Source organism: Theropithecus gelada, chromosome 2, assembly GCF_003255815.1.
Source record: "Theropithecus gelada isolate Dixy chromosome 2, Tgel_1.0, whole genome shotgun sequence".
NCBI classification, from domain to species: Eukaryota; Metazoa; Chordata; class Mammalia; order Primates; family Cercopithecidae; genus Theropithecus; species Theropithecus gelada.
In genome coordinates this window covers 121,137,041-121,209,129 of record NC_037669.1, presented here as the reverse complement: position 1 = coordinate 121,209,129, position 72,089 = coordinate 121,137,041, and the positions used below count along the sequence as shown (strand labels likewise).

General features: G+C 38.7%; 1 non-coding gene across 1 annotated transcript; it reads right to left on the bottom strand.

Annotated features, from left to right (window-relative positions):
• Positions 1–31,790: 31,790 nt before the first annotated feature.
• On the bottom strand, positions 31,791–31,897 carry LOC112619799. The gene has a single exon (XR_003118302.1). It is a non-coding gene; the product is annotated as a U6 spliceosomal RNA (small nuclear RNA).
• Between the last annotated feature and the right edge of the window lie 40,192 nt (positions 31,898–72,089).

The following is a 72,089-nucleotide window of genomic DNA, read 5'->3' as shown; positions in this document are numbered from 1 at the left end:
CTTCTTTTGGCCAGCTCCTTCTTATCTCAGCTCAACAGTCACTTCCTCTCCCTGACCACTCGTTCTAAAGTAGCCACTACCCAACACATCACTTTTTATTACATTACTTAGTTTCTTTTCTTCATGGCAAAAAAAAAGGAGAAGAAGTGATTTTAGTTTCCATTCCAAAAGTAGGTAAAGCTACTTTTTAAAATATCCTCCAGGAATTCCTGTGAAAAAGGAAATGCTAGGCCAGTCACGGTGGCTCACGCCTATAATCCCAGCACTTTGGGAGGCCGAGGTGGGCGGATCATGAGGTCAGGAGTTTGAGACCAGCCTAACTAACATGGTGAAAGCCCGTCTCTACTAAAAATACAAAAATTAGCTGGGCATGGTGGCACGCAGCTGTAGTCCCAGCTACTCAGGAGGCTGAGGCAGGAGAATTGCTTGAACACAGGAGGCAGAGGTTGCAGTGAGCCGAGATCATGCCAATGCACTCCAGCCTGGGTGACAGAGCGAGATTCCATGTCAAAAATAATAATAACAACAATAATAATAATACCTGGCCTTTAAGCACACTTCCTGAATCGCACAGGTAAGTATTACTGACTTTCTCAAATGGCCTTTGGAGAGGTTTGAGATTTGGTGAGAATAATCACAATTTTAGTTGTAGCTCTGACTACTCAGGTCCTTTGACTAGGTCACATGGCCTAAAGAATTTTGGACCATATATTCTATGTTTCTCTGTCTCCACAAGAAGCACCAAGTCGGGGGACTCCTTTTTGTGACAGTGTTTAACCTACCAGTATCTGTGATTTGGAGCAAGCTTAGTGATAATCTAAAGGACGATCTGGTCCTTGCTTCTCATAGTGTAAAAGCCCTCACATGGTTAATTTAAGAAATGACTCTTTTATACATTAAATTTCCTTTTAATAAAAGGGTATAACTAATTTTGTCTCCTTCTAAGTGATAACACCACTTCTGCTTTCAGAAGCTAATTAGGAGATGCCCAGTTTGAATTCTTTGATACCATTGATGAATGAGAAATGTACATGGGTAATTTTTCTTCACTGCTAATAGAAGTTAAACAGCACATGTCCTATGGAACAAAATTTTCTTCTCTGCAATAATAGTAGCTGTTTTGTTTTGACTTCAGAAATCCTGGAATCTCTGTGTAGCCAACAGTAATTACTGCTCATTACAATAATCATCACCATCGACCTGATCAGTCCCTTGGAACACAAGTCAGGACCTAAAGTAATGGATTTTTACCTAGGGTGATGAAGAATTTTACCTGAGGCCTAGAGCAGCCTCTCTGGGAGCCACATTTGGTGACTGATACTGGCAGCTGTTAATAAATTAAATTCCTAAGTCAGAATTTTTGTTTTAAGTGTTTTCTGAGTGAAACCATATTGAAAGGAACCTGAAATTTTGACCTCATGTTAAAAAGTCTTTATAGGTTCCATGTATGAAATAATAAAAAGAGCAAATGTGGATAAGTGAGAAGTTTGTCAAGCAAGGAAAGTAAAAGCAGCAGCCATGTTACAGAGATGTGGAGACCAACCTCTACTTCTTGGTTTAGGGGTTCCCTTCAAAATAACATGTATGGCTAGAAGAGGGGTAGGTGCTGGAGTGAAAGCAAGCCCTGGGGGTGGTGTACAGAATAAAATCATAAAGTCTCGGGATTAAAATGGATCTGAGGCTTAAATCCCATTTATAGTATTAGAGTGAACCTTTACTATGTGCCAAACATTAGGTATATTTAGAGTTCAAAAGCAAGGGACTCGGCTCTGTCTTCAAGGAGTTCGTAGTTTTGACCAGACTATCAGTTCAGATGCATTCTTCCAGGAAGGCGTTCAGCTACATCCAAATAAAAAACAAACACTCATTTTCAGAGGCTTAACTAAATAGGGTCATTTTCCTTCCAAATGTTAGGTCCAGAGGTGGGCAATTCAGAGCCATTCAGGCTCTGGCTCCGGATATCTTTGTGCTCCACCATCATTAACATATGACTTCCTTCCACAAGCTGGCCACTCACGGGTGCCAGGTAGCAGCTCTACTCCAGCTACTTGCCTCCTGCCAGGAAAGCAAGGAGAGAAAGAACAAAGAGGAGGGTAAGAAAGCTGCCTGAATCAGGAAAATAAAATCTTTCCCAGAAATCTCTAGCAGACGTTGGTTTCTGTCTCCTGGCCAGAATTGTGTAGTAAGGCCACTCTATCTGCAAAGAATTTTGGGAAGGTAAGTACTTAAGCTAGGCATATTGCCACTCCAAGCAAAAATAGAGACTCTTGTAAGAAAAAAAAAAAAAATGGGAGAATGGGAATTGGTTAACAAGCAGCATCTGCCATAGACCAACAAGAACACTGACAATGAAACAATGGTATAATTTGTACATAATACAAATTTCATGCAGAAAAGCACAGAACTCTCTATCTTCAGGTTAGGGGGAGGTGTCATGGAGGGTGTCACTGAGGACAGTAACACTTGGCTGAGTCTCAAAGAAAGAATGAAACTGTCAAAGTACAAAAGAAAAATAGTTGTTCATCAAAATATTTTTATTTGCCACTGGCAGAAATGTAGCTTGAACCCAAAAGTACCAAGGTAAGGTTTCAGGCATTGCTGGCTCCAGTCTCCCAATTGATGCCACCAAGACCTAATCTCTCTCTCTTTCTCTCCATCCTTTGATTCTGTGATAGCCAGCAAGCAGCTCCAGATTTACATTACACCCTATCAGCAGCGTTAGCAGTTCCAATAAAGCTCTCAATATGCATCTCACTGGAACAACTTGGGATATGTGTCCATCACTCTGGCCTATCACCTTGGACAGGAAAATGAGAGATGCTGATAGGACAAGGCTGGGCTCTGTGTCTACCTCTGGAGCACTATTCAAAACACTTGAACTAAGAGAAAGAAAGAAGGGTCTCCAAAGGAAAACTGGAAGTAAGTAAAGTAGGGAAAAAGTACAAGTGTCTCTTACAGAGAACAAATTATTTTAGTGATGTTTAGAAGGTGTGATGCACAAGATATAGTTGAACAATTGGCTGATTTTGGTGAGGGGAAGGAAGATTCTGAAATGACACTGGAATTCAGGCTTAGGTACATAAGTATGATGTTACCATGAAACAAGCTGATGACTACACAAACAGAACCAGTCAAGGATGCGCAGGTGAAGAGGTTGGAAGCAATAATAATAACAATAAATAATACTAACTACACTTCCTGGCAAACCAAGGGAAAGGAACAGCAGGGAGCGGTTTCCAGTGCTTAGAACAAACCACTGGACTAGAAATATTGATTTTTAAAAATCTTCAGGCCTGGCCAGGTGCAGTGGCTCAAGCCTGTAATCCCAGCACTTTGGGAGGCTAAGGCAGGAGGATCACCTGAGATCAGGAGTTCAAGACCAGCCTGGCCAACATAGTGAAACCCCTATCTGTACTAAAAAATACAAAAATTAGCCAGGCGTGGTGGCGGACACCTGTAATCTCAGCTACTCAGGAGACTGAAGCAGGAGAATTGTTTGAACCCAGGAGGTGGAGGTTTCAGTGAGCTGAAATAATGTCATTGCATTCCAGCCTGGGCAACAACAGTAAAACTCTGTCAAGAAAAAAAAAAAAAGCACAAACAAACAAACTTCAGGCCCATCTTTGTTTACATGAGCATTTTAAAATGTATTTATTCTACTATGCAAAGCACTCTGATTTTTAAAATTTCCCAAATACATCCTACCTCATCTGTCATCTATTACACTTTCAGTTCTCCTTTCTTCTTTCTCTTAGGTAACTAATGTCTTAAAATCTCAAAACAAGGGGTTAAATAAGCAACAGTTTGAGATGAACAGTGATTGGAACCTGTAGACATAATGAAAAATAGCGTCTAAATGTTTGAAGCTACATGACGCCAATAAGCTGTCTCTAAATCCAGTTTAATTAATGTGCAGCCTTTGTCTCCTCCAACATGTCTGAATAAATCCTCATAACCAAATTAGTATTTTAAAATATGAGTTGCCCAATACGATGTGAGTTAGCATACAAGCAGATTAAGATGGTATTTCCATTTTGAATGAATATAATTTAAGATTTACAAACTTTAAACTAGATTTTTCTTACACAAATTTGATCTTTCTTTTAGCTATAACAGATAATTAGTGACCTGGTTTCAAAAGAAAAAGAACAATTTTAAAAAATATTTCCTAAATCTCATTAGTTGTATTAATCTCTTAAACTGAAAAAGACTATTTTGAATGTCTCTCTGGAATTAGCACTTCTACAATACTGCGGTAATGTATTGATAGGAATATTACTCAAAATCGATAAGAAGTTCCATTTCTATGCATGTTATGAATAACACAGATTATTCTGAAAGAGGACTAACATACGTAATATTACATATGTTATAGATACTGTTAGGTGTCTAGCCTACAACCATTTCTCCCTTTTCTCCTTTCTTACAGAACCTTGGCTGAGTACAAGTATATGCTGTCCTCCCCAGGCCTTCTGCAGCACGGAAGATTGGCCCTGCCCCAATCTCAGAGGGTGAATCCTGATTGGTCTAAGATGACCATACTAGTCCTGTTGCCTTCACAGTGACTAGTGAAGCATGTGCTTGTGTGATTTTAGAAGTCGGCTGGGAAGTAACTGGGAAGAATTTCCTCACTCAAAAAGAAGCACAAGAGAGAGGCCATCTAGTATCTCTTAGAGGTTGTCTGATCTGCATGTAGCCTGCAATTGCTATAACTACTTTGCCACCTTGAAGTAAGCTAGCCTGAAGATAACCAATATACTGGATAAAACTTTTGTTTAAAGATTTATCTGCTTAATATTATCTCTTCTGAAAGGTAGCTGTGCTCCATAAATCAGATTGTGAATCAGCTTTTTGTTAGATAAGCGAAGATATCAAACATCAAATTGGTTGTTGCAAATCAAATGTTCACATCAATATGTTTTTTGTTCCACATCTAATCAGGAGTGGTGGTAATCTGTCTAGAATAATTTCCAAAGCTGCCTTTAGGTGTGGATTTATTTAATGCATTTGAGAGCACAGAATTTCTCAGGGTAGATATGTAGAACTAATAACATAATTGGAAACTTATTAATGAGTGACATTTTATTTAGATATTCTTTAGTCTACAGAAAATGAGTGAATAGAACCAGGTATTACTAATTTAAAACAATTATCCAGCTAATTTGCTTTTTTGAATAGCGTGAGTTTAAGTTTTGATATTTATTAGTGTAATATCTCTATGGAACCATTTAATCATAGAAGGCTAATCTTTCCCTATAACATTCTCTGCTAAATAAGATTTTCCTGAGAAACAAACTAGAATCCTTTTATTCTTGAACCGAGGACTCACTTATCTTATCTGGGCTGATTTGCTTGATAAGGCCATAGCATCAGTCTGTGTGAATCACCCAGTTTTTATATCATCCAAAGATAAATTATTTTCAACAGTGCAGCCTCTTCAGTAATCAGTCCCAAAAATATGTAGGTCAAAGGGGGAACTGAGTGAGAGGATGCCATGGCTTAATTCCATGTGTAATCACTCACAGAAAAGTCACACACACATACACACACACACACACATACACTCAAATGTCCTCTGGCAGTTACTGGCATCATGTTTAGATATGAGATGGTGTGTTTAGAACATGGCTTCAGAAATCAATACATCAACAATTAGCTGGGCATGGGTCACTGGACCTTAAAAAGGATAACAATGGGGTGGCATTGCCAGAGGAGACCAACTGTCTGGTTACCTGACAGGTGGGCATTACCTTCATGACAGCACAGAAGTGAAAGGAATGATCCTTGGCTCTATAGTTTTGTTTTTTTTTTCTGGAGACAGAGTCTCACTTTGTCACTCAGGCTGGAGTGCGGTGGCATAAACATGACTCACTGCAGACTTGACCTCCCGGACTCAAGTGATCTCACCTCAGCCCCACAAGTAGCTGGGACTACAGGTATGTGCCACCACGCCTGGCTAATTTTTGTATTTTTTGTAGAGACGGGGGTTTCACGTGGCTGGCCTGGAACTCCTGGGCTCAAGCAATCCCCTTTCACCCCCCTCTTCTCCAAAGTGCTAGGGTTACAGGCATGAACCACCATGCCGGCCTAGATTTAAAAATTTGATCTCCACAGTGCATCAGAGTTATCAGACTCAAGAAGAGTACTTCATGATAAACAAACACTCAGGGGACTGATATGTAAATCAGAATGCCATTTATTCATTTAAATAAGAAATACGACTGTGGCATAAGAATGATCATGTTGGCATGTCCCATTGTCTTAGTTAATTTCTGCTGCTGCAACAAAATACCTTGGACTGGGTAGTTTATAAACAACACAAATTTATTGGTCATAGCTCTGGAGGCTAGGAAGACCAAGATCAAGGCACCAGCAGATTCAGTGTCTGCTTTATAGATGGAGCCTTCTTGCTATGTCCTCACATGGCAGAAGAGGGCACACAGGCTTCCTCAAGCCTCTTTTATAAGGGCATTAATTCCATTCATAATCCCCTCCCACAGGCCCCAACTCTTAATACCATCATCTTGGGGAGTTAGGTTTCAACATATGAATTTGAGGGGAGGGGGACAGAAACACTCAAACCACAGCACCTGTACTTGCCTTCTACGTAGCTAATATTTAAATCAAATTATAACCAGAAAGTTGCTTGGTGAGCAGTGAGAAATTTGAATGAATAGAGTTATTTTATATGATTCAAATCTTTGATGGCCATGGATTTTGATAGCTTAATTCGGTCATTTTCTTTATTATTATTATCATTATTATTATTATACTTTAAGTTCTAGGGTACATGTGCATAACGTGCAGGTTTGTTACGTATGTATACTTGTGCCATGTTGGTGTGCTGCACCCATCAACTCGTCAGCACCCATCGTCATTTACATCAGGTATAACTCCCATTGCAATCCCTCCCCACTCCCTGCTCCCCATAATAGGCCCCGGTGTGTGATGTTCCCTTTCCCAAGTCCAAGTGATCTCATTGTTCAGTTCCCACCTATGAGTGAGAATATGCAGTGTTTGGTTTTCTGTTCTTGCGATAGTTTGCTGAGAATGATGGTTTCCAGCTGCATCCATGTCCCCACAAAGGACACAAACTCATCCTTTTTAATTCAGTCATTTTCAAAATATATTATTATTTTATCAACAATATGACATATTTTTAGGATAAAGTCTTACAAAGAATACATATACAGGTATACAGATACAAACATATAGATACCTTGGCTCTTCTCTCTCTCTGCTCTGATGGAACTAAGGTAGCCTATTCAGATTCCCACGTGCTCAGCAACCCCATATCCTGGAGGGAACCAGCAGAGGATGGGGAGAGGAATTCCAGTAATGAGGGAGCATATGCAGAGATACAGAAGGATGACAGATTGTGGCACGTTCTGGAAATTACAAGTGGTTGGATAAGAATGAAATATAGTATTTGTGAGGGGATGGAGAGAGAGGAGGCAGGAAGACATCAGGCTGAAGAAACAAGCAAGAAAAAAATGATGAAGGAAGGATCTTGTAGACTTTGCTAAATTATTTAGATCTTATATAGAAAGCTATGGAAAGCCTTAAAAGTATGCTCAGCGGGGCCATAGCATGATCAAATTTCAGTGTTAGAAATATCACTATGGCTGAAAAATAGAAAATTAGGTTATCAGGAAGGGTACAATATATGCAAGGAATATCGAAGGCCTGAATCCCATGCTCCTAGTGCCCCACCCTTACCACCTTACCCATAGGACTTCACTGCCATAACCAGTCTTCCAGATGCCAGCACCTGCATTGTATCACCTGAGAGCTATCTCCTACTGCTGGAGCCCACTTTGTTGGCTGTGGCAGGCTTGAAGGGTCAGAGAATGAATGTCCCAGCAACATCTTCTACATCTTCCCCACCCATTTCCTCCACACAAACAGCATTTCCAGCTCTTACAAAGAGACTGGTGTATAACTCTGGAGCATGTGTTAGGCCCAGTTGGGATTAAACTCCAGTGGCCCACAGTGGCAGCTATCTTGATAACAGAACTTTTGGCTACTTGCCCTTCCTTGTCTCACTTCCCCATTCTTCTATTCTTGTGGTTCTCACCTCCCAAATAAATTATTTGCACTCAAATCTTTATCTCAGAATCTGCTTTTAGAGAAATACAAAGACAAGGCTACCATAGCTGAAGGATGATGAGGGCTTGAATTAAGCAAAGAGTGGGAGACAAGGGAAGCAAGCTGGAGATACATTCAAAGGACATGAAGACTAAATAGAAAAGACATTGGAGAATTCCAGCATAGCGTACAGGTTACTGATTTGGGAGACTAGGAGATGGCACTGCCATTCACCAAGTAAAGCAACAGAGGAGAAGGAGAATTTGGGGGGAAAAAAAGACGGGTTCAGACTTGCACAGGCTAAGTGTGAAACAAACATGTAGAGATGAGAAGTAGGATATTGGATGTACGAACTAGAGCTCAGAAGACTGGCCTCGGCTGGACATATATACTTGGAAAAATGGGTTTTGTCATTTTGTGCTCAGCACATGAATCCTCTTCATATTAGGGGAAAACAAAAGATGAGTAAAGGCAGGGCCCCTTCCTCCCTTGAGAGAAATCAACAGGGGAGCAGATTACCTGTCCCAATGCATTAGCAGCCAGGGCATAATCATGTAACCTGGACTTGACCAATCAGATGCCTCTATCAGAATTTTTACATAATGAGAGAACGAAACACAGACCCAAAGAACAGTCTGATAATTCTGGGTGGATGTGGCCAAATTGAGAACCCTGTGTTTCTGGGGCGATGGCAGCAGCAATAATGTTCTCTCTTCTATAATTCCCAACAGGTCAACTTTAGGGGAAGGATCAAGAATCCATGCTAGTTTACCATCATGATAGGAAATACAAGTCAAACTCTGTCTTTTTTTTTTCTTTCTTGAAAAAGGATCAACGTTCTATTTCCTAACCTGGGAGTTAGGTTCATGACTGTTTTAGTTTTTGTTTGTTTTATATTAAGTATTCCTATGCATTTTAAACACCCTCTTGTACGTATATTTCACAATAAAAAATTTAAAACAGAGAAACATGTTTTTTCAATACAGGTAACAGAGGAGGAATTATGTCCAAGAGTGAAAAGGATATACTATCTGGGATTTGTTTTGAAATAATGGAGAAAAATGAAGAAGACTCATAAAATGTTGATAATTGCTGAGTGACAGATATGGTGGCCTTTTGGGATAGTCTCTCTAAATTTTTTAACGTTTGAAAATTCGCATAATTATAAAGTATCTTGAGTAGGCCAGTGTGATAGGGAGTGGAGGATGAATTAAAAGAGGGAAGACACAGAGGCAGAAAGTGTATCCAGGGATCAGGAAGGAAGATTAATTTGGGGAATAATCCAAGGGAACCCAATGCCTCACACATTAAATATGACCCATATTAGTTGATTGATCTTAATTCAGAAAACTGGCAACTGACTGGAAATAGGACTAAACTTTGTTTAATCAGAAACCTAAAGCCTTGGAAATATCTGAAGACTTGAGTTACCAATAGTCCCCAGATTCTTTCTTTTCTAGAAATTCAGATGCCTCAGATCTCAGATTCCCCACCTGTGTGCCACTAATGGCTCACATTTTGCTTTGGTAAACCATGAACATTTTCTTCTCCTTGGTAGCAATTATCATTCTGAATATTAGTAATTCCACTGTTCTACTCCTAAGGCTGAGAAAAGCATTTCCCCAAAGTAAATTGCCGGTCTTGTAATCGATCTTGCACGGCCAGGATTTTAAGGTGCCACTTTATTACCTTGCTCCTCAAGCTTTACAGAACCATCTCCACCCCACTCCTACCCACATTCCTAAGAAGAGGAACATGGAATATGTTTCCAAAGGGCTGTCTGGAGAGGATTTGAGTGCCACCATCCCAGGCCACTAAAAAGAGCCAGCTCCCAAGGGGGGAATGAAGTGTCTGCTTTTCCAGGGTTTCCTCCCCTTCTATTTAGTCTGAAAAGTCTGGGACATACTGCATTATACAGCCTTATTCACCATTTTATCCCAGTATCCTATAAGGAATTTGATTGAAAAAAAAAAATCCCAGAATATAAACCAGCCACACCTGCAAATTTTATTACAAGCGTGTTGTTTGTTTGTTTGATTCAGATGGGGGAAGAATGGTGGAAAATTAAGAGCTACGGGAAGATTGTCCTCACAGCTCAGCTCCTCTGCTGTGGGCTTCTTTCCAGTTGGTGCAACAGGAGATCTGGGGCCTGTGTTTGCTTTTCTTGGCATTCACAGAGGTGGTGTCTGTAGCTGAAGACACTGGGGTTGTTGCCAGAAGCCCTGCTGGAGCTGGGACTGTGTGCGTCCAGGTTCCAAGATCTCATCTGCTCGCAGCAATGGGGAACATTTTGATCTTGGCAAAAGCTCTCATGCCGGCACTCCTTGTCCACTTGATTCTTTTCCCTACTTTTCTGACCCCAAGCAGAGCAGCAGAGTGACCTCTGGACACATGCAGCTGGACAGCACCACTGTCTCCGGAATTCCTCATATCTCCCTGGGGAACTCGAAACAGTGGACACAAACATGACTACAGACTGCTAGTGACCTGGCAGCACGTTCACAACAGGCCCCGTGAGAAGAGAAGAGCAAGCCTTCCTTCCCCAGCGGTTGGTTCCACTGTCGTGCCTACTTCAGACACCAGGGAAGTAAATGTCTCAGCCATGCAAAATTAGCACAGTCTGAACACAGTTAGAAAACAAAAAATATTCTCTGTAAGTGGGAGATGGGACCCCCTTCTTTAGGCTGTTGCTGATCATTAACATCAGGGTGGGTGTTCTCCAACAGTGCCTGAGCCAGGCCCCAGCTATCATTTCAAGCCCTTTGGAACTGTGGATATGTCGGCCTATAAAGTCTTCCAAAACTCAGGTCCTCATTCATCACTCCACCCTTGACCTCCCATTTGTGAGACCCTCCAGCGCATTTCCCGCAACCGTTACCTCATTCCTTCACATCCCAGCAGCACCTCACATGCTCTTACATCCATGCACCTCAGTTCCACCTTCTCCTACACACAAAGAAAGCAATCAGCTTCTCCTCCACTTCTGAGCTGGTGTTTCCCAACTCCCAGTCCACAGACAGGAGAGGCAAAATCAAACCACCATACCACAGGTTCTCCATTATAAGTGGGAGCTAAAGAATGGGTACACATGGACATATAATAGACAGATAGAGAAATAGTAGACACTGGGGACTTCTAAAGGGGGGAGAGTGGCAGGGAGACAAGGTTTGAAAAATTGCCTGTTGGGTACACTGTTTACTAATTCAGGTGAACGGCACACTAGAAGCTCAGACTTCAACATTACACAACATATCCGCTTATGTACCTCTCAAAACTATACCAATTTTTAAAGTTTTTAAACCAAACTACTATAATAAATTCACTCCCCCACCCATTTCCTCCACACAAACAGCATTTCCAGCTCTTCTTTCCCAAATTTTTAAACTTTTTCTGGATACAAAATAGAGAGTTTAGAGGTTTTGGTTAATGATGTGGTTTTAGTTGAGAAACAGTCTTCATTTATGTGATATAATTTTTGAAGTCATGTTTATTGAGTTCTAATATATACTAGGTACCTGATTAAGTGTTATCCTATTCAATCCTTATAGCCATCTTTCTGCAGATAAAGAAATTGTTGTCCAGAGAGATTAACTTGCCAAAGGTGACACAACTATAAAATGGTAGAACTGGAATTTAAACTTAAGGCAAATTAAGTTCTGAAAACAATCCTGAGCTTAGAGCCCATGCTTTTAATCACACTATATATCATTTCCCAATCCCTAACAGCACCCCTCTTTTAAAATTTTTTGCCCTCTCTTTGTACTGCCCCTTGCCAAGATCATGATTCCCTATCAACTTTAAGGAAAGTTTGCCATATTACTCCATGATGTTAACCAAAACCTACCCCACACCAATCTTTTTCTCTGCCATCACCCTACGGCTCTACCAAGGTTAATTACTCTGGGAACTGCTTAATACCCTTGTATCAGTCAGGATGCTTTTGGCTACAAGAATCTAAACTCCCAACTCAGGCTAACTTCGCTGATAAGGACGTTTAGTTTACATAACAGGAATTGTTAAGGATAAATCAGAATTCATGGCTGCGTGACTGAGCAGCTCCACAATGCCATCAACAATTCAAGGATCAAGGTTGTTTCTGTCTCCCCACTCTGTAAACTTAATCCTAGAGCTGGCTCCCCTCGAGAGTTGAGGGCGGCTGCCAGAAGCAACTTGCTCCACATTCTTCCTTGCTATTGTCCCTGAGTGGTAAGGGGTCAGGGGGACTCTCCTCCAATTATTTGTTGTTGGACCATATGCCCAACGCTGCCAGTAATAGGGGAATGTACAACATGATTGGTTTAATCCCAAATTCCTGAGCAGTTATCTGACAAGGTGTAGCTGCCAGCTCCTTCAGAGACTGCCTCAGCAAAGAGCATAAACTTTTCAAGTACCATCAAGCCAATGATTAAGCAAGATGGTAGTTCTAGGGCTCAGCCATTTCCACCCAGTGCAAGACTCCTCTAGTTGGTATTCATTGCCCTGGAGCTCCTAACTGGAAAAGCAAAGAGTTTGTCAGATCTGCCTCATGGTCTGTTGGCTCTTCCTGTGCAATCCTTCTTCCTCTTCTTTTCCTTTTACTGGTGTTACTCCTTAATAAGCCTCTGGGACTCCATCTCAGCACCCCCTCCCCAGAAAACCCAATCTACAGCAGTACCCTGCTAGCTATGACTCCATCTTCACCTTCTGTCTCTATTCACCCACATATCTTGTACCTCCAGGAAATCCATCCTGCACCATCTACATGCCACCCCTCCTTCTAAAACTGTTTTTTATCTGCCTTAGGACCTTCAGTCCTTTAACCCATCCCCATTCTTAGTCCACCAGCCACCATCTATGTTCCCTTGCATCATGCCTTTGCCTGGACTGAATCTTCACCACAACTTTGCTATCATCTGATTTCTCCCCTCGCAACCCTTAGGCCAATCCCCAGCCCTGGGAAAGCTATTGTAAAGCATCCTTTCTCCTCCTAGGTCTACTGAAAGAAAACCTGAAAACTGGGTTTAATGGCTTAATGAAAAATCCATGCTATCTAACTTTAATTGGACCCTCAGGATGGCTAAGTAATTATTTTACCCATCTCTGTAGATTTCCACTGCATTAATGCCAAATGTTTTCTCTCTTCACTTCCTAATGTCCCTTCCTCCTAGTTTCTCCTCATACTCTGAGGAGGAATTGTTAACCTCCTTTTTCTGTTGATCAAGTATGTAGTCTATTGCCTTTACCTATCCAGATCCATCACACCTCTATTTCCCTTGGAGAAATGGCCAGCCATGGGCATGTGAATGAAGCCAGAACAACAAAACCCTTGTCAAAACTATTAAGGGAGAAAACTTTTGCTTGTTTGTTTTGAGGATTGCTAATCTGTAAAGAAATAAGTCTGGTGCTATAAGCCCCCATATTGTTCCAGAAGGGAAGATCCTTTCTAAGAAAAAGCCAGAGGAAAGCAGATCAGGCCCTGATGGCATCCTACTGCTTCCAGATCCACCTGTCTTAAAGCTGGCACCCCATGAGACTTCAATTACATGTTCCAACAAATTCTCTTTATGTGTCTGTACTTTCAGCCAAGAGTTTTGATATATAAACTCCTTTCAATCTCCAAATTTGTCTCTATCTTTACCTATTCTGATGCGTTCTCACAGGCCTCTGACATAGGTACTGTTCTTGTTTGTATAGTTTTCCTCCTGTGCATTTTTCTTTTGGACTTTGTTTGATCACATTGTTTTCTCCAATGTCTTCTTCCTCATTTCCCGTATTCACAATTGGTATTGGCTGAATAAATGTTACCAAGCTATTTCAAAAGTGGGTCTTTCATGAAACTAGACAGAACACACAGAACACATTTCTGAAAGTGTAAGAATGTGGCTCTTTAACAATGACTTTATTTGCAAGTGAGCGAGGGGAAGTCATTCCAGAGGACAGACAGAGAACTTTGATGCAATTTCTATCCTTACATGTTCCTCAAAAGAATGCTAAGATCTCACCTCCTCACTCACTCCACCTCCATTTGGCAGTCAGTACACCCTTGAAGAATTGCCTTGTGGCACACAAAGGCGAGCAGAATATGTGCTGTACTATAATGTGTAAGAGATTCTGCAGAGTTGAGGGGACTTAGGAGGAGGGAGCAGACTGGCGCATATCAGCAGCCCTCAGCTGCCCTCAGAAACTTTTCAATGCCAAGTAGGGTTTGTTTGTTGTTGTTTTCATTTTCTTTTTCATTTAATTTTAAGTAGATAATATATTTACATGATTTAAAATTCAAATCTATATACAAAGATATACAGAGAAATTTCAGTCCCCTGCCCCTCTACCTTTTCCATCAAGTTCTCTGAAATTTTCAGTTTATGCTTCTGTGTTAGTTTCTATTGCTGCATAACAAATTGTAACAAACTTAGTGGCTTAGAACATATTTATTATCTGATAGTTGCTGAAGTTCAGAAGCCTGAGCAGGATGTTCATAGGTTTTCTGTTCAAGTCCTTGCAAAGCCAAAATCAAGGTGTCAGCCAGGACTGCAGTCTCTCTAGAGCTCAGGGTCTTCTTCCAAGCTCATTCAGTTCCCTATAGCTCTAGGACTGAGGTGCTTGGTTCCTTGCTGGCTGTTGACTTGGAGTCACTCTTAGGTCCTAGATGCCATCCTCAGCCTCTAGCCACATGGTCCCCTTCATGTGCAGTTAACAACATGGCTGCTTTCTTTCCTCTAGGCCAGATGAAGAGCATCATATTGACTGGTCCCATGTACACTCAAGGAGAAGGAGATGACACAAGGCATATATAGGTGGTGGACAGAATACTGGGAGTCATCCTAAAATTCTGCCTACCACAGCTTTCATTGTTGTTCGGCTTATTAAAAATAAAAGCAAAGCAAAAATACACCCACACACAGCACACACACACACACACACACACACACACACACCCTTCCTCATTAAACAACAGTGGCATATAATATATACCTTTCTCCATATTGTTTTTTGCACTTATTTTTTTATTTTTTTATTAAATATACTATATTTATTCAACCATATTTATATACCATATACCATAACATACACCATATTTATTCAACCATTTTCTAACTCTTAACCATTTTGATTTTTTCCTATATTTTCTTTGCTATTACAAATACTGTTGTAGTGAATAGTTTTCATAGCCTTTTTTTTTCCCTGGGTCAGAGAAATGTGCTAGATGTTGTCAAATTCCCCTATATCAAGATGACACCATTTTGCTTTCCCTCCTTCAAGATACCTGGTACGGTTTTTATTTGTGATTTTCCTTTTGTGAGTGAGGTTAAGCAACTTAAAGGGGGGATTTTTGTTCATTTTCCTGTGAACTGTCTGTTCGTGGTCTTTGCTATTCTTCTCTTGGGTTGTTGGGCTTCCCACAGTTTCTAGAGGCTCTCAAGGGGTTTAGTCATTTTCCTGTGATATAATGGCAAATATTTTTCCCAGTTTGTCACTGTCTTTTGACTTATGTTGCTTTGCTATGGAAGAAACTTTCATATATGTTGTTGAATTTGTCAATCTTTCCTTTTAGGGCTTCTGGGTTTTGAATCAGAGAGAGAAAGGCTTTGCCCACTCAATGTTTATAAAGGAACACAGTATGTTTTTTTCTTCTATTGCATAGTTTTGTTTTTTAAACTTAAATATCTAATCTACTTGAAGTGTGTTCTGTTACCTTGTTTAAGGCATTAATCCAATGTAATCTTTTTCAAATGTCTTCCCAGTCAATTGTTCAATCCTCAGGAAAACTAAGGAATAAAAGTCACCAGAAACCAACATCAAAGAGAAAAAAGCTATTCTTAAATAGTTTAAGCAGGTGCAGACTTTCTTAAGACTGTGATAAAGGGGAGTAACAGTACTTAATTATCTGACCAGGTATGCAATGCCAACCACCAGACAATTTTATTGAGCTGAACTTGAAGAACATTTAAACCATGTAAATTACAGTGAGAATATGGAGAAAAACTATTGATTTCAGAGCAAGAACATGTATACTTCCTATGCTTGAGTTGATAAAGTTTCCCCTCATCCACAAATGCTACAGAACCAAAATCTTAGTCTTCTCTTATTTTTTTCTTTCAAGTTCAAATCTTTATCAATGTCCTTAAGGTACTCTGATTTTTTTTTAATTTACAAACAGTAAAATTCACTCTTTGGGGTATACAGTTTATAAGCTTCAAAAATACATAGAATTATGTAACCATTTCCACAATCAAGAAACTGAACAGTCTAATAACCCCCAAAAAATTCTCTCAAGCTACTCCTCCCCAAACCAGAATACCCAGAAAACCTGGCAACCATTGATCTGTTCTTCATCCCTACAGTTTTCCCTTTTCTAAATATTATATGTCATATAAATGGAATCCTACTGCTACAGTATGAATGTTTGTGTCCTCCCAAAATTCATCTGTTGAAACCTAATCCCCAATGTTGTAGTATTAAGAGGTGGGGTCTTTAGGGAAGTGACTAAGTCATGAGAGTGGAGCCCTTGTGAATGAGATTAGTGTCCTTATAAAAAAGGCCTAAGAGAAATTTTTTGCCCCTTTCATTGTATGAAGACATATAGAAGTTGCCATCTATGAGGAACAGGCCCTTACTGACACAAAATCTGTTGACACCTTGATCTTGGACTTCCCAGCCTCCAAAACTGTAAGCAATACATTTCTGTTGTTTATAAATTACCCAGTTTAAGGTATTTCATTACAGCCTCCCAAATGGGCCAAGACACCTACTTTATGTAGCCTTTTTAGTTTGGCTTCTTTCACTCAGCATAATGAACTTGAGATTCATCCATGTTGTTATGTGTTCTTTTTATTGCTGAGCAGTACACCATGAGATGGATGTACTACCATTTGTACCAGTCAAAAGTTATTTGGAATATTTCCAGTTTTCAGTGATTATAAACATTTGCACACAGGTTTTCAGCATACAGATCCTGCATGTATTTTGTTAAATATATACCAAAATATTTCTTTCTTCTGGGGGATGGTGCTGTAGTAAATGGTACTATTTTCTCACTACTAGTATAGAAAATTTTTTTCTGTGTTCTGTTAACTTGCTAAACTCACTTACTAGTTCTAGAAGCTTTTGTAGATGCCTTCAAGTTTTCTATGTAGATAATCGTATCATCTGTAAATAGTGATCATTTTACTTGTTCCTCATCTATCTACAGATGCTCTTCAACTTACAGTGGCATTATGTCCCAAAAGATCCATTGAAATTGAAAATACTATAAGGCAAAAAGACACTTAATATACGTAACCTGCTGAAGATTATAGTTTAGCCTAGCCTACCTTAAATGTGCTCAGAACACTTATATTAGCCTACAGTTGGGCAAAATCATCTAAAACAAAGCCCATTATACAATAAAGTGTTGAATATCTCAAGTCATTTGTTAAATACTGTACATTATGCCAAAATGGGGATAATGGTTCTCACACCATTGTAAACTAGAAAAATTATAGATCAAACCACCATAAATCGGGGATATCTGTATATGCCTTCTATTTATTTTTCTTGACTTCTTGAATTGAAAAAAACCTTCCAGTATGACACTGAATAGGAGTAATGAGAGTGGATATCTTTGTCTTGTTCCCAATATTAGGCAAACACTATTTAACATTATTTCACATTATTTCACCACGAAGTGGATGTTAACTGCAGATTTTCTTGAAGATGCCTTTTGTTAGGTTAAGGAATTACCATCTATTTTTTGGTGACTGAGAATTTTCATCATGAATGGATGCTGAATTTCATTCAATGATTCATCTTCATCTATTTATTTGACCATATGATTTTTCTTCCTTGTTTGTATGATTAATTACATTGATTTTTGAATGTTGAATCTACCTTGCATTCGTAATATAACCTGGTCATGTTATATTATCCTAATTATGTATTGCTGGATTAGATATTGCTTATGTTTTGTTGAGGATCTTGCATCTGTGCTCACGAGGAATATTGATCTGTAGGTTTCTTTCTCATAATGTCTCTGTCTGGTTTTGTAATAGAGTAATGTTGGCCTCATAGAATAAGTTGGAAAGAATGTCATGCTCTTCTGTTGAGATCGTAAAGAATTGGTTTCTTTCTTAAATGTTTGGTAGAATTTACCAGTGAAACAATCTGAGCCTAAAATATTTTTCTTTTTCCTTTTTTTTTTTTTTTTTTTTTTCCTGAGACAAGGTCTGGCTCTATTGCCCAGTCTAGAGTGCAGTGGCACAATCTCAGCTCACTTCAGCCTCTGCCTCTCCAGCTCAAGCCATCCTCACACCTCAGTCTCCCACCCAAGTATCTGGGACTACAGGCACCCGCCACCATGCCTGGCTAATCTTTGTATGTTTTGTAGAGACAGGGTTTGCCATGTTGCCCAGGCTGGTCTTGAACTCATGAGTTCAAGTGATCCACCTGCCTTAGCCCCCCAAAGTGTTGAGATTACAGGCATGAGCCACCACACCCAGCCAAATTTTTTGTCTTTGGAAGGTCTTTTTAATACAAATTCAATTTCAATTTCTTTAAAAGATAAGGGACTATTCATGTTATCTATTTCTTCTTGAGGGAATTTTGGTAAATTGTGTCTTCCAAGTATGTCATTTAATCTAAGTTGTTGAATTTACAGACTTGGAGTTGTTAATAATCCTTCCTTATTATTCTTTTAATATCAGTAGAACCTATAGGTGATATTTCCTCTTTCATTCCTAATATTAGACTATAGTTGGGAAAATTACAATGCAAGAAGTCAAGATAATTACTTGACTGCAGTCAAGTAATTTATGTCTTCTCTCAAGTTTTTCTTGGTCACTTTATGTTAAGAACTGTGAAGGGTTGGAGATTTTACCCTACTTGCAAACTAAGAAATTAGGCTGCCAGTTTTGTAGATTCTGGTAGAAGACACATGACTCCTAAGTCAGAGACAAAGTTTAGTTTAGTGCTTACAGCAATAGCAGCAGCCAGTCAGAGTATCAAGATTTTTGCACCAGTTCCCTGGGCACAGATTCCCACAGGTCAACACAAAGAGGTCTAGATGATACTTGAAATTGCAGTGGCTTGCATTGCAGGAAAGGAACACTAAACTTAGGGTACCAGTATCTTTTATATTGAGCAGTAAGCATTACTTGCCCCAGAGTGAGACACTATCTCCATCTTCCAGGGCTGTTTATAGACATTACTGGGGGGAAAGTAGTCCAGAACAAAGGGTAGTCAGTGTCTTACTCAAAAAACATGTAGAAAAGTCAGGGATCCATAAAGAGTTTTTCCCAACACTCTGGCTAGAAATTGATTGATTGTATTTATTTGACATCTTTTTTCTTTTCTGATGAAAGCATTTAATGCTATAAATTTTACTAAGTACTATTTCAGCTACATGCCACAAATTTTTGATGTTGTATTTTTATTTTAATTCAGTTCAAAATATGGCCTAATTTCCATTAAGACATTTTCGGTAACCGCTGGTTTTTTTTTAAATGTGTGTTGATTAATTTTCAAATATTCATCAATTTTCCAGAAAACTTTGTTATTGATTCCAAGTTTAATTCTGCTGTGGTTGAAACACTTTTTTGAAACCATTATGATTTCAATTATGTTAAGTTTACTATTATTTATATCCCAGAATATAGTCTATTTTGGTAAATGTTCCATGTAAACCTGGAAAGAATGTATTCTGCTATTGTTGGGTGGAGCATAAATGTCAATCAGCGCTCACTTTAGCAGCATATATATTAAAATTGGAATGATATAAATGTTAATTTAGTCACATTGGTTGAGAATGTTGCTCAAGTCTTCTATATCCTTACTCATTTTTTTCTACTTGTTCTGTCAATTCTGAGAGAAAAATTTTTAAGTCTTCAAATATAATTGTGGCTTTGTCTATTTCTTTTCTGTTCTATCAGTTTCTGATTCGTGTATTTTGATGCTCTGTCATTAGATGTATACACATTTTGGATTGTTATGACTTCTTAGTCGTAGAAGAATTAGTGAATTGATTATTTTATCATTATATAAGTGCCCCTCTCTTTATCTCTGATACTTTTCCTTGCTTTGAAGTCCACTTTGGTATTAACATGGTCCCTGCCATTTATTTGGAATAATGTTTGCATGGTATATTTATGCTATCCTTTCACTTTTAACCTATTTATGTCACCATATATAAAATAGATTTCTTGTATTCAGTCAATAGCTGGGTCTTTTTTTTAATCCAATCTGAAAATTTCTTTTTTTAATTAGTGTCTTTAGGCCATTTACCTTTAATGTAATTATGGATGTGGCTGGATTTGAATTTCCACTTTATTACTTGTTTTCTATTTTTTCCTTCTGTCTTACATTAGTCTATTTTTCCTTTCTCATATTTTTCCAGATTATTTGGATATTTATACTGTCTCATTTTAATATATGTATTGGCATTTTTTGCTATATCTCCTTTTATTATTTTTAGTGGATGCTCTATGGATTACAATATACCTACACAACCTTTAGTTGTCCATTTAGTGTTAATGTTAGCACTTTGAGTAAAAGATTTTAGACATAAGTAGGAGAAACAAAAGTCTCTTTAGCCTTCCCTTCTTTTAAGTTGTAGTTGCCATTTATAACGTAACATTGAAACCTCCACTAATCTTACAATTTTTGCTTTCAATAATAATACATATAGATATATTTTTTAGAGACAGGATCTTGCTATTGCCCAGGCTGGCCTTGAATTCCTGAGCCCAAGCAATCTTCACACCCCAGTCTCCTGACTATCTGGGACTAAAGGCCCATGCCACTGCAACCGGTAGTCATACATTTTAAAGAACTTACTAGAAAAGTTGAAATGAAGGAAAAAATGTTAAGGGCAGCCAGAGTGAAAGGTTGGGTTACCCACAAAGGGAAGCCCATCAGACTAACAGCAGATCTCTTGGCAGAACCTCTACAAGCCAGAAGAGAGTGGGGGCCAATAGTCAACATTCTTAAAGAAAAGAATTTTCAACCTAGAATTTCATATCCAGCCAAACTAAGTTTCATAAGGGAAGGAGAAATAAAATCCTTTACAGACAAGCAAATTCTGAGAGATTTTGTCACCACCAGGCCTGCCCTACAAGAGCTCCTGAAGGAAGAACTAAACTGGAAAGCAACAACCAGTACCAGCCATTCAAAAACATGCCAAAATGTAAAGACCATCGATGCTAGGAACAAACTGCATCAACTAATGAGCAAAATAACCAGCTAACATCATAATGACAGGATCAAGTTCACACATAACAATACTAACCTCAAATGTAAATGGACTAAATGGTCCAATTAAAACACACAAACTGGCAAATTGGATAAAGAGTCAAGACCCATCAATTTGCTGTATTCAGGAGACCCATCTCATGTGCAGAGACACACATAGGTTCAAAATAAAGGGATGGAGGAAGATCTACCAAGCAAATGGAAAACAAAAAAAGGCAGAGGTTGCAATCCTAGTCTCTGATAAAACAGACTTTAAACCAACAAAGATCAAAAGAGACAAAGAAGGTAATTACATAATGGTAAAGGGATCAATTCAACAAGAAGAGCTAACTTTTCTAAACATATATGCACCCAATACAGGAGCACCCAGATACATAAAGCAAGTCCTTAAAGACTTACAAAGAGACTTAGACTCCCACACAATAATAATGGGAGACTTTAACACCCCACTGTCAACATTGGACAGATCAACGAGACAGAAAATTAACAAGGATATCCAGGAATTGAACTCAACTCTGCACCAAGTGGACCTAATAGACAGCTACAGAACTCTCCACCCCAAATCAACAGAATGTACATTCTTCTAAGCACCACTTCGCACTTATTCCAAAATTGACCACATAGTTGGAAGTAAAGGACTCCTTAGCAAATGTACAAGAACAGAAATTATAACAAACTGTCTCTCAGACCACAGTGCAATCAAACTAGAACTCAGAACCAAGAAACTCAGTCAAAACCATTCAACTACATGGGAACTGAACAACCTGCTCCTGAATGACTACTAGGTATGTAACAAAATGAAGGAAGAAATAAAGATGTTTCTTGAAACCAATGAGAACAAAGATACAACATACCAGAATCTCTGGGACACATTTAAAGCAGTGTGTAGAGGGAAATTTATAGCACTAAATGCCCACAAGAGAAAGCAGGAGAGATCTAAAATTGATACCCTAACATCACAATTAAAAGAACTAGAGAAGCAAGAGCAAACAAATTCAAAAGCTAGCAAAAGGCAAGAAATAACTAAGATCAGAGCAGAACTGAAGGAGATAGAGACACAAAAAACGCTTCAAAAAATCTATGAATCCAGGAGCTGGTTTTTTGAAAAGATCAACAAAATTGATAGACTGCCAGCAAGACTAATAAAGAAGAAAAGAGAGAAGAATCAAATACACACAATAAAAAATGATAAAGGGGATATAACCACCAGCCCCACAGAAATACAAACTACCATCAGAGACTACCATAAACACCTCTATGCAAAAAAATTAGAAAACTTAGAAGAAATGGATAAATTCCTGGACACATACACCCTCCCAAGACTAAACCAGGAAGAAGTTGAATCCCTGAATAGACCAATAACAGGCTCTGAATTTGAGGCAATAATTAATAGCCTACCAACCAACCAAAAAAAGTCCAGGACCAGACGGATTCACAGCCGAATTCTACCAGAGGTACAAGGAGGAGCCGGTACCATTCCTTCTGAAACTATTCCAATCAATAGAAAAAGAGGGAATCCTCCATAACTCATTTTATGAGGCCAACATCATCCTGATACCAAAGCCTGGCAGAGACACAACAAAAAAAGAGAATTTTAGACCAATATCCCTGATGAACATCGATGCAAAAATCCTCGATAAAATACTGACAAACCGAATCCAGCAGCACATCAAAAAACTTATCCACCATCATCAAGTGGGCCTCATTCCTGGGATGCAAGGCTAGTTCAACATATCTAAATCAATAAATGTAATTTAGCATATAAACAGAACCACAGACAAAAACCACATGATTATCTCAATAGATGCGGAAAAGACCTTTGACAAAATTCTACAGCGCTTCATGCTGAAAACTCTCAATAAATTAGGTATTGATGGAACATATCTCAAAATAATAAGAGCTCTTTATGACAAACCCACAGCCAATATCATACTGAATGGGCAAAAATTGGAAGCATTCCCCTTAAAAACTGGCACAAGACAGGGATGCCCTCTCTCACCACTCCTATTCAACATAGTGTTGGAAGTTCTGGCCAGGGCAATCAAGCAAGAGAAAGAAATAAAGGGTATTCAATTAGGAAAAGAAGAAGTCAAATTGTCCCTGTTTGCAGATGACATGATTGTATATTTAGAAAACCCCATCATCTCAGACCAAAATCTCCTTAAGCTGATAAGCAACTTCACCAAAGTCTCAGGATACAAAATCAATGGCAAAAATCACAAGCATTCTTATACACCAATAACAGACAAACAGAGAGTCAAATCATGAATGAACTCCCATTCACAGTTGCTTCAAAGAGAGTAAAATACCTAGTAATCCAACTTACAAGGGATGTGAAGGACCTCTTCAAGGAGAACTACAAACCACTGCTCAATGAAATAAAAGAGGACACAAACAAATGGAAGAACATTCCATGCTCATAGATAGGAAGAATCTATATCATGAAAATGGCCATACTGCCCAAGGTAATTTATAGATTCAATGCCATCCCCATTAAGCTACCAATGACTTTCTTCACAGAATTGGAGAAAACTACTTTAACGTTCATATGGAACCAAAAAAGAGCCCTCATTGCCAAGACAATCCTAAGTCAAAAGAACAAACCTGGAGGCATCACGCTACCTGACTTCAAACTATACTACAAGGCTACAGTAACCAAAACAGCATGGTACTGGTACCAAAACAGAGATATAGACCAAAGAAACAGAACAGAGCCCTCAGAAATAACACCACACATCTACAACCATCTGATCTTTGACAAACCTGACAAAAACAAGAAATGGGGAAAGGATTCCCTATTTAATAAATGGTGCTGGGAAAATTGGCTAGCCATAAGTAGAAAGCTGAAACTGGATCCCTTCCTTGCTCCTTATACAAAAATTAATTCAAGACGGATTGGAGACTTAAATATTGGACCTAAATCCATAAAAACCCTACAAGAAAACCTAGGCAATACCATTCAGGACATAGGCATGGGCAAGGACTTCATGTCTAAAACACCAAAAACAATGGCAACAAAAGCCAAAATTGACAAATGGGATCTAATTAAACTAAAGAGCTTCTGCACAGCAAAAGAAACTACCATCAGAGTGAACAGGCAACCTACAGAATGGGAGAAAATTTTTGCAATCTACCCATCTGACAAAGGGCTAATATCTAGAACCTACAAAGAACTCAAACAAATTTACAAGAAAAAGACAAACAACCTCATCAAAAAGTGGGCAAAGGATATGAACAGACACTTCTCAAAAGAAGACATTTATGCAGCCAACAGACGCATGAAAAAATGTTCATCATCACTGGCCATCAGAGAAATGCAAATCAAAATCAAAATGAGATACCATCTCACACCAGTTAGAATGGCAAACATTAAAAAGAAAGGAAACAACAGGTGCTAGAGAGGATGTGGAGAAATAGGAACACTTTTACACTGTTGGTGGGACTATAAACTAGTTCAACCATTGTGGAAGACAGTGTGGCAATTCCTCAAGGATCTAGAACTAGAAATACCATTTGACCCAGCCATCCCATTACTGAGTATATACCCAAAGGATTATAAATCATGCTGCTATAAAGACACATGCACACATATGTTTATTGCAGCACTATTCACAATAACAAAGACTTGGAACCAACCCAAATGTCCATCAGTGATAGACTGGATTAAGAAAATGTGGCACGTATACACCATGGAATACTATGCAGCCATAAAGCAGGATGAGTTCGTGTCCCTTGTAGGGACATGGATGCAGCTGGAAACCATCATTCTCAGCAAACTATTGCAAGAACAGAAAACCAAACACTGCATGTTCTCACTCACAGGTGGGAATTGAACAATGAGATCACTTGGACACAGGAAGGGGAACATCACACACCAGGGCCTGTTGTGGGGTGGAGGGAGCGGGGAGGGATAGCATTAGGAGATATACCTAATGTAAATGACGAGTTAATGGGTGCAGCACACCAACATGGTACATGTATACATATGTAACAAACCTGCACATTGTGCACATGTACCCTAGAACATAAAGTATAATAATAATAATAATAAAAGAACTTACTAGGAAAAATATTCTTTTACATTTACCTGAACATGAGTTAGTTCTCCCTTTATTCTTAATGTTCTAACTTTCTCTCTCTCATAATTTCCTTTCAGCTTGAAGAATTTCTTTTAGCATTTCTTTTAGGGCAGAAAATGTCAGATATCAATGAATTTTCTTTGTTTTTTTTCCTCTGAGGATATCTTTATTTCTCCATAATTCCTGAAATATATTTTCACTGATTGCAGAATTCTGGATTAATAGCTCTTTTCTTTAAGAACGTTAAAGATGTTGTTCCATTATCTTCTAAGCTATGCAGCATTTTTAAAGATCTTTAAGAAGTCTTTTTTTTTTTTCTCTCCCTCTTTGGTTTTTGTAAGTTTGTTTATATCTGGCTGATGTGATTTTCTTTGACTTTATAAGATAACCTTTTGTGTTTCACCAAATTGGAAAGTTTTCAGCCATTATTTTTTCAAATAATTTTTCTTCACCAATCTTTTTTTCCTGGGACTGCAATTACACAAATGTTTTATCTTAAAATACTCTCCCATAAGTCTCTGATGATCTGTTCATTTTTAACAAATATTTTTCTCTCAGTTCTTTACTTTGGATGATTTCTATTGAACAATTTTTAAATTTACTGACTTTTCTTCACCATCTTATTTCTGCTATTGAGCCTATCCAGTGAATTTTTTTTATTTCACACATTATATTTTTTAGTTCTAAAATTTTCATTTGGCTCTTTTGATTCTAATTCTATTTATCTACTGAAAACTCCTTCATTTATTTCAAATGTGTTCACTTTTGCTTCATTAAGTTTGGTTATAATAGCTGTTTTAAAGTTTGTCTGATAATTCCAACCCCTGGATAATCTTAGGGTTAGTATATGTTGATTGTCTTTTCGCTTGAGGATTAGTCATGTTTTCCTGCCTTTTCATATGTTGACTAATTTTAGATTCTATCTTGGACATTTTTAATACATTTTATACCATGAAACTCTTAGTCTTATTAAAATTCTTTGGAGAATGTTGACTTTTTGTTATTGTTTTAGGAGGCAAATAGTATGGCCAGGTTCAGACTATAAATTCTGTCTTTCCTTCTTTGGTCAATTAGTTTAAATGTTAATTGTTTTCCAATCTTTTGCCATACTGCTTTGGGTCTATACCACACACGTGCCTCTCAGAGGTTAGTCTCTGAATTGAGTGTCGATTTATGTCATAGATCACTCCTCAATACCTTCGTTATCCAGCTTTGGACCTGTTTTGTGCCATTAAAGCTCAGTCTTGCAACATAAGATTCCAATATGATGCTTCCTTCCCATCAATTCTAACGAATTATATGGATGCCATAATACAGTCAAAGGACAAGTTTTTCCATCACTGTTCCTTTGTGGCATTTGTTGCCACCCTCCTACCATGTCAGCTTAAGTGATTTGTATTTGTTCTTTTGTGGCATTTGTTGTCACCCTCCTATCACATCAGCTTAAGTGATTTGTATTTGAATAACAGAACCCGTAAAATTGATTTTCTTCTTTCCATTGACAAAAGAATTATTGAAGTTGTATTTGTCTATAATGCTGAAAAAAAGCCAATACAGATGAAGGACACTCTTCACCATCAGGTGACTTTAACCCAATTTCTCTCTTAGTCTCAATGTATCTCTCCTGTTCAGAGAACTTTCTTGCCTTTCCATCTCCTCCAAGGATAATAAATGTATTTATGCATGAAGGGAGGTTGAATTTTGTCGAAGGCCTTTTCTGCATCTATTGAGATAATCATGTGGTTTTTGTCTTTGGTTCTGTTTATATGGTGGATTACATTTATTGATTAGCATATATTGAACCAGCCCTTCATCCCAGGGATGAAGTCAACTTGATTGTGGTGGATAAGTTTTTTGATGTGCTACTGGATTCGGTTTGCCAGTATTTTATTGAGGATTTTTGCATTGATGTTCATCAGGGATATTGGTCAAAAAATCTCTTTTTTTGTTGTGTCTCTGTCAGGCTTTGGTATCGGGATGATTCTGGCCTCATAAAATGAGTTAGGGAGGATTCCCTCTTTTTCTATTGATTGGAATAGCTTCAGAAGGAATGGTACCGGCTCCTCTTTGTACATCTGGTAGAATTCGGCTGTGAATCCATCTGGTCCTGGACTTTTTTTGGTTTTGGGCTATTAACTATTGCCTCAATCTCAGAGCCTGTTATTGGTCTATTCAGGGATGCAACTTCTTCCTGGTTTAATCCTGGGAGGGTGTATGTGTCCAGGAATTTGTCCATTTCTTCCAGATTTTCTAATTTATTTGCATAGAGGTGTTTATAGTATTCTCTGATGGTAGTTTGTATTTCTGTCGATCGGTGGTGATATCCCCTTTATCATTTTTTATTGCATCCATTTGATTCCTCTCTTCATGCTAAAAATTCCCAATAAACTAGGTATTGACGGGATGTATCTCAAAATAATAAGAGCTATTTATGACAAACCCACAGCCAATATCATACTGAATGGGAAAAACTGGAAGCACTCCCTTTGAAAACCAGCACAAGACAGGGATGCCCTCTCTCACCACTTCTATTCAACATAGTGTTGGATGTTCTGGCCAGGGCAATCAGGCAAGAGAAAGAAATAAAAGGTATTCAATTAGGAAAAGAGGAAGTCAAATTGTCCCTGTTTGCAGATGACATGATTGTATATTTAGAAAACCCCATCATCTCAGACCAAAATCTCCTTAAGCTGATAAGCAACTTCACCAAAGTCTCAGGATACAAAATCAATGTGCAAAAATCACAATCATTCCTATACACCAATAACAGACAAACAAGAGCCAAATCATGAGTGAACTCCCATTCATAATTGCTATAAAAAGAATAAAATACCTAGTAATCCAACTTACAAGGGATGTGAAGGACCTCTTCAAGGAGAAATACAAAGCACTGCTCAACAAAATAAAAGAGGACAAAAACAAATGGAAGAACACTCCACGCTCATGGATAGGAATAATTAATATCGTGAAAATGGCCATACTGCCCAAGGTAATTTATATATTCAATGCCATCCCCATCCAGCTACCAATGACAGAATTGGAAAAAACTACTTCAAAGTTCATGTGGAACCAAAAAAGAGCCCTCATTGCCAAGACAATCCTAAGCAAAAAGCAAAAAGCTGGAGGCATCACACTACCTGACTTCAAACTATACTACAAGGCTACAGTAACCAAAACAGCATGGTACTGGTACCAAAACAGAGATATAGACCAAAGAAACAGAACAGAGGTCTCAGAAATAACACCACACATTTACAACCATCTGATCTTTGACAAACCTGACAAAAACAAGAAATGGGGAAAGGATTCCCTATTTAATAAATGGTGGTGGGAAAATTGGCTAGCCACAAGTAGAAAGCTGAAACTGGATCCCTTCCTTATATCTTATACAAAAATTAATTCAAGATGGATTAAAGACTTAAATATTAGACCTAAAACCATAAAAATCCTAGAAGAAAACCTAGGCAATACCATTCAGGACATAGGCATGGGCAAGGACTTCATGTCTAAAACACCAAAAGCAATGGCAACAAAAGCCAAAATTGACAAATGGGATCTAATTAAACTAAGAGGCTTCTGCACAGCAAAAGAAACTACCATCAGAGTGAACAGACAACCTACAGAAAGGGAGAAAATTTTTACATTCTACCCATCTTACAAAGGGCTAATATCCAGAACCTACAAAGAACTTAAACAAATTTACAAGAAAAAAATCAAACAACCCCACCAAAAAGTGGGCAAAGGATATGAACAGACACTTCTCAAAAGAAGACATTTATGCAGCCAACAGACACATGAAAAAATGTTCATCACCACTGGCCATCAGAGAAATGCAAATCAAAATCAAAATGAGATACCATCTCACACCAGTTAGAATGGCAATCATTAAAAAGAAAGGAAACAACAGGTGCTAGAGAGGATGTAGAGAAATAGGAACACTTTTATACTGTTGGTGGGATTGTAAACTAGTTCAACCATTGTGGAAGACAGTGTGGCAATTCCTCAAGGATCTAAAACTAGAAATACCATTTGACCCAGCCATCCCATTACTGGGTATATACCCAAAGGATTATAAATCATGCTGCTATAAGGACACGTGCACACGTATGTTTATTGCGGCACTATTCACCATAGCAAAGACTTGGAACCAACCCAAATGTCCATGAATGACAGACTAGATTAAGAAAATGTGGCACATATACACCATGGAATACTATGCAGCCATAAAAAGGGATGAGTTCATGTCTTTTGTAGGGACATGGATGAAGCTGGAAACCATCACTCTGAGCAAATGATCGCAAGGACAGAAAACCAAACACCACATGTTCTCACTCATAGGTGGGAATTGAACAATGAGAACACTTGGACACAGGGTGGAGAACATCACACACCGGGGCCTGTCATGGGGTTGGCGGAGGGGGGATGGATAGCATTAGGAGATATACCTAATGTAAATGACAAGTTAATGGATGCAACACACCAACGTGGTACATGTATACATTTGTAACAAACCTGCACGTTGTGCACATGTACCCTAGAACTTAAAGTGTAATTTAAAAAATAAATAAATAAAGTTAAATAAAATAAATGGATTTATGTTTTATTCTTTCATCTACCAAGTATTTTCCAAGTGTCTATTGTGTGTTAGAAGCTATTTTAGACATCGTTCAACTTTTTTTTTTTTTTTTTTTTGAGACGGCGTCTCACTGTGTCGCCCAGGCTGCAATGCAGTGGCTCGATCTCGGCTCACTGCAAGCTCCGCCTCCCAGGTTCACGCCATTCTCCTGCCTTAGCCTCCCGAGTAGTTGGGACTACAGGCGCCCGCCACCACGCCCCGCTAATTTTTTGTATTTTTAGTAGAGACGGGGTTTCTCCGTGTTAGCCAAGATAGTCTCGATCTGCTGACCTCATGATCCACTCACCTTGGCCTCCCAAAGTGCTGGGATTACAGGCGTGAGCCACCGCGCCTGGCCCAATTTTTTTTAAAAGAACTGCCTGATGCTGAAATGAATAGGTTACCAGAGAAATTACAGGACTTATTTTTAAAATAGTTTTTAAGAAAGCTACTTGTCTATTCAAGATTATTAACTGGATGATGGCTTGAGGTGAGGAATGGACTAGTCTCTTCTCACTGTTCTTAGTTCAGTGACTCCTCAAGACTGAAATAACAAGGGAAGACCATGAAATAAACCCAAAGCATCTCTCAGAAAAAAAGCAAAATGCCCCAGGCGGGACGAGGCGGCCCGCCTGCCTGGACTGTGGCGGGTGGGGGATGGGCTATCCGAGGCGAACGGATGCTCCAGGGCACTGCCATATTGTTCCGCCTGGGCGGGATTCTGAGGTAGAGGCGTTCAGTAATAATCCCACAGACCGTAGCTTCGCCCCATTGGCTCCTCAGCCAAGCACGTACACCAAATATCTGAACCTGCGGTTCCTCTCCTACTGAGCAGGATTACCATGGCAACAACACAACATCAGTAGGGTAAAACTAACCTGTCTCAGGATGGTCTAAACCCAGATCAAATTCTGGGGTACATGTGCAAGGTGTGCAGGTGTTTGTTACATAGGTAAATATACGCCATAGTGATTTGCTGCACCTATCAACTCATTACCTAGGCATTAAGCCCAGCATGCACTAGCTATTTTTCCTCATGCTCCTCCCCTCTCCACCCCGCTTCCCACGGGGTCCAGCGTGTGTTGTTCCCCTCCCTGTGCCTGTGTGTTCACATTGTTCAGCTCCCACTTATAAGTAAGAACATGCAGCGTTTGATTCTCTGTTCCTGTGTCAGTTTCCTGATGATAATGACTATCATCTCCAACCATGTCCCTGCAAAGGACATGATCTCGTTCCGTTTGTTCCTTTTTTTTTTTTTTTTTTAATTACACTTTAAGTTCTAGGGTACATGTGTACAACGTGCAGGTTTGATACATAGGTATACATGTGCCATGTTGGTTTGCTGCACCCATCAACTCATCATTTACATTAGGTATTTTTCCTAATGCTCTCCCCCACCACCCCACGACAGGCCCCAGTGTGTGATGTTCCCCACCCTGTATCCAAGTAATCTCATTGTTCTATTCCCACCTATGACTAAGAACATGAGGTGTTTGGTTTTCTGTCCTTGCAATCGTTTGCTCAGAATGATGGTTTCCAGCTTCATCCATGTCCCTGCAAAGGACACGAAGTCATACTTTTTTTATGGCTGCATAGTATTCCATGGTGTATATGTGCCACATTTTCTTAATCCAGTCTATCATTACTGGACATTTGGGTTGGTTCCAAGTCTTTGCTATTGTGAATAGTGCCACAATAAACATACATGTGCATGTGTCTTTATAGTAGCATGATTTATAATCCTCTGGGTATATACCCAGTAATGGGATGGCTGGGTCAAATGGTAATTGTAGTTCTAGATCCTTGAGAAAAATACAGAATGCTTCACGAATTTACATGTCATCCTTGCGCAGGGGCCATGCTAATCTTCTCTGTATTGTTCCAATTTTAGTATACGTGCTGCCGAAGCGAGCACAATCTTGTTCCTTTTTATGGCTGCACAGTATTCCATGGTGTATATGTACCACATTTTCTTTATGCAGTCTATCATTGATGGGCATTTGGGTTGATTCCATGTCTTTGCTATTGTGAAGAGTGCTGCAATGAATATACATGTGCATGTATCTTTGTAATAGAATGATTTATATTCCTTTGGGTATATACCCAGTAATGAGATTGCTGGGTCAAATGATATTTCTGATTCTAGGTCTTTGAGGAATCACCACACTGTCTTCTGCAATGGTTGAATTAATATACATTCCCACTAACAGTGTGAAAGTTTTCCTATTTCTCCACAGCCTCGCCAGCATCTGTTGTTTCTTAACTTTTTAACGATCGCCATTCTGACTGGTGTGAGATTGTGTATCATTGTGATTTTGGTTTGCACTTATCTAATGATCAGTGATGTTGAGCTTCTCTTATATATTTATTGGTCACATAAGTGTCTTATTTTGAGAAATATCTGTTCATGTCCTTTGCCCACTTTTTAATGTGTTTTTTGGGTTTTCTTCTTACCCAAAAAGGAAATTTGTTTAAGTTCCTTGTAGATTCTGGATATTAGAACTTTGTCAAAAAAAAAAAAAGAACTTTGTCAGATGGATAAGTTGCAAAAATTTTCTCCTATTCTGCAGGTTGTCTATTTGCTCTGATAATAATTTCTTCTGCTGTGCAGAAGCTCTTTAGTTTAATTAGATCCCATTTGTCAATGTTTGCTTTTGTTGCAATTGCTTTTGATGTTTTTGTCATGAAATCTTTGCCTATGCCTAAGTGCTGAATGATATTGCCTAGATTTTCTTCCAGTGTTTTTAGAGTTTTGGGTTTTCCATTTGTCTTTAATCCATCTTGAGTTAATTTTTGTATCAGGCATAAGGTTAGAATCCAGTTTCAATTTTCTGCATATGACTGGCCAGTTCTCCCAGCACCATTTATTAAATAGGGAATCCTTTCCCTGTTGCTTGTTTTTTGTCAGGTTTGTCGAAGATTATATGGTTGTAGATGAGTGGTCTTATTTCTGAGTTCTCTATTCTGTTCCATTGGTCTATGTGTCTATTTTTGTAGCAGTACCATGTTATTTTGTTTACTCTAGCCATGTAGCACAGTTTGAAGTTGGGTAGCGTGATGTCTCCAGCTTTGGTCTTTTTGCTTAGAATTGTCTTTGCTATACAGCTCTTTTTTGGTTCCATATGAATTTTAAAATAGTTTTTTTCTAATTCTGTGAAGAATGTCAGTGGTAGTTTAATGGGAATAGCATCGAATCTATAAATTACTTTGGGCAGGATGGCCAGTAATTACTCCAGCAGCCCTTGTGTTGGCTGCCGTGCTGGGGTCATTGGAAAACTCAACCCCGTGGTACTTGGGATACAAGAACATCTTCTGCTGATTGAAGCCTATACCCTGTGGAAATGTTTTAATGTGGTCCTTGAAGCATGTCCTAAGAAATACTGTCAACACATATTCTTCCTTGTCAGGCCTTTACTTGGTCAGGAATACTCAAGAGCTCTGTCTTTTTGCCTGTAGTTTACTACGTTGTCTTCCATTTGTTTCCAAATCTGGTTTAGCTGTGTTCAGTAAAGCAGAGTTAGCTGAATTAGAGGACATCATCAACCCTTCTCTCCCAGAGAAAATTTCCCATCAGATAAATCACTGAACCAGCTACCATGTTCTGACACACAGAAGCCACATCCCTGCCACCAGATCACTCACTCGCAGCAAAACACTTTCTCAACAGAGGGGAAAAAGAGGCATGGCCAATGCACCATATGAAAAGCTGGGGTTGATCACAAACCCCCACTATGAAGAATTGCAAAAGAAGAAGGAATGGGAAAGAATAAAAGGATAACTTATTCATAATTCACAGTATCACAGGTGATTTTTTAAAAACAAACAGGCCAGGCACAGTGGCTCACACCTGTTATCTCAGCACTTAAGGAGGCTGAGGCAGGAGGATTGCTTGAGCCCAAGTGTTTGAGACCAGTCTGGGCAACATGGTGAGATCCTGTCTCTAAAAAAATTTTTGTTAATGTTGACCATGCATGGTGGTGTGCAAACGTGGTCCCAGCTACTCAGGGGGCTGAGGTGGGAGGATCACTTGGGCCCAGGAGTTTGAGGCTACAATGAGTCGTGATTGTGCCACTGCACTCCAGCCTGAGCAACTGGGTGAGACCCTGTCTCAAAAAATTAATTAATTAATTAATTAATTAATTAACAAACAGAAGACTGCTGGACTCTACTGTTTAATATAAACTAAAAGATATGACATAATCCTTAAGACTCCATAGCTAATTAAAAAACAATTCCTAAAAAATAACATACAAGCAAATATAGATGACTGGGTTTGGCGATGACTTTTTTAGATAGAGCACCAAAGGAATAATCCATGAAAGAAAGGATTGATAAACTGGACTTCATTAAAATTAAAATGTTCTGCTCTGGGAAAAACACTGTCAAGAGAATGTAAAGACAAACCACAGACTGGAAGAAAAATATTTGCAAAAGATCTATCTGATAAAGGACTGTTATCTAAAATATACAAAGAACTCTTAAAACTCAACAATAAGAAAACAACACAATTAAAAATGGGCCAAAGACCTTCATAGACACCTCGTCAAAGGAGATCTATAGATGTCAAATAAGCGTATGGAAAGATACTCTACATCATATGTCATTAGGGAAATCCAAATAAAAGCAACAATGAGATACCACTATATACATATTAGAATGGCCCAAATCTAGACACTGACCACAGCAAATGCTGTTGAGGAGGTACAGGAATAGAAACTCTTATTCATTGCTGGTGGAAATACAAAATGGTACAGCTACATTGGAACACAGTTTGACAGTTTTTTGCAAAACTAAACATACTTTTACCATATTATCCAGCAATCACCCTACTTGGTATTTTTCCAAAGTAACTGAAAATATGTAGCCACACAAAAACCTGCACATGGGTGATTATGGCAGCTTTACACCTAATTGCCAAAACTTAAAAGCAACCAACCAACTTAAAAGCAACCAACCAACCAAGCAACATGCATATTTACATTTCAGTAGGTAAATACATAAGTAAATTGCAGTGCATTCAGATAATGGAGCATTATTCGGTGCTAAAAAGAAATGAGCTATGTATTCAGTGCTAAAAAGAAATGAGCTATCAAGCCATGAAAAAAATGAAGAAAACTTAAATGCATATTATTCAGTGATAGAAGCCAATCTGAAAAGGGTACACACATATGATTCCAACTATACAACATTTAGGAAAAGTCATATAGAGATAGGAAAAAAATCAGTGGTTGTCAGGGATTAGGTAGGGAGGAAGGGATGGATTGACAGAGCACAGAGAATTTTTGGGCAGTAACACTACTCGGTGTGATATTATAACTGGTGGGTACATGTCATTATACATTTGTCCAAACCTGTAAAATGTACAACACCAACCATCTGGGTGATAATGATGTGTCAGTGTAAGTTCATCAGTTGTAACAAATGTACCACTTTGTGAAGAATGTTCATAATGGGAGACGCTGTACTTGTATGGGGACAGAGAGTATGTGGGAAATCTCTATACCTTTCTCTGAATTTTACTATAAACACAAAACTGCTCTAAAAAAATTAAGCATATTGAACAATCCACACTGCTATATATAAACATGTTTATATACTGATAAACTGGGGTGAATATATTGTCAAACATAAGAAATTGCCATATTTGAAGACACTTGATGTTCCCCCAGGTGTGTCATTATTGTTATTTATTTGTTTGTTTCATTTTTAATTTTTATGAGTACATAGTAGGTGTGTTATTTATGGGGCACATAAGATATTTTGATAAAGTATATAGTATGTAATAACTACATCAAGGTAAATGGAATATTCATCACCTCAAGCATTTATCATTTCTTCATGTTATAAACATTCAATTATACTCTTTTAGATATTTTTAAACAATAAAATATTGTTGATTAAAACCATCCTGTTGTGCTATCAAATATTAGATCCCATTTATTCTATCGAACTATATTTTTGTACCCATTAACCACCACCATTACTCCCTCCCCACTGTGCTTTCCAGCCCCTGGTAACATTCATTTTACTTTCTATGTCCATGAGTTCAATTGTTTTAATTTTTGGCTTCCATAAATGAGTGAGAACATGTGAAGTTTGTCTTACTGCGCCTGGCTTATTTCACTTAACATAATGTCCTCCAGTTCCATCTATGTTGTTGCAAATGACAGAATTTCATTCATTTTATATCTGAATTATATATTAATTATATATTGTGTATATGTACCACATTTTGCTTATCCATTCGTCTGTTAATGGACACTTGGGTTGCTTCTAAATATTGGCTATTGTGAATAGTGCTGCAGTAAACATAGGAGTGCAGATATCTCTTTGATATACTGATTTTCTTTCTTTGGGGTTTATACCTAGCAGTGAGATTGCTGGATCATATAGTAGTTCTACTTTTAGTTTTTCGAGGAACCTCCATACTATTCTCTGTAGTGGCTGTACAAATGTACATTCCCACCAACAGTGTTTAAACATTCCCTTTCCTCCTCATCCTACCCAGCATTCATTATTGCCCATCTTTTAAAGAAAAATCATTTTAACTTGGTTGAGATTATATCTCATTGTAGTGTTGATTCACATTTCTCTGATGATCAATGATATTGAGCACCTTTTCATATATATGTTTGCCATATGTCTTCTTTTGAGAAATGTCTATTCCAATCTTTAGTCCATTTTGATTGGATTATTAGATTTTTTTCCTATTGAGTTGTTTGAGCTCTTTATATATTCTGGTTATTAATCCCTTGTCAGACAAACAGTTTGCAAATATTTTCTCCCATTCTGTGAACTGTCTCTTCACTTCATTGATTGTTTCTTTGTTATGCAGAAAGTTTTCAACTTGATGTGATCCCATTTGTCCATTTTTGCTTTGGTTACCTGGGGATTTTCCCCAATGTTTTCTATTAGTAGTTTCATAGTTTGAGATTTAAGTATTTAATCCATTTTGATTTAATTTTTATATATGGCAAGAGATGGGGTCTAGTTTTTTCTTAGCACCACTTATTGAAGAAACTATCCTTTCCCCAATGTATGTTCTTGGCACTTTTATTGAAAATTAGTTCACTGTAGTAGTAAAGATTTATTTCTGAGTTCTTTATTTTGTTCCGCTAGCCTATATGTCTGTTTTTTTTTTTTTTTTTTTTTTTGAGATGGAGTCTCGCTCTGTCACCCAGGCTGGAGTACAGTGGCCGGATCTCAGCTCACTGCAAGCTCCGCCTCCTGGGTTTACGCCATTCTCCTGCCTCAGCCTCCCAAGTAGCTGGGACTACAGGCGCCCGCCACCACGCCCGGCTAATTTTTTGTATTTTTAGTAGAGACGGGGTTTCACCGTGTTAGCCCGGATGGTCTTGATCTCCTGACCTCGTGATCCGCCCGTCTCGGCCTCCCAAAGTGCTGGGATTACAGGCTTGAGCCACCGCGCCCGGCCTATATGTCTGTTTTTATACCAGTGTCAGCTGTTTTGGCTACTACAGCTTTGTAGTATGATTTGAAGTCCGGTAGTATGATTCCTCTGGTTTTGTTCTTTTTGTTTAGGATAGCTTTGGTTATTCTGGGTCTTTTGTGGTTCCATATAAATTTCAGGATTATTTTTTTCTATTTCTGTGAATAACATCATTGGTGTTTTGATGGAGTTTATGTTGAATCTGTAAATTGCTTTGGGCTGTATGGACATTTTAACAATACTGATTCTGCCAATATGTGAACATGGAATATCTTGCCACGCTTTTGTGTCCCTCTTCAATTTCTCGCATCAGTGTTTTACAGTTTTCATTGCAGAGATCTTTCACTTCTTTGGATAAAGTTATTCCTAGGTATTTTGTTTATAGCTATACATGGAATTAACTTCTTAATTTCTTTTGCAGTGTTTGCTTTTGGCATGTGAAAATGCTACTGATTTTTATATGTTGATTTTGTATCTTGCAAATTCACTCAATTAATTTATCCATTCTAATAGTTTCCTTGTGGAGTCTTTAGGTTTTTACAAGTGTAAGCTCTTATTATCTGCAAACAAGGATAATTTGATTTCTTCCTTTCCAATTTGGATGCCCTTTATGTCTTCTTTATATCTTTCTCTTGTCTGATTGCTCTAGCTAGGATCTCCAGCAGTATGTTGAATAACAGTGGTAAAACTGGGCATCCTTGTGTTGTTCCAGATCTTAGAGGAAAGGCTTTCAGCTTTTCCCCTTTCAGTATGATACTAGCTATGGTTCTGTCATATATGGTTTTTATTATGTTGAGGTATGTACCTTCTATCCCCAGTTTTTTGAGGGTTTTTATTATGAAGGGATGTTGAATTTTATCAAATGTTTTTTCAGCATTAACTGAAATGATCATATGATTTTTGTCCTTCATTCTGTTGACAGTATGTATCATGTTGAATAATTTGTGTATATTGAACCATCTTTGCATTCTTGGGATCAATCCCACTTGGATGAATAATCTTTCTAATGTGTTATTAAATTCAACATCAATGTTCATCAGGAATATTGGCCTGTAGCTTTCTTTTTTTGATGTTCGTGGTTTTGGTATCAAGGTAATACTGGCCTCATAGAATAAGTTTGGAAGTATTCCCTCTTCCTCTATTTTTCAGAATAGTTTCAGTAGTATTGCTATTAGTTCTTCTTTGAATGATAGGTAAAATTCAGCACTGAAACCATTGGGTCCTGGGCTTTTCTTTACTGGGAGACTGTTTATTATGGCTTTGATCTCATCTCTTGTTATTGGTGTATTGAGGTTTTGGATTTCTTCATAGTTTAATCTTGGTAGGTTTTATGTGTCTAGGAGTGTATCTATTTCTACTAGGTTTTTCAATTTACTGGCATGTAGTTTCTCATAGTAGTCTCTAATGTTCCTTTTAATTTCTCAGTATCAATTGTGATGTCTCCTTTTTCATCTCTAATTTTATTTACTTGGGCCTTCTCTTTTTTTTAATCTTTGTTAGTCTGGCTAAATGTCTGTTGATCTTGTTTATTTATTTATTTATGTTTTGAACAGCAGTTTATTATGTTGCCCAGGCTGGAGTGCAGTGGTGCAATCATAGCTCACTGCAGGCTTGATCTTCCAGGTTCAAACCATCCTCCCACCTTAGTTTCCCAAGTAGCTGAGACTACAAGTCCACACCACTTTGCCTGGCTATTTTCTTTTTTATTATTTTTAGTAGAAATAGGTCTTGCTATGTTGCCCAGGCCGGTCTCAAACTCCTGGGCTCAAGCAATCCTCCCATCTCAGCCTCCCAAAGTGCCAGGATTATAGGCATAAACCACCACCCCGACCTTGTTTATCTTTTAAAAAAAAAAATGGCTTTTTCTTTCATTGATCTTTTGTATTTTTGTTTTTACAAAATTTTTATTCCCACTTTGATATTTATTATTTGCTTTATTCTACTAATTTTGGGTTTGGTTTGCTCTTGCCCTTCTAGTTCTTTAAGATGCACCACTAGGTTATTTATTTAAATTTTTTTCTACTTTTTTTTGATGTAGGCACTTATTGTTACAAATTTTTCTCTTAGTACTGCTTTCACTGTATCCCATAGTTTTTGGTGTGCTGTGTCTCCATTTTAACTTGTTTCAATACTTTTTAAAATTTCCTTCTTAATTTTTTCATTGACCCAATAGTCATTTAGGAGCATATTGTTTAATTTCCATGGGCTTTGTACTTTCCTAAGTCCCTTTTGTTACCGATTTCTAGTTTTATTCCATTGTGGTCAGAGAAGATACTTTATATGATTTCAATTTTTTTGAAATTATTAAGGCTTGTTTTGTGACCTAATATAGGATCTATCCTTGAGAATGATTCATTTGCTGAGAAAAAATAATGTGTATTCTGCAGTCATTAGAAATGTTCTGTAAATATTTATTAGGTCCCTTTGGTCTATACTGAATATTAAGTCTAACATTTCTTTTTTCCTTTTCTATATGGTCTGTCCAATGCTGAAAGTGGGTGTTGAAGTCTCCAGTTATTACTGTTTTGGGGCCCATCTCTTTCTTTAGTTCTAATAATATTTATTTTATATAACTGAGTGCTCCAGTGTTGGCCACATATATAATTGTTATATTTTCTTCCTGAATTGACCCCTTTTCCTTATATAATGACCTTCTTTGTCTCTTTTTATGGTTTTTCTCTTGAACTCTATTTTACCTTATATAATAATAGGCACTCTTGCTCTTTTGGTTTTCCATTTGCATGGAATATTTTTTTCCATCCCTTTATTCCAGTCTATGTGTGTCTTTATACGTGATGTGTGTTTCTTGTAGGCAATAGGTAGTTGGGGCTGGTTTTTTTAATCCATCCAGCCAGTCTCTGTCTTGATTAGAGAGTTTAGTCCATTTACATTAAATGTTTTTGTCGATAAGTAAGGACTTACTCCTGCCATTTTATAATTGGTTTCCTGGTTGTTTTGTGGTATTTTCTTCCCTTCTGTCTTCTTTTTTGGGAAAGTGATTTTCTCTGGTAGTATGTTTTAATTTCTTGCTTTGTATTTTTTAGGTAACTTTGTAGATTGTTTTCCTTTAAGTTTACCATGATGCTTGCAAATTACATCTTATAACCCATTATTTTCAACTAGTGACAACTTAACACTGATTGCATAAACAAACTAGAAAAAAGCAGAGAAAACTAATAAAAAACACTTTGACTTATACTTTAACTTTCCCCAACTTTTTAACTTTTTTGGTCTCTATTTATATCTTATTATACTGTCTGTGTCTTGAAAAGTTATTGTAGTCATTATTTTTGATAGGTTTATCTTTTGGTCTTCCTACTCAAGATATTAGTAGTTTATACACCACAATTAAAGTGTTATAATATTCTGTATGTGTACACGTACTTACTATTATCAGTGAGTTTTGCACCTTCAGATGATTTCTTCTTGCTCATAAATGTCCTTTTCTTTCACACTTCCCTTTAAGCATCTGTTATAATACGGGTCTAGTGTTAATGAAATCCCTCAGCTTTTGAATGTTTGCAAAAGTCTTTATTTCTCCTTCATATTTGAAAGATATTTTCACTGAATATACATTCTTTTGCGGGGTTTTTTTTCCCCCTCAGAACTTTATGTTAAGCCACTCACTTCCAACCTACAAGCTTTCCACTGAGAAGATTGCTGCCAGACATATTGGAGCTCCTTTGTATATTTCTGTTTGGTTGGTTGGTTGGATTTTTTGAGATAGGGTCTCACTTTGTCACCCAGGCTGGAGTGCAGTGGCACAATTACAATTCACTGCAGCCTCAATCACCTGGGCTCAAGCAATCCTCTCACCTCAGCCCCCCAAGTAGCTAGGACTATAGGCACACACCACCATGCCATGCCTGGCTAATTTAGAGATATATGGGGTTTCACCATGTTACCCAGGCTGGTCTCAAACTTCTGGGCTCAAGTGATCCTCCTGCCTCAGCCCTCCAAAGTTTTAGGATTACAGATATGAGTCACCATGTTGGCCTCCTTTGTATGTTACTTGTTTCTTTTCTCTTGCTGCTTTTAGAATCCTTTCTTTATCCTTGGCTTTTGGGAGATTGATTATTAAACGTCTTGAGGTAGTCTTATTTGGGCTAAATCTGCTTGGTGCTCTACAACTTGCTTGTACTTGCATATTGATATCTTTCTCTAGGTTTGGGAAGTTCTCTGTTATTGTCCTTTTGAATAAACTTCCTACCTTATGTCTCTCTCTGCCTCCTCTTTAAGGCCAATAGGTCTTAGATTTGCCCTTTTGAGGCTATTTTCTAGTTTTTGTAGACATGCTTCATTCCTTTTAATTTTTTTTCTTTTGTCTCCTCTGACTGTGTATTTTCATATAGCCTGTCTTCAAGCTCACTAATTCTCTCTTCTGCTTGATCAATTCTTCTATTAAAGGACTCTGGCACATTCTTTAGTATGTCAATTGCATTTTTCAGCTCCAGGAGGAACAGGAAATGTAAAAAGGACCTTATCTTGTAACTTGGGCAACAGCTCAGCCACAGTAAAATAAAGCACCAGGTAGATTCCTGACATTTCTGACTCCAGGCTCTAGCTCCCAGACAGTATTTCTAGACCCACCCTAGGCCAGAAGGGAGTCCCTCACCCTGAAGGGAAAGACACAAGCCTGGCTGAGTTCACCACCTGCTGACTAAACAGCCCTTGGTCCTTGAGTAAACATCAATGGTAGCCATGCAATAGTTGCTACAGGCCTTAAGCAAGCCCTGAGCTGGCTTCAGGTCCAAGAAAGATGGCTACAAATAAGCACAGACAGTGAAGACTACAATAAATACCTAACTCTTCAATGCCCAGACACCAAAGAACATTGCTAGCATCAACACCATCCAGGAAAACATGACCTCACCACATTAAATAAGCCACCAGAGACCAGTCCTGGAGAAACAGAGATATGTGACCTTTCAGACAGAGAACCAGAATAGCTGTGTTTGGGAAACTCAAAAAAATTTAAGACAACACAGGGAAGGAAGTCAGAATTCTATCAGATAAATTTAACAAACAGATTGAAATAAACAAAAAGAATCTAGCAGAAATTCTCGAGCTGACAAATGCAATTGGCATACTGAAGAATGCACCAGAGTCCTTTACTAGTAGAATTGATCAAGTAGAAGAAACAATTAGTGAGCTTGAAGGCAGGCTATTTGAAAATACACAGTCAGAGGAGACAAAAGAAAAAAGGATTAAAAACAATGAAGCATGCTTACAGGATCTAGAAAATAACCTCAAAAGGGCAAATCTAAGAGTTATTGGCCTTAAGGAGGAGGTAGAAAGAGAGATAGGGATAGAAAGTTTATTCAAAGGGATAATAACAAAGAACTTCCCAAACCTAGAAAAGATACCAATATCCAAGTACAAGAAAATTTTAGAACACTAAACAGATTTAGCCCGAATAAGACTACCTCAAGGTATTTAATAATCAAACTCCCAAAGGTTCAAGGATAAAGAAAGGATCCAAAAGCAGCAAGAGAAAAGAAGCAAATAACATACAATGAAACTCCAATATGTCTGGCAGCAGAATTTTCAGTGGAAACCTTACAGGCCAGGAGAGAATGGCATCACATATTTAAAACGCTGATGAGAAAACACCTTTAACCCTAGAATAGTATATTCAGTGAAAATATCCTTCAGACATGAAGGAGAAATAAAGACTTTCCCAGACAAACAAAAGCTGAGGGATTTCATGCATACCAGATCTGTCCTATAAGAAATGCTAAAGGGAGTACTTCAATCAGAAAGAAAAGGACATTAATGAGCAGTAAATAACCACCTGAAGGTACGAAATTTACTGGTAATAGTAAGTACACAGAAAAACACAGAGTATTATAACACTGTAATTGTGGTGTGTAGACTACTGTTTTCCTAAATAAAAGTTTACACTGAACCACTCAAAAATAATAGCTATAACAACTTTTCAAGACATAGTACAATAAGATATAAGTAGAAACAACAAAAAGTTAACAGTGGGGCTGGGTGCAGTGGTTCATGCCTATAATCCCAGCACTTCGGGGGGTCAAGGTAGGCTGATCATTTGAGGTCAGGAGTTTGAGACCAGCCTGGATCAACATGGTGAAATCCCATCTCTACTAAAAATACAAAAATTAACCAGATGTGGCAGCAGATGCCTGTAATCCCAGCTACTCAGTAGGTTGAGGTGGGAGACTAGCTTGAACCCAGGAGGCAGAGGTTGCAGTAAGCCAAGATCATGCCACCACACTCCAGCCTGGGTGACAGAGCAAGACTCTGTCTCAAAAAAAAAAAAAAAAAAAAGTAAAAAATTGAGGGGACAAAGTTAAGGCACAGAGTTTTTAATAGTTTTCTCTTTGCTTGTTTGTTTATGCAAACAGTGTTAATTTGTTATCAGATTAAAATAATGAGTTATAAGGTAGTATTTGCAAGCCTCATGATAACCTCAAATCAAAAAACATACAATGGACACACAGAAAAAAAAGTAAGAAACTAAATCATATCACCAGAGAAAATCACTTTCACCAAAGGAAGACAAGAAAGAAAGAAAGAAGACCAAAAAAAAAAAAAAAAAATTAACAAAATGGCAAAAGTAAGTCCTTACTTTTCAATCATAGCATTCAATGTAAATGGGCCAAACCCTCCAATCAAAAGACATAGACTGGCTAAATGAATTAAAAAATAAGATTTGTCGATCTATTGACTACAAGAAACATACTTCACCTATAAAAACACACATAGACTGAAAATAAAGGGATGGAAAAAGATATTCCACGCCAAGGAAATCAAAGAAGAACAGGAGTAGCTATACTTATATCCACAAAATAGATTTCAAGACAAAACTATAAGAAGAGACAAAGAAAGTCACTATATAATGATAAAGGGGCCAATTCAGCAAGAGGATATAACAATTGTAAATATATATGCACCAGACACTGGAGCACCCAGATATATAAAGCCAATATTATTAGAGCTAAAGAGAGAGATAGCCCTCAATACAATAATAGCTGGAGATTTCAACACCCCACTTTCAGCATTGGACAAACCTTTCAGAAAAAAAAATCAACAAAGAAACTTCAGACTTAATCTGCGCTTTAGACAAAATGGATCTAATAGTCACAGATCATTTCATCCAAGAGCTGCAGAGTACATTCTTTTCCTCAGCACATGTATCATTCTCAAGGATAGACCATATATTAGGTTACAAAACAAGACTTAAACGTTCAAGAAAAATTGAAATAATGTCAAACGTCTTCTCTGACCACAATGGAATAAAACTAGAAATTAGGCCAGGTGCAGTGGCTCATGCCTCTAATCCCAGCACTCTTGGGAGGCCAAGGGGGGCGGATGACAAGGTCAAGAGATCAAGACCATCCTGACCAATATGGTGAAATCCCATCTCTACTAAAAATACAAAAATTATCTTGGTGTGGTGGCACATGCCTGTAGTCCCAGCTATTCAGGAAGCCGAGGCAGGAGAATCACTTGAATCCAGGAGGCAGAGATTGCAGTGAGCTGAGATCACACCACTGCACTCCAGCAGCCTAGTGACAGAGAGAGACTCAGAAAAGAAAAAAGAAAAAAAAAAAAAAAAAAAAAACCTAAAAACAAAAAAAAAAAGGAATTTTGGAAACTATACAAATACATAGACATGAAACAATATGCTCCCGAATGATCAGTCAATCAAGAAATTAAGAAGGAAATTGAAAATTTCTTGAAACAAATGATAATGAAAATACAACATGCCAAAACCTGTGGAATAAAGCAAAAGCAGTACTCAGCGGGAATTTTATAGATATATATGTGTACATCAAAAAAGAAGAAAAACTTCAAATAAAAAATCTAATGATGCATCTTAAAGAAATAGAAAAACAAGAGCAAATCAATCCCAAAATTAGTAGAAGAAAGCAAATAATAAAGATCAGATCAGAAAAAGAAAACTGAAATAAAAAAATAGCAAAGATGAATGAAACAAAACATTGGGTTTTTTTTTTTTTTTTTTGAAAAGTTAAATGAAATTGACAAACCTTTAGCCAGACTAACTAAGAAAAAAAGAGAGAAGATTCAAATAAATAAAATCAGAAATGAAAAGGAGACATTACAACTGATACTGCAGACATTCAAAGAATCATTAGTGGCTACTATAAGCAACTATATGCCAATAAATTGGAAAATATAGGGGAAATGGACAAATTCCTAGATACATACTGCCTACCAAAACTGAACCAGGAAGAAATACAAAACCTGAATAGACCAATGAAAAGTAATGAGATCAAAACCGTAATAAAAAGTCTCCCAGTAAAGAAAAGTTCAGGCCTCATGGTTTCACTGCTGAATTCTACCAAATATTTAAAGAACTAATACCAATCTTACTCAAACTATTCTAAAACATAGAGGAAGAGGGAATACCTCCAAACTCATTCTACAAGGCCAGTATCACCTTGACACCAAAACCAGACAAAGACACACCAAAAAAAACCAGTATATCTGATGAATATTAATGCAAAAATCCTTTAAAAAAATACTAGCAAACTGAATTCAACAATGCATTAGAAAGATCATTCATCATGATCAAGTGGGATTTATCCCTGGGATGCAAGGATGGTTCAACATATGCAAATCAATCAATGTGATGTAAGATTGAGGATAAAAACCATATGATCATTTCAACTGAATGATGGATAGAAACCATACAATCAACAGAATCAAGGATAAAAACCATGTGATCATTTCAATTGATGTTAAAAAAGCATTTGATAAAATTCAACATCTTTTCATGATAAAAAAAAAAAACTGGGGATAAAAGAAATATACCTCAACACAATAAAATCCATATATGACAGACCCACTGCTAGTATAATACTGAATGGGGAAAAACTGAAAGCCTTTCCTCTAAGATCTGAAACAAGACAAGGATGCTCACTGTCATCCTATGTTATTTAACATAGTATTGAATGTTCTAGTTAGAGCAGTCAGACAAGAGAAGGATACAAAGGACATCAAATTGGAAAGGAAGAAGTCAAATCATCCTTGTTTGCAGATGATATGATCTCATATTTGGAAAAACCTAAAGACTCCACAAGAAAACTATCAGAGGATTTGAAATCTCCGGTCTGTTCCAAGATGGCCAAATAGGAATGGCTCCAGTCTGCAGCTCCCAGCATGATCAACACAGAAGATGGATGATTTCTGCATTTCCAGCTGAGGTACCTCGGTTCATCTCTTGGGACTGGTTGGACAGTGGGTGCAGTCCACAGAGGGTGAACCAAAGCAGGGTGAGGCATTGCCTCACCCGGGAAGCACAAACAGTCAGGGGATTTCTCTTTCCTAGCCAATGCAAGCTGTGACAGACTGTACCAGGAAAATCAGGACACTGCCACCCAAATACTGTGCTTTTCCAATGGTCTTAGCAAATGGCACACCAGGAGATTATATCCTGTGCCTGGCCCACGCCCACAGAGCCTTGCTCACTGCTAGTGCAGCAGTTGAAGATCAAACTGCGAGGCAGCAGCCTGGCTGGGGGAGGGGCATCCACCATTGCTGAAGCTTGAGTATACAAAGCAGTCAGGAAGCTCAAACTGGGTGGAGCCCACCGCAGCTCAAGGAGGCCTGCCTGCCTCTGTGGACTCCACCTCTGGGGGCAGGGCATAGCTGAACAAAAGGCAGCAGAAACTTTGGCAGACTTAAACATCCCAGTCTGACAGCTCCGAAGAGAGCAGTGGTTCTCCCAGCACAGCGTTTGAGCTCTGAGAACGAACAGACTGCCTCCTCAAGTGGGTCCCTGAGTACTCTAACTGGGAGACACCTCCCAGTAGGGGCCGACTGACACCTCATACAGCCGGGTGCACCTCTGAAATGAAGCTTTCAGAGGAAGGATCAGGCAACAATTTTGCTGTTCTGCAATATTTGCTGTTCTGCAGCCTCCATTGGTAATACCCAGGCAAACAGGATCTGGAGTGGACCTCCAGCAAACTCCAACAGACCTGCAGCTGAGGGACCTGACTGTTAAAAGGAAAACTGACAAACAGAAAGGAATAGCATCAACATCAACAAAAAGGATATCCATACCAAAACCCCATCTGTAGGTCCACTATCATCAAAGACAAAAGGTAGATAAAACCACAAAGATGGGGAGAAACCAGAACAGAAAAGCTGACAATTCTAAAAACCAGAGCATCTCTTATCCTCCAAAGGATTGCAACTCCTCACCAGCAATGGAACAAAGCTGGATGGAGAATGACTTTGACAAGTTGACAGAAGTAGGCTTCAGAAGGTCAGTAATAACAAACTTCCCTGAGCTAAAGAAGGATGTTTGAACCCATCGCAAGGAAGCTAAAAACTTGAAAAAAGATTAGACAAATGGCTAACTAGAATAAAGAGTGTAGAAAAGACCTTAAATGACCTGATGGAGCTGAAAACCATGGCATGAAAACTACATGATGCACGCACAAGCTTCAGTAGCCGATTCAACCAAGTGGAAGAAAGAGTATCAGTGACTGAAGATCAAAAGAATGAAATGAAGCAAGAAGACAAGTTTAGAGGAAAAAAAGGTAAAAAGAAATGAACAAAGTCTCCAAGAAATATGGGACTATGTGAAAAGACCAAATCTACATTTGATTGGTGTACCTGAAAGTGACGGAGAGAATGGAACCAAGCTGGAAAACACTCTTCAGGATATTATCCAGAACTTCCCCAACCTAGCAAGACAGGCCAACATTCAAATTCAGGAAATACAGAGAATGCCACAAAGCTACTCCTGGAGAAGAGCAACCCCAAGACATATAATTGTCAGATTCACCAAGGTTGAAATGAAGGAAAAAATGCTAAAGGCAGCCAGAGAGAAAGGTCGGGTTACCCACAAAGGGAAGCCCATCAGACTAACAGTGGATCTCTCGGCAGAAGCTCTACAAGCCAGGAGAGAGTGGGGGCCAATAGTCAACATTCTTAAAGAAAAGAATTTTCAACCCAGAATTTCATATCCAACCAAACTAAGCTTCATAAGTGAAGGAGAAATAAAATCCTTTACAGACTAACAAATGCTGAGAGATTTTGTCACCACCAGGCCTGCCTTACAAGAGCTCCTGAAGGAAGCACTAAACATGGAAAGGAACAACCGGTACCAGCCACTGCAAAAACATGCCAAATTGTAAAGACCATCAATGCTAGGAAGAAACTGCATCAACTAACGGGCAAAATAACCAACTAACATCATAATGACAGGATCAAATTCACACATAATAATATTAACCTTAAATGTAAATGGGCTAAATGACCCAATTAAAAGACAGACTGGCAAATTGGATAAAGAGTCAAGACCCATCAGTGTGCTATATTCAGGAGACCCATCTCATGTGCAGAGACACACATAGGTTCAAAATAAAGGGATGGAGGAAGATCTACCAAGCAAATGGAGAACAAAAAAAAGCAGGGGTTGCAATCCTAGTCTCTTATAAAACAGACTTTAAACCAACAAAGATCAAAAGAGACAAAGAAGGCCATTACATAACGGTAAAGGGATCAATTCAACAAGAAGAGCTAACTTTCCTAAATATATATGCACCCTATACAGGAGTACTCAGATACATAAAGTAAGTCCTTAGAGACCTACAAAGAGACTTAGACTCCCACACAATAATAGTGGGAGACTTTAACACCCCACTGTCAATATTAGACAGATAAACGAGACAGAAGGTTAACAAGGGTATCCAGGACTTGAACTCAGCTCTGCACCAAGCAGACCTAATAGACATCTACAGAACTCTCCACCCAAAATCAACAGAATATATATTCTTCTCAGCACCGCATCGCACTTATTGCAAAATTGACCACATAGTTGGAAGTAAAGCACTCCTCAGCAAATGTAACAGAACAGAAATCACAACAAACTGTCTCTCAGACCACAGTGCATTCAAATTAGAATTTAGGATTAAGAAACTCACTGAAAACTGCACAACTACATGGAAACTGAATAACCTGCTCCCGAATGACTACTGGGTAAATAATGAAATGAAGGCAGAAATAAAGATGTTCTTTGAAACCAATGAGAACAAAGATACAACATACCAGAATCTCTGGGACACATTTAAAGCAGTGTGTAGAAGGAAATTTATAGCACTAAATGCCCACAAGAGAAAGCAGGAAAGATCTAAAATCGACACCCTAACATCACAATTAAAAGAACTAGAGAAGCAAGAGCAAACAAATTCAAAAGCTAGCAGAAGGCAAGAAATAACTAAGATCAGAGCAGAACTGAAGGTGACAGAGACACAAAAAAACCTTTCAAAAAATCAATGAATACAGGAGTGGCTTTTTTGAAAAGATCAACAAAATTGATAGACTGTTAGCAAGACTAATAAAGAAGAAAAGAGAGAAGAATCAAATAGACGCAATAAAAAATGATAAAGTGGATATCACCACCGGTCCCACAGAAATACAAACTACCATCAGAGAACACTATAGACACCTCTATGTAAATAAACTAGAAAATCTAGAAGAAATGGATAAATTCCTGGACACATACACCCTCCCAAGACTAAACCAGGAAGAAGTTGAATCCCTGAATACACTAATAGCAGGCTTTGAAATTGAGGCAATAATTAATAGCCTACCAACCAAAAAAAAGTCCAGGACCAGATGGATTCACAGCCAAATTCTACCAGAGGTACAAAGAGGAGCTGGTACCATTCCTTCTGAAACTATTCCAATCAACAGAAAGAGAGGGAATCCTCCATAACTCATTTTATGAGGCCAACATCATCCTGACACCAAAGCCTGGCAGAGACACAACAAAAAAAGAGAATTTTAGATCAATATCCCTGATGAACATCGATGCAAATACCCTCAATAAAACACTAACAAACCAAATCCAGCAACATATCAAAAAGCTTATCCACCACGATCAAGCTGGCTTCATCCCTGGGATGCAAGGCTGGTTCAACATACGCAAATCAATAAATGTAATCCATCACATAACAGAACCAAAGACAAAAACCACATGATTATCTCAACAGATGCAGAAAAGGCCTTTGACAAAATTCAACAGCCCTTCATGCTAAAAACCCTCAATAAACTAGGTATTGATGAACGTATCTCAAAATATTAAGAGCTATTTATAACAAACCCGCAGCCAATATCATACTGAATGGGCAAAAACTGGAAGCATTCCCTTTGAAAACTGGCACAAGACAGGGATGCCCTCTCTCACCATTCCTATTCAACATAATGTTGGAAGTTCTGACCAGGGTAATCAGGCAAGAGAAAGAAATAAAGGGTATGCAATTAGGAAAAGAGGAAGTCAAATTGTCCCTGTTTGCAGATGACATGATTGTATATTTAGAAAACCGCATCATCTCAGACCAAAATCTCCTTAAGCTGATAAGCAACTTCAGCAAAGTCTCAGGATACAAAAATCAATGTGCAAAAATCACAAGCATTCCTATACACCAACAACACACAAACAGGGAGCCAAATCATGAGTGAACTCCCATTCACAATTGCTATAAAGAGAATAAAATACCTAGTAATCCAACTTACAAGGGATGTGAAGGACCTCTTCAAGGAGAAATACAAAGCACTGCTCAACGAAATAAAAGGGAACACAAACTGGAAGAACATTCCATGCTCATGGATAGGAAGAATCAATATTGTGGAAATGGCCATACTGCCCAAGGTAATTTATAGATTCAATGCCATCTCCATCAAGCTACCAATGACAGAATTGGAAAAAACTACTTCAAAGTTCATATGAAACCAAAAAAGAGCCCTCATTGCCAAGACAATCCTAAGCAAAAAGAAAAAAGCTGGAGGCATCACACTACCTGACTTCAAACTATACTATAATGCTACAGTAACCAAAACGCATGGTACTGGTACCAAAACAGAGATATAGACCAATGGAACAGAACAGAGGTCTCAGAAATAACACCACACATCTACAACCATCTGATCTTTGACAAACCTGACAAAAACAAGAAATGGGGAAAGGATTCCCTATTTAATAAATGGTGGTGGGAAAACCGGCTAGCCATAAGTAGAAAGCTGAAACTGGATCCCTTCCTTATATCTTATACAAAAATTAATTCAAGATGGATTAAAGACTTAAATATTAGACTTAAAACCATAAAAATCCTAGAAGAAAACCTAGGCAATACCATTCGGGACATAGGCATGGGCAAGGACTTCATGACTAAAACACCAAAAACAATGGCAACAAAAGACAAAATTGACAAATGGGATCTAATTAAACTAAGGAACTTATGCACAGCAAAAGAAACTACCAACAAAGTGAACAGGCAACCTACAGAATGGGAGAAAATTTTTGCAATCTACCCATCTGACAAAGGGCTAATATCCAGAACCTACAAAGAACTTAAACAAATTTACAAGAAAAAATCAACCCCATCAAAAAGTGGGCAAAGGATATGAACAGACACTTCTCAAAAGAAGACATTTATGCAGCCAACAGACACTTGAAAAAATGCTCATCATCACTGGTCATCAGAGAAATGCAAATCAAAACCAAAATGAGATACCATCTCCCACCAGTTAGAATGGTGATCATTAAAAACTCAGGAAACAACATGTGCTGGAGAGGCTGTGGAGAAATAGGAACACGTTTACACTGTTGGTGGGAGTGTAAACTAGTTCAACCATTGTGGAAGACAGTGTGACAATTCCTCAAGGATCTAGAACTAGAAATATCATTTGACCCAGCAATCCCATTACTGGGTATATACCCAAAGGATTATAAATCATGCTACTATAAAGACATATGCACACATATGTTTATTGCAGCACTATTCACAATAGCAAGGGCTTGGAACCAACCCAAATGTCCACCAATAATAGACTGGATTAAGAAAATGTGGCACATATACACCATGGAACACTATGCAGCCCATAAAAAAGGATGAGTTCATGCCCTTTGTAGGGACATGGATGACGTTGGAAACCATCATTCTGAGCAAACTATCGCAAGGATAGAAAACCAAACACCAGGCCGGGCGCGGTGGCTCAAGCCTGTAATCCCAGCACTTTGGGAGGCCGAGACGGGCGGATCACGAGGTCAGGAGATCGAGACCATCCTGGCTGACACGGTGAAACCCCGTCTCTACTAAAAAAATACAAAAAACTAGCCGGGCGAGGTGGCGGGCGCCTGTAGTCCCAGCTACTCGGGAGGCTGAGGCAGGAGAATGGCGTGAACCCGGGAGGCGGAGTTTGCAGTGAGCTGAGATCCGGCCACTGCACTCCAGCCTGGGCGACAGAGCGAGACTCCGTCTGAAAAAAAAAAAAAAGAAAACCAAACACCACATGTTCTCATTCATAGGTGTGAATTGAACAATGAGAATACTTGGACACATGGTAGGGAACATCACATACCAGAGCCTGTCATGGGTTTGGGGGGTGGGGGAGGAATAGCATTAGGAGATATACCTAATGTAAATGACAAGTTAATGGGTACAGCACACCAATATGGCACATGTAAACATATGTAACAAATCTGCATGGTGTGCACAAGTACCCTAGAACTTAAAGTATAATTAAAATAAATAAATAAATAAAAGTATTAGAACTGATAAATAAATTCAGTAAAGTTGCAGGGTAGAAATCACATACAAAACCTATATGCCAATAGTGAACAATGTGAAAAGGATATTTTTAAAAGTAATCCCATTTACAATAGCCACACATAAAATTAAATATCTAGGAATTAACCAAAGACGTGAACAATCTCTACAATGACAACTACAAAACACTGATGAAAGAAATTGAAGAGGACACTAAAAAATGGAAAATCTTCCATATTCATAGATTGGAAGAATCAGTATTGTTAAAATGTCCATGCTACCCAAAACAACCTACAGATTCAATGCAATTCCTAGCAAAATACCAATGACATTCTTCACAGAAATAGAAAAATAATCCAAAAATTTATATGCAATCACAAAAGACCCACAATAGTCAAAGCTACCCTAAGTAAAAAGAACAAAACTGGAGGAATCATATTGCCTGACTTCAAATTATACTACAAAGCTATAATAACCAAAACAGCATGGTTCTGGCATAAAAACAGACACATAGGCCAATGGAACAGAATAGAGAACCCAAAAATGAAGCCATACATCTGCAGTAAACCCATTTTCAGCAAAGGTGCCAAGAACATACACTGACAAAAAGACAGTCTCTTTAATAAGTGGTGCTGGAAATACTGGATATCCATACACAGAAGAATGCAATAGACTCCTATCTCTTGCCATATACAAAAATCAAATCAAAATGGATTAAAGATTTAAATCTTAAATCTCAAACTGCAAACTATGAAACTATTACAAGGAAATATTGGAGAAAATCTCCAGGACAATGGTCTGAGCAAAAATCTCTTGAGCAATGCCCCACAAGCACAAGCAACCAAAGCAAAAATGGACAAATAGGATCAATTCAAGGTAAAAAGCACAGAAAAGGAAACAATCAACAAAATGAAGAGACAACCCACAGAATGGGAGAAAATATTTGCAAACTACCCATCTGATAAGAGATTAATAAAAAATATTTAATAATCTGATCTAAAAAATGGGCAAAAGATTGGAATAGACATTTCTCAAAAGAAGACATACAAATGGCAAACAGGCATATGAATAGGTGCTCAACATCATTGATCCTCAGAGAAATGCAAATCAAAACTACAATGAGATACCATCTCGCTCCAGTTAAAATGGTTTTTCTCCAAAAGACAGGCAATAACAAATGCTGGGGAGGATGTGCAGGAAAGGACATGCTTGTACACTGTTGGTAAGAATATAAATTAGTACAATCCCTATGGAGAACAGTTTGGACATTCCTCAAAAAACTAAAAAGTGAGCTATCATATGGTCCAGGAATCCCACTGCTAGATACATACCCAAAAGAAGGGAAATCAGTATATAGAAGAGATATCTGCACTGCCATGTTTATTGCAGCACTGTTTACAGCAGCTAAGATTTGAAAGCAACCTAAGTGTCTATCGGCAGATCAATGGATAAAGAAGATGTGGTACATATATACAAAGGAGTACTATTTAGCCATAAAAAAGAATGAGATCCAGTTATTTGTAACAACATGGATGGAACCGGAGATCATTATGCTAAGTGAAATAAGCCAGGCACAGAAAGACAAATATCACATGTTCTCACTTATTTGTGGTATCTAAAAATCAAAATAATTGAACTCATGGACATAAGTAGAAGGATAGTTACCAGACACTGAGAACGGTAGTGGGAAGGTAGCAGGGGCAGGGGGAGGTAGGGATGGTTAACGGGTACAATAAAAGAAAGAATGGATAAGACCTACTATTTTGATTCTGCTGAGAGAGTGAAAAGAGAAAAATTAAGAAAAAAAAAAGGCCTACTATTTAATAGCACAATAGAGTGACTATAGTCAATAATAACTTAATTGTATACTTTAAAATAAAAAGTGTAGTTAGATTTTTGTAACTCAAAGGACAAATGCCTGAGGGGATGGATACCCCATTCTCCATGACTTGCTTATTTCACATTGCATCTCTGTATCAGGACATCTCATGTAACCCATAAATATATACACCTACTATGCACCCACAAAAATTTTTTAAAGTTGGAAAAAATAAAAAATAGGGAAATAGGTTTTATATTTTATATACATGCTTAATACATATTTATAAAGGAACTGTGATTACTTTTTTTTTTTTTTTTTGAGCCAGGATCTGGCTCTGTCACCCTAGTTGGGGTGCAGTGGTGTGATCTCGACTCACTGCAACCTCTGCCTCCTGGCTCAAGCCATCCTCCCACCTCAGCTAGGACTACAGGTATGCACCACAGCCCAGCTAATTTTTAAAAAAATATTTTTTATAGAGACAGGGCTTTGCCATGTTGCCCAGGCTGGTCTTGAACTCCTGAGCTCAAGCCATCCACCCACTTCAGCCTCCAAAAGTGCTGGGATTTTTTTTTTTTTTGAGACGGAGTCTCGCTCTGTCGCCCAGGCTGGAGTGCAGTGGCCGGATCTCAGCTCACTGCAAGCTCCGCCTCCCAGGTTCACACCATTCTCCTGCCTCAGCCTCCCGAGTAGCTGGGACTACAGGCGCCCGTCACCTCGCCCGGCTAATTTTTGTATTTTTTAGTAGAGACGGGGTTTCACCGTGTTAGCCAGGATGGTCTCGATTTCCTGACCTCGTGATCCGCCCGTCTCGGCCTCCCAAAGTTCTGGGATTACAGGCTTGAGCCACCGCGCCCGGCCTAGTGCTGGGATTATAAGTGTAAGCCACCATGCCCAGCCCCTGAGGTTACTTTTTAGACAATATTGAATTATCTCAATACCTTATCATCGGCTTAACCTTGTCACACAACCAGTATATCCCACAACCGACTGATTCTTGTTCACAATTCAAGAAATTATGTGTATTTAAGCAATGCTGTATTTACTGACTTTAAAAAAAAAAAAAAGTAGTACATGAAATCAAGGGATTTCTGCCATTGAAGAAATGTAATGAACTGTTCTACAGAGAAAAGTTGGTGGCTGCCACTTTACTCTAGTGGTGAAGGGCACAGGACTTAGGAGTAAACTCATACAGACTAAATCCACTATAAATGTGACCTTGGGTGAGCTACTTCATAGGGGACTATTTCCTATCACACAATAGATTCCTCATGGTGTTGTTTAAATAACACATATGAATGCTTTAGCACAGACATTTGTTTTAACTCAATGAAAGAGGGCAACTTTCATTTTGAACCTTCTGTTCTTTCAATGTTTCTCTTTACATTCATGTAGATGTACATGCTTGCAGAGGAAAAAGAATAAGAACACAAAATAGGTAGAAAAATGGAAAAATCAGTGACCTATGTGGAACAATTTGTGCAAGTTGAAAAGGCTTTCCTAGTAAGACGTATCTCGCCAAAGGGGCCCAGGAGCAGTCTAGAAGCTCTAATTAAAAATTCAGTTTATTCCTCAGGCAAACCCCTGTGAACATGCATATATTTTAGAAGGAGATTAACCCATTAACTAGTAATATTTAGCATGGCACACTAAACAAATGCTAGTTTAACAGCTAGTGGCAGAATTCATCTTAGAGAACAGTCTCTGTTTTGTGACAAACAGAATTCTTATGTGCCAGGACTGATATGGAAAGAGAGAGTCCTTGGGGCACAGCTAGAATAAGACAGGAATAACACAAAGAGGGCAAACTGTTCTGCATAAGAAAAGAACAAGGGCCAAGGTGGGTGGATCACCTGAGGTCAGGAGTTCAAGACCAGCCTGGCCAACGTGGTGAAACGCCATCTCTACTAAAAACACAAAAATTAGCCAGGTGTGGTGGTGGGCGCCTGACCTCCCAGCTACTTGGGAGGATGAGGCAGGAGAATAGCTTGAACCCTGGAGGCAGAGATTGCAGTGAGCCAAGATCACACCACTGCACTCCAGCCTGGGCGACAGAGTGAGACTCCCTCTCAAAAAAGAAAAGAATAAGGATTTCAGGGCTGGGAGCAGGAGCCAGTCAGGGAAGACAAGCAGACTTGGAAGCAGAAGAAAGGAGACTCTAGGCTCTCCTCCCAGGCCAGAGAAGACTGCAACTCCCCAGTAGGAGGGATGGCCAACAACTTTTGAGGACAAAAATATCTCAAATTTTATTTTAAGTGGGGTCATGAAGCTGCACAAATATAATAAATAAAAGTATTATAAAATAAATAAAATTATTAAATTATTATTAAATAATTTTTTTTATTATATTAGTGCAGCTTTATGACCCCAAACCTAGGGTAAGACTCTACACATAGCCCTGAATTGTCTGGACTTTGGGCAGTGAAGGGATTTGGATAATGTCCAGGAAGAAGGCACATGCAGAAACGGGCAGAAGATACAGAGTGGGCTAACTGCACAGCGGAGGAGACTTCCAGAAACCAAGATAGAATCCAATGGTCTAAGTCCAGAGCACAAGCTCTCCCAACAGTTCTGGGGTAAGGGTGAAATGTGCAGGGAGGGGAAGGGATGTCTCCTTTCCCACCACATTTAGGATAAAGGGCTAAGTCCGTCTAATTAAATCTCAAAGGATGAAGTGACCCAGCTGCCTGTTGGTTCCACTAACTCTCTTTCTTCCTAGCTCTCTAACAGCTACGGAAAAGCTGAAAGAAGGACACAGAGGGTCTAGCACCCAGGACTGACAAAAGGGGTTAGAGGAGAAAGCTGGGAGGGATGACACATAAGGGACATCAAATGGAGACACCTTAACAGAAGATAGTTATTATGAATAGAGACCGGGCATGGTGGCTCACACCTGTAATCCCAGCACTTTGGCGGATGGATCACTTCAGGTCAAGAATTCAAACCAGCCTGACCAACATGGCAAAACCCCATCTCTATTAAAAATACAAAAATTAGTCCAGCATGTCAGCACCTCTCCTGAAGCAGGAGAATCGCTTGAACCCAGGAGGCAGAGATTGCAGTGAGCTGAGATTGTGCCATTGCAACTTTAGCCTGAGCAACAAACTGAATCTCTCTCTCTCTCTCTCTCTCTCTATATATATATATATACTCTCTCTCTATATATACACACACACACATATATATATAATAGAGGGGGCACCTGTGGCTTGAACAAGCCCCGAAGAGATTACAAATTAGCATTTTAAATATTATTCACCTAAATTTAAATTTGGGTATATGTTATGTGGGTAAGTGATCAAATACCAGATTGCTTGTGATAAATTACTTAGAGATATTCAATCTGTAACATGACAAATACAATGAAAAAATACCAGGAAATTTTTTAATGAAAATGGTACTTTTCCCTCCCAGCAGTCTGTTTAAAAGAGTTAAATTAAGACATGAAATGATCATATTAGCCTTAATTCTTCTTATTTATTAATTAAACACCTTGGAAACATGCAGATAAATGTCCCACCTTGGAGAATTTAAGATAAGAGTGAATAGAAACGAAGAGAAATTACCAAGATTTACCAGTTCACACTCACAACCATCATGCTCTGTTTATTCAAAGGTGCCTACAGATGCCTGATATCAAATTAAACCTTTAATGTATTCTGATGTCAAGGGAGCTTACAATCATAAGGCCTGTTCTTAGGTTCACACTTGGGTCTTTGTACATAGTAGAGGCCATAAAACCAGGTAAACAGCAAAAGGCTGTTGTGAAACAAGATAAATGAGAGTTCCATGTGTTATCAAGAAATTCAAGCTGTTTCCTGTGATGAAAAATACATAGATATACATATTCACTATATTCTTAAGAATACTAGTTCCACAATGCATTCATTTACAGGCATATTAATATGATAAAAGAAATGATGAAATTTGGTTCTTTGCCTAAAGAAAGACTTGTTATAAATAGGAAAGCTGGCCAGGTGTCCAGTGATCCTAAAAATAGGTAAGCTTCCACTGCGAAAACCATCACCACACACGAAATAATGAGAGAAACACAAGCTCACTTTATGGAAAACATCCACCAAGAAATAGCCAAAATAATTCCCTTCATTTGACCATAAACCCATCAAAACTTCATGGAATGTGGTTACATTATTTATGCAGTACCTGCATTCAGTAAACCTTACATGCTGTAGCATTCTTAAATAATGAGAGTCACACAGACAAACTGTCATGGGATTTGTTCTCTAATAGAAATTCAAGTATCAATGTAAATCTTCGGAATCCTGAGGAATTTTCTACTGAAATAAACAGCCACCAACACAGACTGACCTGGAAATAGCTTATAGCTCATTCCTCCTTGACTCCTCAAAACTTTTTTTTTTTTTTTTTTTTTGAGAAGAGTCTCACTCTGTTACCCAGGCTGGAGTGCAGTGGCACAATCTTGGCTCCCTGCAACCTCCACCTCATGGGTTCCAGCAATTCTCCTGCTTCAGCCTCCCGAGGAGCTGGGATTACAGGCATGCACCACAACACCTGGCTAATTTTTGTATTTTTAGCAGAGATGGGATTTCGCCATGTTGGCCAGGCTAGTCTTGAATTCCTGACCTCAGGTGATCCACCCACCTCAGCCTCCCAAAGTGCTGGGATTACAGGCGTGAGCCACCACACCCGGCCAAAACATTTATTTTTAAAAATCTAACTACTTCAGTGTGCAAGAAGGAGTGTTATGAAAGAAAAAAATCTAACTACTTAAAGTGAATCACTTTTATCCTTTAAAAAACAGAAATTTGTCCGGGTGTAGTGGTTCTCACCTACAATCCCAGCACTTTGGGAGGCCGAGGCAGGTGGATCGTCTGAGGCCAGGAGTTTGAGACCAGCCTGGCCAGCATGGTGAAACTCCGTCTCCACTAAAAATACAAAACATAGCCGGGTGCGGTGGCACATACCTGTAATCCCAGCTACTCGGGAGGCTGACACAGGAGAATCATTTAAACCCAGGAGGCAAAAGTGGCAGTGAGCCGAGATCGCGCCACTGCACTCCAGCCTGGGCAACAAAGTGAGACTCTGTCTAAAAATGAAAAATAATAATCAAAAATAAAGGAATTCAAAAAGATTATAGTCAGATTCTGAGACACTGGTACTCAGCTATAGGAACAAGGAAACAGCCATTTTTTAATGAAAAGTAGCCCAATATTAATGTGTGTCATAAAAACCTTTGAAGTCTTAATCAGCATGATGTCATGGAAACTAAACCTATTTGATACCAGCAGATGTGACCCACTTTTTCTTTTTCATTGCATTTTATTTCCAGTTTGATGTTCAGGAATGCAGCGGTAGACTCTTGTCCTACCTCCTAGCAGTTTTGTCTGCAAAGAACTGTCTTCCCATCCACAGTCCTACAAAGAGCAAAATGTCAATGGGATGATTTTGACAAATAAATGACTTGTTTTGAAATACAAAACCAAAAGTTATAGCCAATAAACAACCAACTTAGTAACAACTGTTACATATTAAAGGTATATGCCAATGAAGGATAACACTCCTTATGGAAAAATAAAAGGTAGAGAGTTATAGGTGATATGCCAATGTTCTCTCATCATACTGCACAATATTATGATAATTAGGCTTTCAAAGGAATAGATGATGTTAGATGTGGAGGATAAGACTATATATTATGCCTTTTTTAAAAAGTTCATTTATTATTGTATCACAAAAGTAAAGCTGTTTAACCTGTAGAGCAGCTATTTTGCTTAGGCCTTCACCTGTAATTTTTGAAATTTTTGAAACTGTGGTGCCATTACTTACCAACACGAGAAATGCACTTTATAAAGTGTAACTACTCGGGTTGAGGGGATCAACAAGAGGATCAGATCTAAGAGGAACCTCTCCCAAAGCCTAGTCTTCACCCTTCCCCCACTATTTCCTTTGAGAAGGAAAGAGTAAATGTGAGCCTTGGGTACAAAATCGGCATTGTTTTATTTATTTCTTGCTTTATTTCTTGATATAAAAAATGTGAAAAGCTTACACATTTCTAGGCAAAAAGCACACTTCAGGATTTTTAAAAATATAAGCAAAAAATCTCTATGGGTATATAACAAGGTCTGAGCATAAACTTTAACAGACCAAACTAAAACCTGCTAGCTTAACCTCTCTTGCTCCTGCCACAGACCATCCACCCACAGGTTCTCTTTGTTCACCGCATTCAGCAGCCTTCTCTGGAGCTGCTCGCCTGTCTACCCTGGAGTGAAAGAAGGCATAGTTTTCACAGTACAAAAGTACTCACATACTTTTGTACTCCTTCAACCAACATTTAAAAAGTAATATTGTACAAACATGCAAACTGTTTCTGTCTTCAGTTTATAATTTTAAATAGGCTGATTTCACTTTACAGAGTAGGAGAAAAAAAAAATCTAAGTCTGCAGTTCTTCATGTGAGGGGACTTCGTGCTACAGGTGAACAGATATTGCCATCTACTGTCGAGAAAAAAGAAAAAAGTTAAGCCAAAAGTTTTCAGCCTTCTTGAGGTTTTGACAGATCATAAATTTAAAATGGAAAAAAATGACTTTATGACAGTAGTCAGTTTCTTTTTACTTATTCAGCTATTTAGCATTCATACAGTAATTTGAGAACTAAAGAGAAGAAAAAGCATAATAAACCAGAAAACTTTCTTCCCTAAAATCAGAAAAATTGCTATGAGTAATTATTCTTAGTTTTGATTAAAGTTGAAAGCAAATCATGTTTTACTGGGTTCCATTTGGCCCACAATATTAGCTACCGCAATCGAGAAGAAATGTAAGTAATGTCTCTTTTTAATTATCTTAACTCCATTTCAAAATTTACCTTACAAATAGGTTAATTTGTTTTATCATAAAAATCACTGGAAACACTCATGGCAAAGTCAGTTTTTAACTTTACGTTTAGCTATTAATACTCTTTTGAAAAATAGAGTAGCTACCACTTAGCCTTCTTTAGGCCTCTAATAGTACATACCTAAGCTCAAATTTACAGAAAGCCCCTTTAGGGCAAAAAGCTACTATAAAAGCAATGCATCTGAGTCAGAGAACCCAGCCATGTTCAAACTCTCCCACTAGGAAAGGGAGACAGAGCTCTGAGCCTCAGATCAATCAACGTGAGGAATGACCTGTCTTTATTCTGGTGGCTGGTGTTGAGCTGGAGGAAATGATTTGGTGACCGAAATTCAGTTGTTTTTGCACATAAAAAAGTATTTTCCCCTCTAAAAAATATTTGTTTAATTCTGTCGACAGCCAAGCACCACACCACGTCCTGTAACAGCTATCTCGTAGTCGAGAGACGCGAATGTGAAGCGTAATGTGTGGATTGTGCGGAACAAGCCCCCAACGTGAATGTCTGTGAAGAAAAGGGAAAAAGACCTTTAATCTTTGCAGTGTGTTAGGCCAAGTATGAAAGCTAACTACACACTATGCACTCTGGAGGACGTGTCTGTGTGTGTATCTGTGTGTGTATCAAGGAGCTGATGTTTTTAAAATTGGTAACTGATTTTGCTATATTAACAGTTCTGGTTCCAACCACTATGACTTATTCTGCTGGCTTCGTTAAGATATTGCCATCATAACTAAGGCTGGTATAGCATTTACTGTTCATAAAGTGCTCTCATGCATGTCACAATTTGCTCATTTAACAAATCTGTACTAAATACCAACCCTGTGCGAGGTTCTTGCAAGCTTCAGGAATACAAAGCTAAAAGACAAGGTATCCCATCTTTCAAAAAGCTTCACAGTCTGGGGAGGTGAAAGGGGAGCAAACCTCACAGCTGGATTTTAAAACCAATGTTAGATGTCCTGTGATAGAAGAATGAAGGGGCGTTATGTAAAATGAAACACAGTATCTCTGTTTCTGCTTGGAGGGACACAGTCAGGATCTAGAAAAGCAAAAGTAATCGAAAACTAAATAGCACATGATCTAGCAGAGAAGGGACATTTCCTGAAAACCACAGATCATTGTTGGATGCCACAGGCTCACTGGGTATCAGCAGGTGAATCTCGTGAGGAAGTGTCAGGCAGAGATGTCCTGGGCATATATGCCTAGTGTCACATAGGGAAGGTTAAAAAAAAAAAAAAAAAGATTGTAAAAGGAAAGCTTACCAGCAGAGAAGCAGCAGAGTGTCCTCAATCCCCTGAACTCTCATTATCCCCCAGTTTCGGCCCTGTGTAGATGGGCCACATGTTCATGGCTAACATTGCAGTAGAAAGGGACCCTGCCCTACAATCCTATAGGGAACAGGGAACATCTATGCACTTGGATGTCCCGTGGTCAGAGAAGTGGCTTGATAGAAAGGGAGGGTCTCTGCAGCCCAGAAACTGGCATCCACCTGTTCTGATGGGCTAACTCTAACTTGCTGAGCCAACTTTCTACTCATCTACCAAAAACGGGAAGATGAGCCTCCAGTTCTATTGCTTCTAAGAGGAATGCAGAACAGGAACTGAATGAAGTTTCTTGTCTGCTGCAGCAAGGAGGTGATTCGAAACCGCAGGTGTCAAGGAACAAGCAACTGTTCTTGGGCAGAGAAGTAATAGGATCTGACTTATATTTTAAAGAGGTCACCAGCACTGGTGAAATGCTGGGTGAAAGATAGGAGGTCAGCAAGGAGCTATTGCAGAAGGTCAGACTAGGGGGTTTGACCCAGAGCAGAGAAGGTGGGGAGACGCAGTCAGACTGGAGAGAAGCTACACAGGGATGGAATGGACAGGACTTCGAGACTACTTAGATGATGGGGATAGGGGTAAAAGAAGGAAAGAACAGGGTCTCATATTACCTGGTGTCTGACTGAGTGACAAGGTGGATTGGGGAAGACAGAGTAAGGAGGGAGAAAGAAGTCAATAAGGCTACTTTTTTCAACTTTTTATTTTGAAATAACTATAGATTCATAGGAAGTTGCAAACATAGTACTGAGAAGTTTCACGTACCTTCACCTCATCTCCCCTAAAAGGGACATCTTACATAATTATAGCACAATATCAAAAGAAGAGAATTGACACTGGTACAACATGTGTGTGTAGTTGTCATTTGATCACACCAGTTGATTTCTGTAACCACCAATTCAATTAAGATACAAAACTATTTCATTGCCTGGAAGATCTCCCTCACGCTACCCCTTCACAGTTACAGCCCCCTTCCCTCCGCCACCCCTATACCCTGGCAGCCACTAATCTATTCTCCATCCCTACAATGTTGTTATCTTGAAGATGTCATGTAAACTGAATCATTCAGTGTGTGACCCTGTGTGATTGGTTTGTTTCACCTAGCATAATGCTGGAAGTGCACCCAAGCTGTTGCATGTATCAATAGTTTGTTTTTTATTGCTGAGAGATATTCCATGGTATGGATGTACCACAGTTTGTTTAATTAGTCACCCATTGAAGGACTTTTTTTTTTTCCAGTTTGGGGCTATTAAAAATAAAGCTGCTGTGAACAATTGTGTAAAGGTTTTTGTATAAACATAAGTTTTCATTTATCTGGGATAGAGGTCTAGGAGTATGATTGGTGGGATATATTGTAAACGTATGTTTAGTTTTTCCATACATTTAATAAGGCTAATCTTTCAAGTTAAGTATTATCTTGTCCCTCATTTTAAAAGAAATGGGAATTATGGTGATTAGCAGTCCAGACTTTGGTGACAAGTAGACTTAGGGTTGAATCTGGCATTGCCATAATCAACTGTGGAATTCGGCAAATTAATTAACCCTGATATAGTTCTATATCATTTTATCCCACATGTAGATCTTTATAACCTTTCAATGACTTCAGAATAGCACCAGAATAATTTCCTGCTTTATTGTACACAGAACCAGTAGGATTCCTAGGTATGAAATGCACAATTATGCCAGTTATCAAATAAGGAGAAAGGGAAGCTGGGCTGAACAGAACTGAGAATGTAGGAGAAAATGGAACAGTTTTTACTTAGGTTAAGATGAGCAGGGGATGTATTGGAGACTGTGATGGGATAAGAGAATAGGAAGTGGCTAAGGTCTGTAACCGGGCAAGTGAGGGTGGATCTAGAATAAGCCAGTCTCAAGGCTCATACAGAAAAAGAAATATGATGTGATGTGTGATTTGATAAAAGACTCCAGTTCAGCAAGGTTCTGGTTACTGGTAGTTTCTAAGCTACAGGTGTTGTGAGGGATTCAGAGATGAAAGTAAAGGGAAGGAAGAAACATGTATGATCAAGTCAGCAAACATTATGACTCATCCTCTGTAGGTGGTTTAAGGCGAAGTTAAAAAATAAAGGTGTATCACGTTGAGGCGGGGTTGACAATGGGATAGAACCATTTACAAGAAGCCAGCTCCAGGTGGGACTCTAGACAAACAGGAAAGATCAAGTAGAAGCAGCAATTTAGACAATATATGGCCGAGTTCAAGAAAGTCAACAGAAGCAACAAAGGGCAGAAATATGCCTAAGTTCAGGTAACCAGAGTCAGCTATTGGGAGGTCAGCAGAATTATGGAGCAAGTGGGGTGCATGAATCTAGAAAACAGACTTTTTGCTTATCTATTTTTTGCTGTCTGCTACTCCTGTGAAGCCCTGGGCCTTTGAGTATCAGTTCTAGCCAGGAAGAGCTCAGAGACCTGCCATAGTAGCCTATCTTTGATGAGAATAAAAGATTGAGATTACCTTACATAAGATTAGTAGAGGCTAATGTATTGGTTAGGATGCTTTTGACTGCAATAACAGTTAGACACAACTGAAAGACCCGCACATGATAAAGAAATATGTAATGTGGCGAGCGAGGTGGCTCACACCTGTAATCCCTTTGGGAGGCTGAGGCTGAAGGATCGTTTGAGCCCAGGAGTTCAAGACCAGCCTAGGCAACATAGCGAGAACCCATCTCTACTAATAAAAAACAAAAATAGCCCCGTGTGGTGGCATGCACCTGTAGTCCCAGCTACTGGGGAGGCAGAGGCGGGAAGATCTTATGACCTCAGGAGTTTGATGCTGCAAGTGAATCATAATTGGGTCACTTTACTCCAGCCTGGGCAAGAGTGAGATCCTGTCTCAAACAAACAAGAAGAAATTTATAGGCTGGGTGCAATGGCTCATGCCTGTAATCCTAGCACTCTGGGAGACTGAGGCGAGCAGATTGCCTGAGCTCAGGAGTTTGAGACCAGCCTGGGCAACATGGCAAAACCTCATCTCTACTAAAAATACAAAAAATTAACCAGGTGTGGTGCATGCCTGTAGTCCAGCTACTCGGGAGGCTGAGACAGGAGAATCGCCTGAACCCAGGAGGCACAGGTTGCAGTGAGCCGAGATCACAACACTGCACTCCAGCCTGGGCAACAGAATGAGACTCTGTCTCAAAAAAAAAAAAAAAAAGGAAAAAAAATTATAATATGACATAAAAAAGTTTAAGGACAGGGAATTCCAGAGCAAGTCAAACTAGCAGCAGAACAATAGCAGCAGAGCAAGTCAAGGACACCATCCATTCCATCTCCCTCTGTCATCCTCATACTTACCCCTGATTGCCACAGTATATTCTCAGGATAAATCTAAAATATTTCTTTTGGGGGTTTAGAATCAGAAAATTTAAAAATTAATCCTGGTTAGTTAAGTATTTTGGTTAGTTGAATTCTAACTGACTGAAATTCTTCTTTAGGTCTTTGTTGTTGTTGTTGTTGTTGTTTTTCTTTGTTGTTGTTGTTGTTGTTGAGACAGAGTCTTGCTCTGTTGCCCAGGCTGAAGTGCAGTGCTGCAATCTCCATTGCAGCCTGCCTCCTGGGTTCACGCAATTCTCATGCCTCAGCCTCCTGAGTAGCTGGGATTATAGGCATGTGCCACCATGCCTAGCTAATTTTTGTATTTTTAGTAGAGACAAGGTTTCACCATGGTGGCCAGGCTGGTCTCGAACTCCTGACCTCAGGTGTTCCAACTGCCTCAGCCCCCAAAAGTGCTGAAATCACAGGCATGAGCCACCGTGCCCAGCCTAGATCATTCTTTATATTTCATATCTTGTCCAAGATTTCATTCTAACATTAGGATCAGATCACTTTCATGGTTATAGATGAATGTCCTTTATTCCCATTCTCAGAACATGAAGGGATGACTCCAAATATTTCTTTTGAGGAAGTGGTACACCTTAAATTTGCATAGCAGTACACTTTCACATGGTTTGCCTAATCTAATCTTTACAAATATTTGTGACTTAGAGAGAGCAGATATTAATAGCCTCGTTTTAGAGACGAGGAAATAAAGGCTGAAGTTTAAGTGAATTGCCCAAGGTCACTGAGAAACTACATGGCAAAACTGAGATTTAAGCCCAGATATTCTATCTTTCAATTCAGTGAAATTTCTACTTGTGGGGACAATAAATCAGATGTCTCTGGGCCAGTGCAAATTTCGCATATCAAGTCACAGTCTCCCCATTACTGCACTCATATTTGTTGAAACAAGAGTTGTTTGTTGTTGTTGTTGTTTTGTTTTTTTGTTTGTTTTTTTGTTTTTTGTTTTTTTGAGACAGAGTCTCTCACTGTCACCCAGGCTGGGGTACAATGGTATGATCTTGGCTCACTGCAAACTCCGCCTCCTGGGTTCAAGTGATTCTCCTGCCTCAGCCTCCCTACTAGCTGGGATTACAGGCACCTGCCACCAAGCCTAGCTAATCTTTGTATTTTTAGTAGAGATGGGGTTTCACCATGTTGGCCAGGCTGGTCTCGAACTCCTGACCTCAATTGATACACCTGCATTGGCCTCCCAAAATGCTGGGATTACAGGCGTGAGCCACGGTGCCCGGCCAAGAGTTGGTTTTTAAATTAGAAAACACAACCATTATAATTAAAACTGTGGGTGGGCTTCCAAAGGAGGAATCAGGTCAGATACTCAAGCTAATACTCTAATTTCAGTGCAATGGAAGAATGGCTGTGTCTTATCCCTTCCCACTCTACAACTAAACAGTGAAAAAGAGAGAAGTTTAACAAATAAAATGGAGCAGGAAGCTTGCAAGGACAGAGGTAGCATTGCTTAAGGGAGTGTGTCGCAGATCTTGCTTACCCTCAATTTATCCTATATAAAATTCAGTAATAGTAGCTATAATACAGTGTTTTGTACTAATAAAATAAGACAATCACTTTAAAACAATCAATAAAGGTAGTTTGAGTATTAGAAGAATAAAGAAACTCTTGCACATGACCCAGGCTCTAACTTCAAAGAAAAAAGAAGCCATAAGATACGAACTCCCTTAACTCCCTACCATGAAATCTTTAAACTGACCTGTATCTGATGGCCCATTTCCTTCCCTTTTGCTCTTTTCTTTTCTATGGAAAATCCCTCTTCTGCTGTACTGCCTTCCTAGAAACCTTTCTCCAGTTCCAGTCATCAACCTTTTTTGTTCTTCAGACCCCTTCCTATCAGCACATAAACATGGTTATTCAAAGCACCCTCCCTCAACTCATTACCCTGTCAGCGAACTCCCCTATTTCTCTCCTCTCCTTCATAAACTAAAGAACTATCTCTATCTTCCATCTCTCCATCAATTCCTACAACTCAATTCTCAATCTACTGCACTCTGGCTTTGTGCCTCCCCAGTCCACCAAAACTACTCTTACTAATAGACATGATGACTACATAATGTATTGTCCAAACCGGAATTTTCGAAAATACTATTTAAGTCTTCCGCCCCTACCCATCGTTCTATGCCATAAAACCCTGTTCATTTCCTTCATACTCTGGAATTATAAATTTACTAGTTTACTTATCACTGTCTGTCTTCTAGTTTACTGCCAAACTTCGGGGATCGTGAAGTTTAGTTGCCCTGGTGCCTGGCATTCCCAGCACCTGGCATAATTTTGACACGTAGCAGGAGCTCAGTAATTCTTTATTGGATGAACGGATACATGAATAAGCTGATGAAAAAATAAACAATTACCTTGCAGAACACTCTCATAAAATAGTGGCATAAATACTATAAAATTGAAAATACTATAGCTGGATCTTTGTACCCTATTTAAAAAATCAGCAATGGAATCTCTGAGACAAAGGTTGGACAACCAAAAAAGATCAGAGTTAACACCAGGAAGAAGGTAAGAATGAGTGGGAAAAAGTCGAGAGAACTGGTGAATTCAAACCATTTCCTCTATTCTTCTCCTTTGATATTTGCTATCTGTGTAACCCTGTTTTAATTCCATATCTTGCACCAGAGAAAACTGCACTAATGAACAAGTAAAACAATCTTTCTTTTTCTTTTTTTTTTTTTTCAGATGGAGTTGCCCAGGCTGGAGTGCATGGCACGCTCTCGGCTCACTGCAACCTCCTCCTCCTGGATTCAAGCGATTCTCCTACCTCAGCCTCCCGAGTAGCTGAGATTACAAGCATGTGCCACCATGCCCAGCTAATTTTTTTGTGTGTATGTGTATTTTTGTGTATTTTTAGTAGAGATGGGGTTTCACCATGTTGGTCAGGCTGGTCTTGAACTCCTGACCTCATGTGATCCACCTGCCTCAGCCTCCCAAAGTACTGGGAACACAGGCGTGAGCCACTGAGCCCAGTTCAATCTTTCTGGTTAAGGAACACCATTCTGTCTGATAGAGAGGGGAGACCTATGAATGTGGAAGTCAAACACTCAGAAGGATTATCAACAGCAGTGCTATTTTTGCTATAGTCAGGTTGTTGCAATGAATACCAAAGAAAGATTTATTCCATAACAGGAATGACACTTTGGACAGCTATCAAATAACATTTACTTAATTATCTTTTTAACAGTCACTTTTTAAAGATTAACTTTAAGACAAATATTTAACTAGATAAATGTTCTCCTATCAGTTATACATCAATCACATGAATCTGTCTGTAATAAGCAACCAAATATGGTGAGCGCTACTGCTGAGAAAAGAAAAAGTGGGAGCGGGAGATGGAGAAAGGTGAGAGAACTGGGAGTTTTTATTATTGTATATCTCATTACTGAAAAGCTACACATTGGACACATACACAAAAAAGAAAAAGTCTTTCACCTCTGAGAATATTCCAAGCATGCTCTGTGGTCCCAACTTCCTTTTTTTTTTTTTTTTTGAGACAGAGTCTCTCTCTGTTGCCCAGGCCAGAGTGCAGTGGCGCAATCTTGCCTCACTGCAACCTCCACCTCCTGAGTTCAAGCGATTCTCCTGCCTCAGCCTCCCAAGTAACTGGGACTACATGCATGTGCCACCATGACTAGCTAATTTTTTTGTATTTTTAGTAGAAACATGGTTTCACCAAGTTGGCCAGGCTGGTCTTGAACTCCTGACCTCAAGTAATCTACCCACCTTGGCCTCCCAAAGTGCTGGGATTACAGGCGTGATCCACTGCACCCGGCCCCCAACTTCCTAGTTTTGGGGCCTACATCCCGAATACCATAGAGCTGTAAACAAGATTTGTTCTGCCCCCAGAATGACAGCCCTTGTGCCTTTCCTATTTAATATTACAAATAATCACAAACCATGTCCATGGTATTTGGTAGTTGCAAAAGGTCTCAAATAGGAGAAAATGTACTTGCAAATATAGCATCTGAAAGCTGCATGTCCTATCTTTACAATGCCATCTGTCACTGTATCCAGGGAGGAGGGGTACAAACTGGGAGAAGAGCTGGTCCCAGAAGTCTCTGAGGCATGCCTCCTGTGTTGTAGAGAACATTTCCTTCTAGGACAGAAGCCACCCTAACCTCTCTTCTAGGACAGTGCCACAGTACAATTGTTTGGTAAGATAGCAATCAGATAGCAGTCATGCCAATTTTCCTACATCAGTTAAGGTTCTTTTGAGTGAAGCAACAAAACCCCTGACTCTAACTGGCTAAAACAATCAAGGCGATTCATCAGCTCATGTATTTGAAAAGTCCAAAGGCAGGGCAAGCTCACGCATTTTGAAAAGTCCAAAGGCAGAGCTCCGCCTCTCTTTCTCTGTGTTTCCCTGGGCTTTGCCCTTCTTTGTGAGTTGACCCTGTCCTCAAACTGGCCTCCTTCTTAGTTGCAAGTGACTGATGGGAGGAACACTGGTTACTTACGTCTTCATTCCCATTAAAGGGTAGGAAACTCTTACTTCACTCAGCCATTAAACTGAAGTTCAGCACTTTGTTCTGATGAAGCCATCCCAGAACCAATCATAATGGCAAGAGAGAGGGGATTAGAACCATCCTTGGATACAGGCAAGAGTCAATCCGTCCCACCTATGATGCATGGCTGCAACCATATGCAGGAGGAGGGTGTGATGCAGGAGAGGCACCATCATCTATGTATCCAGCCTCTGCATTGATACCCTTGACCCCCATGACTTAATACTACACACACACACACACACACACACACACACACACACACACCTCTGAGAAACAGACTCTGTGTTTTTAGCCATTATCTCTTTCCCTGCCATCTTTACCTCCTGCTTTGTCAAAACTTTTGGCAGGGTAAAGCAAGGCAGGAAAGAAGATGAGAAAAGATAAGACAGAGAAGATATAATGTGTCCTTCATTTTAGTAGTAGAAGGACTCTGGAAAAGATTGAAAGATTCGATCTGCATAGCTACTCAAGGTTTGCAGCTGTGGCCAGATCTAGTCCTGTTGACAACCAGATATACACAGTGATCAAGATAAATTCTGTTTTGGGAAATTCTAGAAGAGAAAGTAAAATAGGTAGATTACCCAGAGGTACTATACAAGTCTGGACAATTCTCCTTCAAACCAAATACTACCCTTTGGGTTAGTCATGTACTCTTAGTAATTAAGTAAAGGAACAATCTAAAAACATAAAAAATTCTGTGCATAATTATTCACAATAGCAGTAAAAAAATTGAAAACAAGTTAAATATTCATCAGTAGGTGAAGTGTTACATAGATTATGATATATCCATTAAATGGAACATTAGGAACAATATTAAATAATGGTTCTGAAGGCTCTGTAATAACATGGAATAATATTTATAATTTATTACTAAATTAAAAAACAGAATTTGACATATAAGTGTAAAATACACATATAAAAAGAGACTGGAAAGAAATGTAATAAATAATGACTTGAATTTTACTGCAATGTGATTGTTTTCTATTTCTCACGTTTTTGTGATATTGTCACATTAATTTTGCAACTGAAAAACATTAGAAAGCACTATTAATTATAGACATCTACTTAGCATTTGCCTCTGTGCTGGTGAAATCATAGTTACAATTAGCTGGTCTGTTCTCTGCCACAACAGCACTCCATCATGCATTCAACAAACAATTTTTGAGCACCTCTTATGTACTAGGCACCTGGGATCTATCAGTGAGCTCAGTGAATTGGGTTCTGCCC